Source organism: Physella acuta, unplaced genomic scaffold (assembly GCF_028476545.2).
Source record: "Physella acuta isolate Inbredline_101_S28 unplaced genomic scaffold, ASM2847654v3 ptg002389l, whole genome shotgun sequence".
Classification (NCBI taxonomy): Eukaryota; Metazoa; Mollusca; class Gastropoda; family Physidae; genus Physella; species Physella acuta.
In genome coordinates this window covers 98,055-160,000 of record NW_026733878.1, presented here as the reverse complement: position 1 = coordinate 160,000, position 61,946 = coordinate 98,055, and the positions used below count along the sequence as shown (strand labels likewise).

General features: G+C 35.0%; 2 protein-coding genes and 1 long non-coding RNA gene across 6 annotated transcripts in view; 1 reads left to right on the top strand and 2 right to left on the bottom strand.

Moving 5' to 3' along the window:
• Window positions 1–8,409: 8,409 nt before the first annotated feature.
• On the bottom strand, window positions 8,410–12,650 carry LOC131933179 (uncharacterized). Its single transcript, XR_009384876.1, has 3 exons — window positions 12,379–12,650; window positions 9,682–9,743; window positions 8,410–9,242 (listed from the first exon to the last, which is right to left on the bottom strand). It is a non-coding gene; the product is annotated as an uncharacterized LOC131933179 (long non-coding RNA).
• A 14,764-nt stretch (window positions 12,651–27,414) lies between these two features.
• Window positions 27,415–32,043, bottom strand: LOC131933184 (uncharacterized). 3 transcript variants are annotated; one of them, XM_059289976.1, is made up of 6 exons: window positions 31,971–32,043; window positions 30,280–30,366; window positions 29,732–29,979; window positions 28,912–29,152; window positions 28,510–28,578; window positions 27,415–27,628 (listed from the first exon to the last, which is right to left on the bottom strand). In XM_059289976.1, the coding sequence occupies exons 2-6, from the start codon at window positions 30,323–30,325 to the stop codon at window positions 27,573–27,575; spliced, it is 660 nt and encodes a 219-aa protein (XP_059145959.1). In that variant the 5' UTR covers window positions 30,326–30,366; window positions 31,971–32,043; the 3' UTR covers window positions 27,415–27,572. The 3 variants fall into 3 exon arrangements, with proteins under 3 accessions (XP_059145959.1, XP_059145958.1, XP_059145960.1); XM_059289975.1 differs by lacking the exon at window positions 31,971–32,043 and adding an exon at window positions 30,508–30,711; XM_059289977.1 differs by lacking the exon at window positions 31,971–32,043 and adding an exon at window positions 30,508–30,711 and having other exon boundaries at window positions 30,280–30,362.
• A 6,408-nt stretch (window positions 32,044–38,451) lies between these two features.
• Window positions 38,452–61,946, top strand: part of LOC131933182 (uncharacterized) — a 26,399-nt gene continuing 2,904 nt past the window's right edge. The window contains exons 1-31 of one of the 2 annotated variants that reach the window (XM_059289972.1): window positions 38,452–38,646; window positions 43,431–43,483; window positions 46,218–46,384; window positions 46,825–46,985; window positions 47,527–47,683; window positions 48,429–48,621; window positions 49,256–49,329; window positions 49,788–49,937; window positions 50,182–50,287; window positions 50,472–50,620; window positions 51,051–51,152; window positions 51,828–51,891; window positions 52,162–52,265; window positions 55,714–55,869; window positions 55,969–56,091; window positions 56,317–56,421; window positions 56,565–56,622; window positions 56,800–56,949; window positions 57,099–57,178; window positions 57,428–57,537; window positions 57,768–57,872; window positions 58,380–58,458; window positions 58,616–58,727; window positions 58,928–59,008; window positions 59,143–59,252; window positions 59,452–59,565; window positions 59,870–60,031; window positions 60,521–60,649; window positions 60,831–60,961; window positions 61,432–61,560; window positions 61,775–61,898. In XM_059289972.1, coding sequence (XP_059145955.1) covers window positions 38,624–38,646; window positions 43,431–43,483; window positions 46,218–46,384; window positions 46,825–46,985; window positions 47,527–47,683; window positions 48,429–48,621; window positions 49,256–49,329; window positions 49,788–49,937; window positions 50,182–50,287; window positions 50,472–50,620; window positions 51,051–51,152; window positions 51,828–51,891; window positions 52,162–52,265; window positions 55,714–55,869; window positions 55,969–56,091; window positions 56,317–56,421; window positions 56,565–56,622; window positions 56,800–56,949; window positions 57,099–57,178; window positions 57,428–57,537; window positions 57,768–57,872; window positions 58,380–58,458; window positions 58,616–58,727; window positions 58,928–59,008; window positions 59,143–59,252; window positions 59,452–59,565; window positions 59,870–60,031; window positions 60,521–60,649; window positions 60,831–60,961; window positions 61,432–61,560; window positions 61,775–61,898 — 3,561 coding nt within the window. In that variant the 5' untranslated portion in view covers window positions 38,452–38,623. Of the gene's footprint in view, window positions 38,647–41,460; window positions 42,017–43,430; window positions 43,484–46,217; window positions 46,385–46,824; window positions 46,986–47,526; window positions 47,684–48,428; window positions 48,622–49,255; window positions 49,330–49,787; window positions 49,938–50,181; window positions 50,288–50,471; window positions 50,621–51,050; window positions 51,153–51,827; window positions 51,892–52,161; window positions 52,266–55,713; window positions 55,870–55,968; window positions 56,092–56,316; window positions 56,422–56,564; window positions 56,623–56,799; window positions 56,950–57,098; window positions 57,179–57,427; window positions 57,538–57,767; window positions 57,873–58,379; window positions 58,459–58,615; window positions 58,728–58,927; window positions 59,009–59,142; window positions 59,253–59,451; window positions 59,566–59,869; window positions 60,032–60,520; window positions 60,650–60,830; window positions 60,962–61,431; window positions 61,561–61,774; window positions 61,899–61,946 lie in introns of those variants that run through there. The other variant, XM_059289971.1, reaches the window with a different exon arrangement.

The window sequence follows — 61,946 nt, the reverse complement described above, 5'->3', positions numbered from 1 at the left end:
ATATTTCGCAACGGTGACGCAGAACACCCCTCGTCGACCAACCATGTATTAGGGGCGTCATTTTGAGTCAGTGGTTATATTACTTAGGGGCGCCGGGTGTAACACCTACATTAATTTAGTTATTGATTGTAGTAGCCCACTGCATCCTATGTGTTGGTTGCTGTAGGCGTCAATGGATGGATGGATGGATGGATGGATGGATGGATGGATGGATGGATGGATGGATGGATGGATGGATGGATGGATGGATGGATGGATGGATGGATGGATGGATGGATGGATGGATGGATGGATGGATGGATGGATGGATGGATGGATGGATGGATGGATGGATGGATGGATGGATGGATGGATGGATGGATGGATGGATGGATGGATGGATGGATGGATGGATGGATGGATGGATGGATGGATGGATGGATGGATGGATGGATGGATGGATGGATGGATGGATGGATGGATGGATGGATGGATGGATGGATGGATGGATGGATGGATGGATGGATGGATGGATGGATGGATGGATGGATGGATGGATGGATGGATGGATGGATGGATGGATGGATGGATGGATGGATGGATGGATGGATGGATGGATGGATGGATGGATGGATGGATGGATGGATGGATGGATGGATGGATGGATGGATGGATGGATGGATGGATGGATGGATGGATGGATGGATGGATGGATGGATGGATGGATGGATGGATGGATGGATGGATGGATGGATGGATGGATGGATGGATGGATGGATGAATGGATGGATGGATGGAGGGAGGGATGGAGGGATGGACGGAGGGATGGACGGAGGGATGGACGGATGGACGGACGGACGGATGGACGGATGGACGGATGGACGGATGGACGGACGGACGAACGGATAGACGGATGGACGGATGGATGGATATAGGCTAGTAAAATTAAATTGTATTAAATAGTTACAAAACTGCTATACCTTTCAAATTCGTAACTTTTTTTTGCATTTTTATTGTTTTAGATTTTGAAGAGGTTTTCATACATGATAAAGGACAGTTTCAATAAGTCATCGTTTGTTGGTGTATACAACGGGTACGTTACAACCTCAAACATAATTATCTAGGGATGAGATTTTATTTAGTGATTTATTATATGATGATATATTTTTCGTCACTTTGTGACAATAATATTTTCATACACGTATTTTGCGTTTAGATATTTTGCTTAAGATATTTTTTTGTATTGATGTGATTTGTTTTAATATATCTTTTGTCTGGATATGTTTTACTTTAAGATAATTGATGATGTAATATTTTGACAATTGATAATTTGAACGATAATTTTTAGCCAAGTGAAATTTGTATATCTCCTTTGCTGTCATGAAATTATTTGTACTGAGATATTTTGTCATGTAACCGACAGTTCTTTAGCAATCACTCTTAATTTCTTGAACGATTTTCATTTTTAGATTATATCGAGTTTCCGTGTACATTATTCATGAAATGTTAGTAAAATGAATATATATATATATATATATATATATATATATATATATATATATATATATATATATATATATATATATATATATACTAGATTTTATATCTGATTTTGATATATTATAATTATTTCACGGGAATTTCAAAAGTATTTTTTTTAATGTTTAGTTCTTTTCTCTTCTATTTGCAAAATATACATCGCAGAAGCAGAATTTCATACATGGTGAAGGGCAGATATAAAGCTCGTATAATTTAAGCCGCTAGGTTTTCTGTCATTCCGTCCTACTTCGGTATAACAACTTATCTTTGGAATAATGTGGTCTTTTTCTCATGGAATTCTCATAATTCGTTGTTTTTCATCATTCATCTCCTATCGCTAAAGTATGATTTAATAATACTATACTGAGTAGACAGCGCGTTACATGTACATATGACTAAATCTCAAAAAGTTGGTGTATCTATTTATTTTTTGGTCTGTTTTAATTATTTGTCTTTCCGCTTGATCAGAGCATCTGTAATATGTAAAGAACTGTATTTAAGTAGAGAACGATGTTCTTCATTCCCAAAATTATTCACAAATGTAGGCCTATTTAAAGACGTTAATTAATTTATTGATATATTCATTAATAGAGACAGCTTTAATTATTAAAGTTCAGAACCAATACTTTATTTACTATTTTCACAACAAATATGGTTTCTATGGAAAATTAGAACATACTGCCCACAGTTTAATGCATTATAAAGCTAATATTTTAATCTAGATGTACCGATAAACTTTACTAGATTTAGGGCAAGCCGCAAGAATAGTAGACCAAAAAAAAAAACATTATTTAGTTAAAAATTAAAACAAGTATGAAAACACAATACATAATTAAGGTTCTTTACTAAACTATTTTAGGCCTTAATGCCGCCTTAAATATTTAATCTAAATCTTTGGGTTTTTTAGCGGAATTTTCTTACAGGAATTGCGATTAGTAACTCGTCATTTCTGTATGGATGGATGGATGGATGTGCGCAGCTTTAAGTCGTATCTCCCCCTCAACGAAGCAATATCGAGGACTAGTTCCAAAAGCAAATATGTTAAGCAAGTTTTTAGGATGATTGTGGGCCAAAAAATTTTAGGAATTCCTTCCTGGATTTCCCGGAAAAGCCAAAAAACCTTTTAAAAAATGCAGTTTTTGGCCCATATCTCGGCAACCAGACTACTTAGCGACTTGAAACATTTACCAATCGATTGCTGCCATAATTTAGAACAATATTGCCGAAGAAAGTTTTCAAAAATATCCTTTCGTTCGGTCACAAAAAATTAATTAAGAACAAATAAGTTTATATTTATAGGATGATATTTACTACTTTTTAAAAACTGAGCTTCGTGTAGGCCTAGGATGATATTTACTACTTTTTTAAACTGAGTATCGTGTAGGCCTACTCGTTAAAATAAAACTATTTCAGTTGATATAGGTTAATATAGTTGTCTTTTTTTAGCGCAAAAAAATATCCTTTTGTTCGGTCACAAAAACTTAAAAATTGTTATGGATAACATAAGGAAATTGCGCTTAAATTTTGTCACTAGACTTTTTATTAACTTGTTTAGCAATAAAATTGGTACACAGTGGAAAATAAAATAATGCGTTTTATAGAAATAACAATAAATAACCGGATTTTTAACGGAATTATCTAAGGCAATAAATCTGTTCACGGGCGAAAAGTTAAGCCCCGCCACTCGTGACCTATTCCTAATGTCTAGACATTTGAATATTTAAACGAATGCCATAAAACAACTTCCTAACCGCCTCTAGGGTTGGGGTTTAGGCTAGGGTTGGGGTTGAGGTTTAGGTGGATGTTAGGATTAGGGTTAGGGTTAGGGCTAAGGTTAGGGTCAGGGTCGGGATTGGGGTTAGGGTAAGAGTAAGCTTTGGGATTTGGGCTAGGATTTGTGATAGGGTTAAATGTACCATAATACAGACCTTTTCAAGCAATCTATTAATAAAATGTTCCAAGTACATGTTTCATATTCTCTTCTTTAATATTTTTTTATGTAACTGGGCTTAACTTTTTGTTTGGCGTGGCTTATCTGAACATGATCCTCAAAGAAATAAGGTTTATATATATATATATATATATATATATATATATATATATATATATATATATATATATATATATATATATATATATATATATATATATATATATATATATATATATATATAAAGCAATGTATGTCTGTGTGTCTGTGTGTTTGTGTGTGTGTTTGTCCTTTATGCATTACTACACCTCTCATCACATCGCCGTCGAACTTTGGGAAGTTGTTGTGAATATTCCTGGGGAGGTTTCTGCGTAAAAAGAAATTTCAAATTCGCAGGGGTGGCGCCCCGGCAGGGCGCGATTTGTTTTTTCTCTATATACGGTATATAAAAATACAAGTCGATTTTGGTTTGACAGCGCTCACCCTATAGCCACGAGACTTTAGGGAGTTGATTAGAACACTCTAGCAAAGTATTCTGCAAAAATATCATTTTTAATTTCGCAAGGGCGGCGCCACGGGAGGGTGCGATTTTCCTCTATATACGATATATAAAAATAATAAAAGTGAATTGCAGTGACACCGTTCATCCGATCGCCATCAAACTTTAGTGAGTTCATTAGAACACTCTCTGAAAGGGTTCTGTAAAACAATCATTTTTTAATTTCACAAGGGCGGCGCCACGGGAGGGTACGGTTTATAAAAATAAAAGTCGATTTTGGTTTGACATCGTTCATCCGATAGTCATGAGACTTTGGGGAGTTCATTATACCACTCTAGGGAAGGGTTCTGTAAAAAAAATATTTTTTTAATTTCGCAAGGGCGGCGCGACGGGAGACTGCGATTTTCCTCTATATACGATATATAAAAATAATAAAAGTGAATTGCAGTGACACCGTTCACGCGATCGCAATAAAACTTTGGGAAGATGTTGAGAATATTCCTGGGGAGGTTTCTGCGCAAAAATCCTTTTTAATTTCGCAAGGGCGGCGCCACAGGGTGTGCGATTTTTTTCTACATATACGGTAAATAAAAATAAACGTCGATTGCGGTTTCATAGCGTTCATCCCATCGCCATCAGACTTTGAGGAGTTGATTAGAACACTCCAGGGAAGTGTTCTGCAAAAATTCTTTTTTAATTTCGCAAGGGCGGCGCCTCGGGAGAGTGCGATTTTTCTCTACATGTGGTATATAAAAATAATAAAAGTGAATTGCAGTGACACTGTTCACACGATCGCCATGAAACTTTATGAAGTTTGTATGAATATTCCTGGGGAGGTTTCTGCGAAAAAAAAATCAAATTCGCAAGGGTGGCGCTTCGGCAGGGCGTGATTTGTTTTTTCTCGATAAACGGTATATAAAAATAAAAGTCGATTTCGGTTTGACACCATTCATCCGAGCGCCATCAAATTTTGGTGAGTTTATTAGAACACTCTGGGGAAGGGTTCTGTAAAATATAATTTTTTAGTTCGCAAGGGCGGCGCCACGGGAGGGTGCGATTTTTCTCTGTATACGGTATATAAAAATAAACGTCGATTACGGTTTCACGGCGTTCATCCTATTGCCATCAAACTTTGGGGAGTTGATTAGAACACTCTGGGGAAGGGTTCTGTAAAAATCATACATAATTTCGCAAGGGCGGCGCAACGAGAGGGTGCGATTTTTCTCTATGTACAGTATATAAAAATAACATTTCATCCGATAGCCATGAGACTTTGGGGAGTTGATTAGAGCACTACCTGGTAGGGTTCTGCAAATACTTTTTTACGTGCTAAAGAAAATAATCCTGTTCATTTGTGTCACTTTTGCGAATGACGAATTCTGCATCATTGTTAACAGGATGCTATTTGGCACGATGGCGCCTGTTAGTTTTAAGAAGCCAGGGGCCGTACGTGGCGCCTATGCGGTAGTGTAATCGAGGGGGGGGTGTGCTCCTAAGAGCGCCCCTCTACGTCCCTGACACATGGGTGGTCACCGAAGTGTGTTCTACCTGATTGTTTCGGTGAGTGATTAATGTACACATAACGATTTAACGCGGTCGTGTAGGTAAACCCATGTCCCAGTATTTATGATCCAAGCGCAGGCATTGTTTACATTTAAATAACTCACGCGTCTAAGAATATAGGATTTGTAACGTATGGAAGAAACCCTTCTTCTGTCCCCGCGGCAACGCGCGGTGACGGGTACGCTAGTATTATGTAAAATAAAGGGTAATCTTCAAAGGCGTAGCAATCTATTTCGGTGCCCAGGACGAACTATTAATTTTGCGCCCCCTTTTCAAATTAGGCCTATATTTAGTTATTTGAGTTGGTGAAAATGCCCCCCACCTCCCTCATTAGGAAAGGTCCGGGCGCTTTTTACCATTAATTTGCCTTTTTCTTTTTGGTGTTACACAGTTGATGTAGAAAACAATTAAATTAGTCCGTAATGCCAAGTAGCAGTCTATATTCTTTATTTCGACTGTATAGGCACATGATTCAGTAATTATCTATTTATATAATTATTTACCACGTTTGGCGCCCCCCTTTTTGTCGGTGCCTGTGGCGGCCGCCCTCCCCTAGCCACGCCTCTGTTAATATAATGAGATAATTATTGTAATTACTCTAAATCTTTTAATGATTATCAAATTTAATGTTGATTTAGTGATAATAGCGCTTGTAAGTCTCGTTTTCTCTCACTTTGAAATTTCGGCGGTCTGGTAACTGGGTAGCCCCCCCCCCCCCCCCTTGGAAATGTTGGTGACGTTATTTACCAGTCACTATCTATCCCGTAAAGGTTTTTATTTTCTTGCCACCCAAGTGATGTAGTTAAATTAGTGTGTTAAGCCATCAAGCCATTTACTTTGACGGTATAACTCAATACCCCAGCCTAAAATTCTCTTTCTCTCTCTCTCCCTCACTCCCTCCCCCTCTCTCTCTGTTCGTCATATATTTTCCAAGGCTATATGATTAGCATCTTTAGCACTATATTGAGAACTTAAAGACACGGTCTTTGGTTGAAAATAATATGTTGGGAATACTAAATATATAAACTAAATTTTATTTAAAGACAGAAAATAAAAACAAAGGCATATTCAAATGTAGTAACACATTTTTAAATTATGCAACGGGAGAAGTGTTTGTAATTGTGAATAATAACCAAAAACAGCAAGGATAGATTTAACAGATATAAATAAACAAACGTTATCATACTAAAAACAAGTTAATTAAAAAGTCTAGTGACAATTTAAGCGCAATTTCCTTATTTTTGTACCCTATTAATTTATTTATAATTTATATGAGAGTGATAGGCAGTTACAATTACAAGGTTTGTTTCGCTAGGCCTAATCATTTTTTCACATTTTTTAAAAACAATAGAGTTATATGACTAAAAACCATTGCGCGCCTACTGAACGTGATGGCGCAGCCATTGAACGTGATGGCGCAGCTATTGAACGTGATGACGCGTGTGGTGTGGTTGGATAAACATGCCTACTAATTCGGTCCAAATTGCTATATTGGTCTTGTAAGTTGTTAAAGTAGCTTACCAAGTTCTCGCTCCGGTAGTTGCCAGCTGGCGTTTTTTTGTTTTTTCAAACCAAATGTGAATATTTTTTATTTATTTTTTTTAAGTTATGAAATCTACTTTCGTTTTTGGAATAAAAAAAACTCCGACAATAAGTTGTTTTTAGTAAATTAAGTTCAAAATAACACACACACACAAATATACTATATTTTATATAGATCTAGATAGATCTAGAATACAACCTGTATAATAATAATACATCTATAATCTATATAAAATACGATATTTATAGGCCTAAAAGATTTCAATCGTAAAACTGAAATCAAGCCTAATTTAATTAATAAATATATATAGCCTAGATCTAGAGTCTAGATCTAGAATTCTATATCTAGATCTATGACTTAAAAAAAACCATCTTGAAAATTCCGACTTAGACAGTAACATACGACATACAGGATTTATTTTTAATTTATAGACTCAAGAGAAGTCTAGAGATCTAGATTCTAGATCTAGTTTCTTTTATTTTACAGTGTAGTTGAGTGGAATAAATTACTAAATTACTAAATAGGCTATTTACTTTAAGACAGGTAGACTAGAATATGTTCAATATTAATTTATATATAGAATCTAGATTATTCTAGATCTAGCGAAGTTTAGTGTAGTCTTGTTGTAGAACTTAAGAACTAAATCTAGAGTGTAGGCAACTGTAGTAATTTAGATCTAGAATCTAGTACTGTGTGACGTCATTTTAGGGGGTGGGGGTCTGGCTTTTTGTGACGATGTGTAGGGGGAGGGGGGGAGATAAAAATCGTCAAAAAAATGCGTGACGTCATTTATAGATGACCCCCATGGAGAAGATCCACACAGAAACAGTTGAAGGAAAGGGGCCTAACATTCAAACAGGTAGAGGTACCAACATGATTTTAGAGATTATGTAGATATACATATATATATATATATATATATATATAGGGGGAGGGGTAGAGAGAGAGAGGGTTCATCTGTAAATTGCATCACACATTTTATGATGATTTTTACCTCCCCCTCATAAAGGAGGGCAGTAAAAAGAAGAATGTATGATAGCTGGGTAATCCTAATTTATATAATCAGATTATTGTGGTAAATAAAAGTCAACATATCTAGCCTAACAAAATGCCATGAATTTAAAATATATATTATGTCTTAGAGAAAGTTTGGTGAAATGGAAATATCTGCAAATTTGATTTATTGATCATGTGTAACTTGTTTATATTATTCCTTTGGAGCTGATATTAATAAAAAGTTAATGAAATTATAGAGTTTTATCCAATTGATGTTTCTAAAGCCTTGCATGAACTTAATTTAAATATATTTAACTGCCCAGGCAAAGTACCCAATGAATTTTCCAGAATTGGCTTGTCGTTTGACCGATGGTAACAAAGAGAATCACCCAGGATCTTCGCTGATAAGAAAATCTGAAGACATACCTTATTCTTCTATATCTAAATGTGATTTGTCTAATGAAAATATTTATTCAGTGACAATTGCTAAAGATATTTTACCATTATTTCAAACATCATCTTCTGAAATGTTGTTTTCTATCTCTAAACCTTCCACAATTTCTTCAAGTTTCAAGAGATATTTTAACATCATTGCCTACTTCCCACAGTTCTTATGTATAAAATTTGCAATTTTCTGAGAAACAAAGTAATAATAAATTTGTACCCAGTGTTTTAGTTTCAGCTCCATTAAAATTTAATAAACCAATCAATTTCAAAATTAAATGTTTCTTATCCCATATGAAAGTAGTCTGTTTTATTTAAGAAAAATCACCTTTAAAAAAATTTAATGTTTGAATGTCAATAAATTGTTGACATGGACTGGTTTGCGGGTAAGCTTTTATACTTAGTGTACAATAAAGATTCAGTTTTGATGTCAATATAGTTGCTTCTGAAAGAATTAAACTATAAACAATAGCATTTATATTAATATCTCAATGGCAGTTCAGTATACTTTCATCATTGTTTTCAAATAACAAAACAGAACTACAGTTTTAAAATTGAAAAAAAAAATGAAAAGAATTTCATAAATGGATGGTTTTTTAATTACTTAAAACAGAAGATGCATCAATACAGCATTACAATGTATATGATTAATATTTCTTTTCATGGACAATCATCATTTAAATTCTTCATTAAAAGTTAAATTCAGCTTCCTTGTGTCTAAAAATCCACATCCATGCTGTTCCATTTACCTAGAAATTAAATAAATAATATTTTTAACAACTTTCTGTAATATGAAACAATTAATCATTGATTAAAACAGACAGCCAATATAGCAGTTGAATTAAAATACACCTGTTTCTGTGACATTTGCATGTAAAATTAGAGTGTTCAGAGGTATATACCCAGCCACCTTTAATTTCCCTATCTTGAGCCAGGTACTCATGAGAGCTGGTACTCATGAGACTTAGGACATCATACCAGGACTAAAACCAGGGATCTGAACTCTTATCTTTTAGGATAGAAATGTGAAAGCTACTGTCTGACAGTCCCACTATCAAGCCATACATATTAATACTTACAGTATATAATCTTAGTAGCAACATATTCTTTAAGAATTAGAACACTGAATCGATTTCAAACTTGGGCTTAAGCTGAAAAATGGCTTATTATTAAAAAAATTCAGCTCACCTTTAGTTCAAGATCAGCACCAATAGCCACAGTAAAGTGTGAGAAAATTGCTTGCCAAGTACCTAGGGAATTTAAATATAATAAATTATTAAGTTTATCCATATATTATATTAAAATAATTATTTAACTAATATGAAATATTTATATATATATATATATATATATATATATATATATATATATATATATATATATATATATATATATATATATATATATATATATATATATATATATATATATATATATATATATATATATATATATATATATATATATATATATATATATATATATATATATATATTTATATTTATAAAAGGTTTAATTTATTGTAAAGGTTCAGTTTTCTATCTACTTAGCTTGTCTTAAAAACTAAAATATCTGGTTTACAGTTAACCATATCTTAACTATTACAAAACTATTAGTTTCATTTTCATTACTTGTAACTAAAAATTGTAGTCAATAGATCTAAAACTTAATTCTATTAACAGCTAACTGTAACCATAGTGACTCTGACCAATTTATTAATTTTTGTACCCTGTAATTCATTAATAATTAGGCTTATACTAAAAGGCTGAAAGTTATCAATTGTAGATTTTATAGTCCCTGGTCTAGACTAACAAGCCTAGCCTACAAGTCTAATAGTACTAATACACATGATCTAGTTTATAAGTTTACTACTAGGCAACTTGCTAGAAGACTAGTACTTAACCAAACTTTAACTTGCTAAAAATAAAAGGGCCTAATACAATAGTAGATGGCCTAGTAATACTTTTTTTTTACTGTGCTACTTACACTGCTTTTGGTACTATTACTATGACTAACTAACTACTAACTAAACTCTATTGTAGCTTGATGGAGATCTATCATCTTGCTCTTCTAGTAGTTACACTACTTACTACTTAGAAAAGTAGTAGCACTACTGTAACAATTTCAAACTAAATTTAATCTATATATTACTAGATCTACTCATTGCAACACTGTAGTCTGATAAGTCTGTAAGCCCTAAATGTATCTAGACCTAGATTCTAGTTGTAATAGATTGAGATAATTGTGAGGTCAAGGGAACTCACTCTTCTGTATTAGTATTATATTTATATTGTTATCTTGAGTGATGTCCCTTACATGTTATGTATATAAGTCTCTCGTCACTTCCGTCTCTCTCTCTCTCTCCTCATGGTGTGAATAAACTACTGTTAACAACCAATGTGGCTTCTCGTCAGTGATTCTAATCTATCACACTAGTCTAATTTAGTTTCAGTCTAGTTATTAGTACCTACACTCTACAATAGTCTACAGTACTCTACACTACACTCTACTACTACTCTAATCACTCTACTGGCTACTGATCTAGATCTAGTAAATAATAGCTAGAGTAGATCTAGTCTAGATTCTAGACTAGATATAAAAAAATTGATTTAAAATTAAAAACAGGTTAGCCTTACTAAACTTAACTAGGGTAGGTTTTACCTAAAGTAGATCTAATCTAGATCTAGATTCTATCTAGATCTACTAGATTCTCTAGATCTAGATTTTAGATCTAGGGCCTACCATACTACCATCTGCAACTAGAATCTAGATCTAGATCTATTCTACTATCTCTCTCTAGATCTAGTAATACTATCTATCTAGCCATCTATCTACAAGCTACTTCTAATAACTAATAGGCCTACTTCTGGTAATCTATCGTTTTAGGTACGTAAAATCGCCCGCGACTAGTAATGTGAAAATCAGGTGACTCCTTACATTTTAATAATTATTTCACATTTTGAGGAGGATTTATGTTTTGAAAAATACAAAAATGTTTCCTTGTTTCATTTATGTACCTGTTTTTAAACAATTGAATTAAAACTTTTCACTAATAAATGAACACCAGCGATTTTTCCAACAGATGCAACCATGCTCATTTACTATAACAGCCATCTTGTTAAAGGCGGAAGTCACTCTATTTTACAAATGGCTGCTGTTTATATAGCAAATCTTGCTTGCAGACACTGCTGTTTAAAGTTAATTTCTGGCCTATATTGATATATTTAGCCATTGATTTAGGTTTATTATTCATTTATCTATAATATTTGACACAAACATATCACAATATACTTCTATAACAGCCTTGATAATGAGGTAACGTTTTCGTACATTAATAGCCGCGGGCGATTTTACGTACCCAAAACGATAGATTACCCTACTTCTAAAATATTAAACAGTAATCACTGAGTAATCAGTACTAGAGTCTAGTTCAGTAATCTAGCTAGATCTAGGTCTATTAACATTAACATTGTTGTCTAAGTTCTAGATATCTAGATCTAATATCTAGATCCTAGATTCGATTAATAATATTTAATAAGTATATTAAGTAAGTCGTAGGCTGAGTGAGACTGGAAGTCATCCTCATTTTCCTGTTTTTACCGTCATCCTTTTCTTAATATTTTTAATATTTTATCTAGATCACTAAAATACTAGATCTAGAATCTAGATCTAATATATTCTAATTCATGAACTTATACTCTTAGAACTAGATTAAAGCAATGTAGATCTTAGTTGGTAGATTCTAGAATCTAGATCTAGATCTAGATCTAGGTCTAGCTAGGTCTGGGAATCTTAAGTCTCGTAGCAAAGACTGAGTAGAGTCAGAGTAATGTCCCCTAGCCTTGGACAAACTATCAACAAAAGAAATAAAATCAATATACTTACCGCCACAAAACTTTTATATTAAAAAATGCATACACATGTGTTTGTTCCCATCCATATGAACAAAACAGCGTTGAAAGTTTTTACAGTTGTTGCATTTCTGGAACGTTTGATGATTTTGAAATCTTGAAGCGGGACCTACTAACAAATAGCCGCCATGTTTTTTGTTATCAATGGGAAACCCCGTTCACAACAATTGATTTAGTTCGAAAACTTTTATCTCTCCCTGGCTAACCAGACACGAATTAACGCGAGAAAGAACGATAAACTTACAAGTTCTATAGTACTGTAGTGTATTATGTATAATGTAAGTTTAAAAAAATTTTTGTGACCGAACGAAAGAATATTTTTGAAAACTTTCTTCGGCAATATTGTTCTAAATTATGGCTGGAATCGATTGGTAAATGTTTCAAGTCGCTAAGTGGTCTGGTTACTGAGATATGGGCCAAAAACTGCATTTTTTGGAGGTTTTTTGGCTTTTCCGTGAAATCCAGGAAGGAATTCCGGAATTTTTTTGACCCACTATCATCCTCGTAACTTGCTTAACAAATTTGCTTTGGAACTAGTCCTCGATATTGCTTCGTTGAGGAGGAGATACGACTTAAAGCTGCGAACACACATCCATACATTCATACATCCAGAAATGACGGGTTAATAAACGCAATTCTCCAGAATGGAAATTGCGCTAAAAAAATCATACTATCGCGCATTTGTATTGTTCACTTATCTGTATTTTCGAATTCGTCAGTATAGTAGAATAATTTGTATTGAAAATAGAACTTGCCTCGGACACGAATCCACATTAATCAATTTATGCATTTGAGCTGTGTCATCGATGTGGAATACTTGTATGAGGGAGGACGACGAGCTCTCTCTTGGGCGAAAACATATCGTTCGCCGGTTGACGGTACTCAGTTGCCAAATCGCACCCTACGGCCGGGTGGTGCACATTTGATTTTAAAAAAAACTAAACTGTCTAGGAATGCTTTCAGTAGCGGGTTTATGGAAAACCTAAATCAAGGATGTGACCTGACCATGAATAATAAATACATAAAAACGTTTATAATAACAAGCTTTTATAAATGCACTAAAAAGAAGAAAATAATAAAAAAAATTATTAAATATAAAATAATTTTTAAAAATAAAATAAATCTGCGGTTACTTTAAATATACAAAAAAATTACTTTCTTTAAATGCACTACTATTTATATCACTATAAATAAAATCGTGGGCCGCTTGTTTAAATGCTTATTATTATAACGGCCTACGCTTTTATTTATAGTTATATAAATAGTAGTGCATTAATTTATTTAAAGAAAGTATTTTTTTATATTTAAAGTAACCGCAGATTTATTATATTTTTAAAAATTATTTTATATTTTCTTCTTTTTAGTGCATTTATAAAAGCTTGTAATTATAAACGTTTTTATGTATTTATTATTTATATACTTTTTAGTATTAACGAGTTATACTCATGTTAAGATAATATAGTGTAGCAACAAATATTATGATACACAATTTGAAATGTGTAACTGGTTGAACGACGGGCTCAAATTCCCGTGAGGCGGGTGTAGGCGTGACTTTCGTTGGTCAATGTGATGACGCAACAATCTCATCTCAACGCTGGTTGAGACGTCTATGTCCTTAGAGTGGTTATACAATGTAACGAAACTGGGCTGATGCGATGGCGAACAATGGCGTAACATTCCGTCGCTGGGAACTTCTTGCGGTTAATTATTTAAATAGTAGATCATTGTTGTATATTTACAGTATTTTTTTTTTGCTTTTTATTACATAAAGTATTATGGGATGGCGTAGTCTAGCTGTTAATTATTTAATTATTTAAATAGTTGATCATTATTATATATTTACAGCATTTTTACAAGCTTTTTATTACATAAAGTATTATGGGATGGCGTAGTCTAGTGGTAAAGAACTAGACTGCTGACCCGACAATAGAGTTACATGACTCAAAACCATTGCGCGCCTATTGAACGTGATGACGCGCTTTTGCCGTGATGACAATTGTGGATAGAACTGCCTACTAATTTTGTCAAAATTTTAATTAATTCATAAAAAATTAATTTGGCATCCAATTAAGTCAAATTGAATGTCACGATGCATTGTCTTCGTGTCTTGACACACGTACCAATTACGAACCGTATCTGTCAGTTATAAGTGCCTGGAATTTCGCTCGAGCGTTTCGATCTAGACAGACAGACTGACGACCGACTGACGACTGACGACAGAGGAAGCGAGTTAAATAAAAGCTTGTAAAAAAAAAGGGAAATATGTTCAGACAAGAACTCAATATGTTCCAGAAATGTTTTATCACAGTTAAAGCAGTCTCACACCTTTACTGTACTAATTAATAGTTTAATATAGCTAAAATGTTAAATAAAAGAAGTTTATGTAACTCTAAAATAACACGAAGTCTTGTCGAATTGCAATTTAATATTTATCTTATAGAAACTTTTATTATTATTATTTATTACAATATAACAAATGAGGCTAATTTAAACTGTTATGATCTAGTTGTACTATTTTTTTTTTAAATTTTGAATTATGCATTGTAATATAAGGTATATTCTTTTAAAGATGGGCCTAGATTTAGATTAATTGTAATTTTAAAGTGTTTTAAAAAGTTTAAAAATTGAAGAAAAAAAAACATTTCGACAATACATAGCCTACAAGTTACACAGCATTCAAAAATGTGAAATGTGTTCTAGAAAATAGTATTCAATTTTAGATTTACTATATGCATATCTATTTATAACAACGTCATGTGCGAAAAAACAAATAACTGACCCAAGTTGTTATAAGAATTATGCTAACGCGCATAGTTTTTTTTATTTATGGCATTATTTACTAAAACAAACAAAAATATTATTGATAGCAGCGTCATAAGTTTGAGTAATATATGAAGTTTTAAAGGGCGCTAAATTTTGGAGCATTCTTCCAGGGGATAAACGTTAGTGTCTTTTTTTTTTGTAAGTTAAGGTTTTTTTGTGTTCGGAAACCATGTCCAAATTTATGTATTGTTTGTTTTAACAAAACTAATGTATGTTTTATTGTGTAATTTGATGAACCTTAATTGTTCATTTTATTTTTTTATAGGGCAGAGCTAGAGTCATTATCATTTGTTTTGAAGCCAAAAAACCAGATTGATAAAAATTTCGTCGAGAGAAACCTTAAAAGAATTCATGAACAATTTAAGTTTTGCAGAACGTTAAAACGTAAGTTTCATATTTCGTTTTGTACATAAAAGCCTATTTGTACTACTAAGCGGGCTAGTTGGATTTTGGATGAAGATTTTGGAATGCCATTAGTGTCGAACTGCATGCCATACAACAGATGTCAAGAAATCAAAAGAAACCTACATTTTGTTGACAATGCTCAAGGTACAAGTTCGAATATTATAAAATGTTGAAAGTCAGACTGTTGTGTAATCTTCTTCAGAGAAACTCGTGTCAGTGGAAGGTTTTCCCATGAACGCTGGTCTGTGGATGAGTCCACGATAAAATACTTTGGCCATCATCCAGCCAAACAATTTATTATAGGAAAATCCATACGATTTGGTTATCGCAATAGGGCTGTTACAAGTTAAGATGGCTGCTGACACGCGTTTGATTTTTATTGCGGTTAGTCCAAAGAGGTCTCTGTTGATCCTCTTGGTGCTTGAGCAGTCAAATCTCTTCTGGAAAAGTTTCCAATTGTCCTAAAAAGAACATACCGTATACTTTGATAACTTTTTTTTACAAACCTTAAGTTTTATGTGAATTGCGTTATTCGGGCTACAGAGCAACTGGAACAAAACGAGATAATAGAACAAAGCAATGTCCACTCACAGATTGCCGATTTGACACAAAAAATGAAATTATAATTGTACGTTGGAAGGATAACAATGTTGTTACTATTGGATCCAACTTTGATCATGTAGAGCATGTGGGAAAAGTAAAAAAGTGGTGTTACTCAGAAGCAAAACGTTGATTTCAACACCCCGAGACTTATAATAAATTTTAACAAAGGAATTTCTCTGTATTTTTTTTTAATAAATGTTCTAATTTACCCAATATGTCATAATAAATAACAATTAAAAGTAATTTTTACATGTAGTTTTCTTTTGGGCGTTAATGGGTTAAGTTAGGTGGACGAAATGTCAAATATAAGTAGTAAAGGTGAGAGTTGTGAAAAGGAGCACAAGTGAAAAGTGGGATAACGCACAATTTTTTGTAATTTTGAACCATAATGTCAATGTATTAACATAAAACGTGATAATATAGGCGAAACTTTATTACTAACTTCTTTCCCGCGCCAACTATTTGTTTGCTTGAACTGTACAGAGAGGTGCCTTCAAAATCACTATTTCATATCTCCTAAATCCGTTGGACAGGGTCAACATTTCTTTTATCCTTACTATCATATTGTGTTGCCTAGCGGTAGAGAGCTAGACTGCTAATCTGAAAGTCTCGAGTTCGAATCCGGGTTCAAATCAGTAGAACGTCCCTGAGTCGTCGTCCCCCCCCCCCCCCCCCCAAGTTCTGATGAGTACCTAACTTACCTTAGGGAAACAAAGGCGGCCGGTTGTAGTGCTGAACACACATTCCCTTCATATGCCGAGGTCTGTGAAGTAGATGAACTCTACTTCTTCTGCCTCATTTGTCTTGGGCGCGAACGGCCTAAAAGCTAAAGCTTGCTATTTAAACGTTTTTTATGCATTTTTTTCTACTGGATTTTATTCTATTTTATAGGTGCATAAAAGAAAGGAAATTTAATGCTTTAAGAAGGGATAATTCGTTCTTTTTCGGTTTCTCCAAATACTTCAAAATTAGCATAATTGTATGTCTTATTTAACTTGCTTCCACTTCATGAATAGTAACGGACAAGCGAAATTTCAACCACTTCTAACTTACGATTTTTTTGCAAATTTGGCTAGTGGTTAAGATCCGCTGACGATGCAACGTGACATAACGTTTATTTTTTAAAGAATTAATTAATGTTTATTATATAAAGTACTATTTTACTCTTTACTATAAATATGCACAATGTTTCTATTATTTGGTGCGCAATTATTTTTGGTCATGCAAATCTATCGTATTAATTAAGCATTTTAAAATATTTTTATTTAAAATATTAAAATTGTTTTCATAACAGCTTATATGTTATAACGCACTAAAAAGTAGAAAATAAATAATTGTCTTTAAATGTGTAATGATAAACCTCTTTTTACATAACTAAAAAGAAAAGCGTGGGTCGCTATATAATGTACTAGAAGTTCCGGCCAGGCACTGCACTGGCCTCTGTAAAAAACGTATTAGTAAACGACCTTGACTTGTATTTATTATGCAGCATATACCCTGCTTTGCCCGGGTTTAGGAAATATATTACGTTTCTAATTAACCACAACCAACCAAAAACAAGACATAACCACAAAAACAAACGCAAACATAACATGATCGCAAACCCAAGCACAGTCGAAAAAAAAAACGGAAATACAAACACAAACGTAACGCAAACACAAAAGCAAACGCAAACATAAACGCAACGCAACAATAAACATTAACATAAACACAAATGCCAGCACAAGCACAAACATAAACACAAACACAAACGTCAACACAAACGCCAAAACAAACGCAAACACAAAGATAAAACAAACCTAAAACGCAAACAATAGCGCTCACGGGAATGCCCGGGGCGCCAAAAAGCACTCTATTGGGGCGCCAGATGATGCCCGTTTTGATTTATAGTAACCCTCTTTATCCATAGTCTATCGCACTGTTTAAAACGAACTAAGCGCCTTATCGCTCATAGGAAGGCCCGGGGCGCCAAATCGCACCCTATCGAGGCGCCAGAGGACGCCCTAGATTCGATTTAGTGTACGACCATAGTAACACTTTTTATTCACAGCCTATCGCATTTGTTAAAACAAACGTTTGCACCATAGCGCTCACAGGATAGCACAGGCACCAAATCGAACGTTGCCTGGGCGCCGGCGGACACGCATGATTCAATTTAGTGAACGACTATAATACCCCAAGCTTGTCCGCAAACGGAAATATTGAAATAAACATAGAGGACATTTAGGAGCGACTTCTAAACTGTTATTGATTAAAAATAATAATTAGTAAAGACGACGTTCGGTGTATAAAATAAATAAAAGGCAGTATTTTAAAATATCCGTGTTTTACTTACCCAATTGCATTTTATCAATCGACGCAAATTATAGAACTATTTTCTTTCCAACACTAAAACAAACTAATAAAAAGTATTTCCCCCCGATGTAATGTTTTTTTTCTTAAAGGTATGTATAAAAACAAAACTTTGTGATCAATCAAAGGAAGTAATTGAAAATAAAGAACAAAGTGAAGTAAATTGTACACTTATTAAATTTGAGTGAAATATGATACATATTCTTTGACTTTGCTTTTCCACATAACTTTAAAGTTATACGTTTTGGAAATGAAACTTGTTTTACATAACCTCAAATAATTTTTTAAATCGTTAATTTAGATAATAAACACTTTAGTCGAGTTTTTCTCTATTCCTCCATTGTCAAGGGTCCGTCCTTGCTTTGTCCGGTTCACGCCACATACAGTATCACAGAGTCTGTTTCAACTTTATATAAATTAGATTGAACGTTTTTACTAAAATTTAAGTAGCGACCCACACTTTTATCACAAACTTCTATATATTTCTGTAGCCGATCGTACTGGATGTGGCATCACACTCTTATTGGGTTGCTATATAAAAATATACGAAAACAAATCTACATCTTAATGACATCCTTGATGAATCTAGAGTTTGAACAACAGCTTTTTATTTAGTAAAGCAATGCAAAAACCTTTAGGTCCAAAAGTGTCCAGGAGTTTTTAATCATTTAGCGAGGCAACAACGTTCTTTGAGAAAATGTTAGAAAAAGACTATTTATAAAATTTAAGTTGAAGCGACTTTCTAAGAAATGTATAAATGAATATATTTGCAGCAACATCTACAAGTAGGCCTAGTGCAGTAATTGTAACAACTGCTGAATCAACACATTCAGGTAATCTTTAATCTAAATTTTATAATATGTTTTATCAATGTGATTCACTTTTTAAAAATTAACTTTTTGTACATGTTAGACAAGGGGATCTAGTGAGGGGGGTGCAGGGGGAACATGTGTCTCGGGCGCCGACCCTAGGGTCACCAAAAGGGAAAGAAGAAAAATTGAAAGCTCATTTTAGCTGCAGTTTTGAATTATAAACAAAGTTAAGAAATGTAACGGCCTTTATATACTGATTTAACTGTTTTCTATCTTGATTGTGTAACTGTAAAACAAATACCCTTAAGAAAGAGTGACCGGCGAAAACTGCTTTCCAGATGGGGTGGGGATTAACACGGAAAGGTGAATAGACAAATTGCTTAGCACTTAAAATAGAAACCAATTGTATTAACAGGTAAGGTGCCATTTTAAAAGCTAATTTTAAAATAAAAGGACTCGACTAGTTCTTTGTAGTTAAGTTACATTCTCTCAACTTCAACGTGAGAGATCAGATACATTTACCTGATTGCATTACACCTTGCCTGGAACCACTGTTTTCAAGAGAAAGAAATAAATATCACAGCATTTTCAATCGCTATCTGATCAGTAAAATACCAAGCTGTCAGAGCGGCTGGGTTGAAGGCGGTACTCTTTTGCTGAATTTTTAACCCTTAAAGCGCTCAGCTGGTATTCAGGAAGTGCATTAAAATATGGGATCAAAATGGCAATGTTTACAAATTTTGATACCCCCGTGTAATATTACCATTTTAAAGTGTGATCTATACATTATAGACCTATGAACCCATACATTAATGGAAAGCTTAAATAATAAAGAATATGAAAACACATTAACTATTAACATAAAAACACAATAGTAAAAATTTAAGAAAAATGAAATACAAACCATTTTTTTTACCTTCGCAAATAATTTTAATTCCTTGAATAAAGTACACATAAATTCTCAAAAACAAACACCACAATCTAAAAAACAAAGTACCAAAACCAGCACATTTATATCCTTGATAAGAAATCACACACTAGTAGTAACTATAGATAGGGTCCTATGGTATTTGGCAAAGCATTCTGGACACAGTCCAACATTGCAACCAGAACACTCCCACCCACTTCTGACTCTTGCAGAATGACCTGCAACACACTGTCTTTTTTTGCACACTGGCAGTTTCACTAAGTCATGGCCATCTAGTGGATGACTGGAAGCAGAAGGCACTGGGGACTCAACACCATTTCTGGTAGTTGATATTTCCTCCCTTGTCCGTTTGCGACGAACAATTTTTTCTGGTGTGAATTTAGAGGACAGGCTCTCCAAAACAGAAATGATAAAATTGCACCTAAAAAGCACAGGCCTGTCTGAAGTGTTCAGCTTGTACAAGATATAGCTGTTTAGCACAGCTCTACCTAACAAAGAGAAGAATACTTTATTTGTCCATTTGAGGGTTTGACGTTAAGCTAGGTACATACAGTTTTTTTTAAATGTGCAGGGAACCATGGTGTTTCTTCGCTATGGTGGCAGGAGTCCCAATAAGCATTGTAATTGGGCTTTTGGTTTAAGCCCATGTTCAGGACCACAGCAAGAAAGGCCCTAAATTCAGCTAGGGTGAGTGGAGTCAATTTGTGGACTCTTGATCGGGGAAGGATGTCATAACTTCTCTTTGTTGCTCTCGATGAACTCGCTAGCGTAGCAGTTGGTCTCAGCTATGATAACATTGGTAAGCTCTGCTGTTAAAAACAGATCCAAGTATTCAACAGGCTTAGCATTAGCAGCTGGTTTATGCTTGGGTCCTGGATTGGCTGTAAACAGGATAGGTCTAGGGCCACAATCCTCTCCAACAATAGGCTGCCAATGTCCATCAGCTGTAAGAGATTCCCTGTCCTCTGAATCTGAAAAATAGATTAAATTTATAATTAGAGCCTATTAATTTATTTTTTAATAATTATATTGACTTCATTTACATTTGTTTACCTAAATAGTTGATATATTTAATATAGAGATCTAGATATTCATTCTAAATTTTGAAACAGTATCTGCCTAAAGCACCCACACCCTTACAGTAAAAATAAAATAATGTAATAATTTTCCCGACACTAGATCTACTTTCACTTTATTTTTAAAATTCATCACCAAGCTGAAGAGAAAGTATTTGTATTTATTAAATTCGAACACTTACCATACAAATCATCTAAAACGCTGCTATCAAAGTCATCATCAGTCTCAATTATGTTCTTGAGTCACCTTCACTGTCTCTTGAGTCGCTGTCCATTATTACAGAGTTTCTTCCAGGCATCTCTTCGGGGGGGGCGAAGCCCCCCCGAAAATTTTTTACCGCCCCCCCCCGAACGAAATGAAATTTATATAATTTATATAGAAAATATATACTTTTAACAGTGTCCGCCCCCCCGAAGATTTCAAGTGCCCCCCCGGAGAAAAAAGTCTGGAAGAAACACTGCATTATTATTTGTAAAAAATTTAGCTTTCACAGTACAAACACTACACCACGATGTTTGAAATCGGAAATGGCGGAAGTAGTCGTGTATTAACGGTTACTGGTCTAATTGCTGGGTTGAAGGCGGTACTCTTTTGCTGAATTTTTAACACGGTTTTCTATATTTAAAATCATTCACCGCAATTATTAAGTCTTTTTCTGCCTGTTACGCGCGCGCACACACACACAGAGACATATATACTATATATATATATATATATATATATATATATATATATATATATATATATATATATATATTATATATATAATACCCGTCATTCGTCATCCTTTGGATAATTGTGGGTTTCGCGGGTCAACCATAAATGACATCACGTGTGTCACTTATCGTCACAAAAATAACAGATCCCACATTTAAAAAGACGTCACACCTCAGACGTTTTTGTCTTTTAAAATCACGTATTTCGGCTGAGGTCACAAAAACAGGTCAACTTTAGTTCACCTGCCCAGTGTCCCCCAAACTCAGACATGTTTTTGTCTTTTAAAAGACCGATCATAGTTTCTTCCAGTCATCTCTGCCAACCCCCACGAAGAAAGTCAACTGCCCCCTGAACGAATTTGTATTTATATAGAAAATATAAACATTTAACAATGTAGTATTATCCCAAGTAAAGCAATCCAAAAACCTTTAGGTGCAAAAGTGTCCAGGAGTTTTTAATCATTTAGCGAGGCAACAACGTTCTTTGAGAAAATGTTAGAAAAAGACTATTTATAAAATTTATGTTGAAGCTACTTTCTAAGAAATGTATAAATGAATATATTTGCAGCAATATCTACAAGTAGGCCTAGTGCAGTAATTATAACAGTTATCTTCCGATATTAGAATTCGAAGAAATGAACAATTTCATTCAATTTTGATTTAGATGTATAGATCTACCAATCAAGACGTAAGCTATGAAATGTATACAGTTTTTTCGTCAAAAATAATAAAAATAAATAAGTTTAAAAAACAATAAAATGGCAATGAAACGCCGGGTTTCTAACGTAATTATTTACGTCACTTAAACAGTTTGGGCATTCAATATCATGTTGTGTTTTCATTTTTCTAATAGGTACTGATAGCCAATGTTATATTACATGTGTCATGTTTAGCTTTTTAGTTATTTCTTTGCTTTGTCATTAATATCGTTTAATGTGTAGTAAAGGACATTGCGTTTTAAACAATACCTATTTTATAAAATATATTTCTCAAACAAGTATAACATTTAAAAAAAATATAGACCTATAATTCAAATGTATCGGGTACCGATGGCTAAGGCTAGTAGCTTATATAAGGTGCTGGTCAGTCGCGGTCAGTTTTCACCCACATGTGTTGTACGGTGTGGCCGGTCAGCACTTGGTCCCCGTGTTCAGCTCACCTGACGCAATAGCCTTCCAAATTTGATTGATATACATACAAGAAAGTTTAGGGGAGATCACTCCCGTTTTATTTTTTTAAATAAAGATTTTTTTTTAACAGCAGCTATAAGTTTTTAAACAATTTTGTTTGATTAGTACTATTAAAAAGCGCCACTATACTGAAAATGGTCCTAGGGAGAGAACCCTACTGCCGACACCTCTGATTAACTTTGTTAAAAAACGACATTTTATACAGAACTCGCAATAATATTTATACAAAGTGATTATATAGGTTTTAATGAAATTTTACAGCTCAGAAATATTTGATAGACAGTGAATATCATTCAAACATAACAGGTTATTTAAATGCATTGCACTTGTTCCGTAATGTTGTTTCTTACGATGTATGTTTAGAAGCCTACTGATGTTTACTCTCTTTTCAAAAGATACCAAACATGATTGGGAGAGTACAGTTGGAGCCGTTTGTGGAATTTGTGTAATATTGATAGTAATAGGGGCAATATTGTGGAAGAAAAGAGGTAAATTATAATTTTAAAAATGATGTATACTACAAGATTATTTTTTTACAAATGATAAAATGTGTAATCTAATAATTTGTTTACTGGATTTTGATGTTCGTGTTATTATGTTTCATTGAGCATGTTTAAGAGAATGTTTTTTTTTTAATTTTAAAAAATCCAATTGAGACTGTCGACAGACAGAATAAACAAGTTAAATAAAAGCTTGTAAAAATGTTTTGATTAAAAGCTTTTATGTTGTAATGCACTAAAAAGTAGAAAATAAACGAAACATTACTTTTGTAAATAGCTATTTCGATTGTATGTCTGTGTGTGTATGGGTGTATTTGTGTAGTTAATGTTAATGTATAAGGTACTAGTAATATTCCGCATTATTATATGCAAATAGTTTGGCGTTAACATGGTGCGCAATTCTTTTTCCTACGAGATTCTATTTTTAAAAGTTTAATTTAAAAAATAGATTAAAAATCAAGGCTATATCATGAGTTGCCATCCCCCGTAGTGTTGTATAAGAATATTCGAGAAAATTTAGGTGAGATCACTCCCGGTTTATTTTTCAGTAGGCCTACTTAATTTTTGTTTATTTACAATAGAGTTGCATGACTAAAAACTATTGCATTCCAAATAAACGTTTTAACGCGTGTATAATAGTGCGGAATAGTTGGATAAGACTGCCTACTAATTTGGACGCAATTTTAATTAATTCATAAAAGAATAATTAGGCATCCAATTAAGTCAAATTTAATGTCAGATAACATTGTCTTTATGTCTTGACCCCACGTGCCAACTTCGAACCGAATCTGTTGGTTAAAAGTGCCCGAAATTTCGCTCGGCAGTTTCGATCTAGACAGACAGACAGACTGCCGACAGACTGCCGACAGACTGTCGACAGACAGAGGAAGCAAGATAAATAAAAGCTTGAAAAATGAAAAATAAATGAAAATGAACAAACTAAACTAAATAAAGATTTAAGCCATTTCAAACACTAATTAATTATTTTTATTAAATCAATTCAGGTAATTTTGAACGCACTGTAGGCACGAATCTAATTACAAACTACTACAGTAGACAAATGGCAACAGACACAGCCGTTTGCATTTTAAGCATTGAAAACAAACGTGTAGTAGAACATCAAGCACATGTGGTCCACGAAGAAATTTTTGCTGAGGAAAGCCTAACTGAAATTCCTGAAACAGAGAATGCGATAGCAGCCCTAAGAACACAACCATTCTGTTTGTTGTCCAGACACAAGAGCGAAGTAAAAGAACATTCAACTGCTGTGGCTGAGATTCATGACAGCAGCATACGGCCAAGTGAAATGAGCGTCCCGTCAGTAAAGACTGAGAACACGAGTCACGACGTTGAAGGTTCACCCACGCATCGGGTAATTTTGGTGACACCATGCACATCTTCTTACAGTGGCTAGTGACACCTCAGCTCTCACTACATCGGCTTGATCGCATCACAGCATCACCCATCTATGTAGTGCGAGAAACTGATTGATCAAAGCAGAAAACAAACAGAAGAAATGTACTAGAATGAAGAAAACTCTGATAACTTTTGACACCCTGGGTTTCTATTGTGATGTCGGGATTACATTGCGATAGCACAGAGCCACTCAGTGTGTGGCACAGAAGGCAAGCATGTTGGATCTTCTGGAATCTAGAAAATTCATTTATTAATGCGCATATATGTTTTCGTTTACAGCAACAGGAAGAGGATAAGCAGTTATATGTAACATTTTTTCAATATTATAAGTAAAAATGATATTTATAATTGTTTGGTTTGATTAAAAAAGAATTTGGTAATTTTGATTTATTTATTTTTTAAAAAATGCTGATTAATTTTTTTAGCATTATAGAATGTCAGCTACTTACGTTAGTTATAAATCTAAATAGAAAAATTTCAAGGTGTGTAATTTGACAGATTTATATGATCGTCATCGAGGTGGTTGAACTATTTATGAGTTGAGGACAGCAAGTCATATTAACTACGTTTTTTATGCCATTTCACACTAATTTAAAGCTGGTATTTTTAAAAAAAAACACGGTGAAAACCGAAAAGGTCTATTAAATTATATTTAATATGATATGCATAACGAAATTAAAACCAACATACTTCATACTAAATACTTTTACGTGTGTTATAAATGTTACCATACGTTTACAACATACGCACACATACCTTACATGTTAATATTACATTTATTTAATGTTGAGTTGTTTAGCACTTTCTGAATATTTAACACATACAAGTATTAACAAAATCGATGTAAATAAACATTTGTGACTTTTTTCCTGTGACTTATTTTTCTGTGATTTTTTTTTCCCTTTGACCTTTTTTCTGTGTTTTTTTTTCTTCCTGAGATTTTTTTCCCTACAATCCTTAATCTTACATGTACACTAGTTCTTTCCCTGACTCCACCTCATTGCTCGAAACAAATCTGACTAGATGTGGCAAGTGAACTTGTCGGCCTGAATGGCGGAAAAGATAAGGGTTCTAACAAGGTGAAAATTTTAATGGTTAATTATTGAGTACGAGCCGACCTGCGGCCTATTATACGCCGCTATTTAGTTGCTTTATTTTCTACTTTTCAGTAATTCATAATTTGTGAATTCGACAGTGCCATTGCTGCCACTGAAAATATTTGCTTTAAAACACTATCAGTAGCTCGTTAAGGACGATAAACCACCCCCCCCCCCTCCTTTCCCCCAACCTCCCCCCCCCCCCCGAACGTCATGAAAGCAGCCTCCTCTTAGTTAAAATTGTTTCAAACTAAATTATCTGCCCCTAATAGCCGTCACTAAACCCGGCTCTACGATTGTAAACATTTAGCGTGAACCACAGCTCACCAGACTATGTGGGGGTGGTAGGGATATGCCTAGAGAGGAAGATAGGGGTCTGCTAGGCGCGCTTACAGCTTGATGTTTTCTATGGTATCCATGAAGAGAATTATATATATAGATTAGAAAACTATTAATTGTGACAAATGACCCTTTTTAGACATCGTTTTAATTTCAAACGACAGCAGACTGAATAACCCCAATTCAATTTAATACGTACAGAAAATGTTGATTAGATTTAAAGAAAGTTAATTTATTTTCATGAATTATCAGTTTGTGAATTATTAATCCGTGTATTTCTTGAAATCATTTTAACAAAAAAAAAAACAACAGAAATACCACAGATGTTCACTTTTTTTTTAAATTCTCGAGCTAGCCCCCCTCTTTATTTAGTACTCGTGCTATCTATCATGTATAATAATATGAAAATGTTAAACCACATCCCTCCTCGCAATATTTAGGATTTAAATTCGTGCCACGATTGACCAACAACCGATCTCAAACACGAAATGTCATCTGTCTCGAAAGGGGGACAGTGAACAATATAGTTTATCTCCAGTGATCTTTATTAGTATTTGACGATTTCATTTTTGTGCTATTAAATTTTTTTCAAGAAAGGATTTGCATCCGTTTAAAAATAATTTTGCAATAATAATGTTTTAATTTTATACATGATTAGGTTTTAATGTCATGATGGCAATCGTAAAAAAACTTTTAAAATATAAAAAACGTAGATTTTTTCTTAAAATACTTTTAGTGTTTATTTCAGCAAGTATACAAACAATTACTGCGAGAAAACGACTAGCAATAGAAACAAATATTTAGAAGCTTTTCAGTGTTAATATGATAAAATAGCATTGTGCGTATGTTGAAATACGGCATTAAATTTCCTTGATCCCACGTAAACAGACATGGCCTCTTGTTTCTGGTCCTAGGATGCTAACACACCCTTGACTAGTGCCAATAAGATTAACACCAGAACTCGATCTGTCAAAAAATGTATTCTACATAATTTTAACTGAATACATGCGTGTTTACTCTCTACACAATAAAAATGTTAAACTTTGTGTATTATTTTAGGATGCAAGGAAGTACTAGTGGATTCTCGTAAAATATCGCAGCTTATTATTCTTATGGGCAGCATATCTCAAATCAACATCACAGGAGAAAATATTTAGAAAAATATTAGGATCAAATTAAAACTAATGACTTATATAGTTGTCCCACGTAGATTATTCTAAATAATTCTTTATTGCACGAAACATCAAAAACGCTGAAAAAAATATTAGAGGCATAAAGTTGAAACGCACTCTATATAGATGCAATTGTTAGAGTTCATTCAGTTTGGACTGGGAAACTCTACAGGCAGACACGTTGTTTAAGGAGACCTAAATCCAAATAATTCACACACCTTGATAGTAATTTAAATACATAGTAAAAGGTCTCGAGTTCGGATCTAGGTTTAAACTTGTGACTGCACGACGTCTGTAAGCCCACTCAGTTCCGAAAGGTATCCGACTCACTTTAGGAAAAGTAAATAGGGCTGGGCGTAGTGCTGCCACACCAAACCTCAGATGTCAAGAAACATGTAAAATCTACTGTATCTGTTTTGTGTATCGTTAGGCTTGAAAGGGGAACTTTACTTTCACTGCTCTATTCGAAAGTTTAATAAAAACGCAAACATTTGTTATGCTTGATCGCACTGGGAGTGTCATCATTCCCTTTAATCGTATATAAAACTATGAATGAGAAACTTGAGGGGAGATCACTCTAGTTTTATTTCTTCCAGTTCCGCAACTACTATCAATTATATACTAGTAGCTAGGCAAACTTAACGTTTGCTGTCATAGATTTACAAATGTACTCACCGTATGTCAAGTAAGTAGAGCAGTTAGTTGATCCAGAAACTTGGCGTTTGAAAACAACGTGGCCTCTATCTAATATATATATATATATATATATATATATATATATATATATATATATATATATATATATATATATATATATATATATATATATATATGTATATATATATATATATATATATATATATATATATATATATATATATATATATATATATATATATATATATATATATATATAAAAGCACACACATAGGTGTTACATTGACATGTATGCACTTTTTAACAGTTAAAATTATATTTTTATTCATTTAGTCCAAAATATCTTTTATATTATGCAGTGTGTGTTATATTTGTGACAAAAAAAAAACGATGCTTTGTATCTGATTATTAATGACTTACTGATAAGGTCCTGCATAAATAGGGTTGAATTCTCAACGTAGGGGGGTCTGTGCTCAAAAAACCCATTCAGTGCATCGGCCTCAAATAAGAATCTGATGACCATGTCACTTTTCTCAAACATGATTGGGTCTAACCAAGCATACCAGCGCTTTGGTTCAGCATCATCACAGTAGCATTCATGCATCCACTGACGTACTTCAGATGCGCAACCATGGAGAAACACTGTATTAAAAAGGCAGTACTAGAGAGAGAGAGAGAGAGTATAAAAAGGTAAGCACTGTTGATTGTTCCGATATTTTGCATTAAAGCGAGTTTAACATGAAATTATGCATGCCTGTTCTTTTTTTATTTCAATTTTGTTAAAAAAGATTTTTATCTAATACATGGGGAAAAGCTGAAGTTTATTAAAAAAAAATTAATAAAACATGTAGACCTATATCGTTTTTAAACTATAATCAGACACGTTGAGGGCTTTTATCTAATCATTTATTCTGGCGACACTTGATGTGTGACATTTGATTGGCAACACTTGATGTGTGACATTGGATCTGGCAACACTTGACATTTGTAATCTATCAACACTGTACTTCGTACTATTGTTTAATATCCTAAACAATTCTTTTCAGAAAGGCTCACACAAAAAAAAATTAATGTAAAAAACTGTTAAAAAAACTTTTAATTTAAACTATTTCATATCAACATAAATTGTCAAGCTAAATGAGTATCACTTTCCCCACCCCCCCCCCCCCCCCTCCCCCCATTTGCCCAAAGACAAATAGTGGCCGCCAGATTTGAAATAAAAAAGAATCAAAACACTTACAGGCATACTAGCATAGATATGGTCGGAACAATCCATATCGAACGCACAGATGTCCGTAAGGAAGTAGGCGTTCTCCAACAGGTGCAGCTTGTCTTGTGGTAGGTGCATGCTGCCGTACACGATCAGAGGGTCCTGACCAAACACAACACAGCCAGGGCATCGTGGGATGTAGCCGTCTATGGTCGCAACAATACCGTTTTGGTCTTGAAATACCTGCGACATGAGCGATACCACCTCATGGGTACATTCTGAAAAGGTAATATATTTACAAAGTAAATGAACGGTTCATTAATTAATTTATTTTTAACCCTTTTACATACTAGGAGAGGAGAAGTCGTGTTTTTTTTTCTTCATGTTTTACAATCATGCACTGATATCTCTAGACTGTGATGAAGGTGACGTGCGCATTTCATAAATAGTTAGCTTCATTCATTATAACAGTATCCATGTATTTATAGAATGATCTATTATAAAAAAAACTTCATTTATTGTTTGTATATTAATTTCCCCTAACTGCAATTCTTATCAGAAAACGTAACATCACTTACCAGTAAGCAGTAGTAGCAAATTGAGCATCACCGAGCTTAATAGCATCTTAGTGTGGTGCTTGGGTTCTTTAAGAAATTACTATCTATCTGACGATGAAAATTTAAAGTTTCAGTTATTTAAGTCACTTATTTGCAAAGCTTTTTCAAGTGGAGACCCCTTTTTATAACGCCAATAATGTAAAAAAAAATAATTAAATTTTTTAATATTTAAAAAAAAATGTTTTATACCTAGCATCAAAATTTGCGATGAAGGTTTTATTTTAACACCAACCACATGCTATTCTCAACATTGAATCTGTTTTTTTTTAAACGAACAAGTAGTGAAAATCCACAAGCTGTGTAGACACAAACGGAACTAAACCTCGAAAAGCAAGCATCGCCACATTTAAGTATGTAGTACGTAAGACATCAACACTGAGTGAGCAGGTTTTCGTCAACCTGCAGCGAAATCATTTCACAAATTCAAGACTTCACCCTTTATTTATCCTGAATGTGGGTAACATTAATAGGAGCAGAGTGTGGATTACATATGAATGTAGTTTCTACTTCTTTCATCCCTTCAGTAGAGGGAAGTAACGCCCCAGATCGTTTTCAAGAGATTCGAGATGCCCAGAGATCGCTTTTAAATATTTATTTGTCTATTTTATTTAGATTCATCTACCAGCGCAGAGTTTTTTTTAATCTAGTTTTTGACTTAAGTCCATAGGGCAGGTAGAATAGAGAAAATCTGTTGTTTTTTTTTAACACTGCGTATAATGACATAGGGCGGCCAGCAACATGTCCAGCCGCAGTTTCAGTCGGTGGCAGGACGCAATGTTCATTGCAGACTCGCGACCGAGATGCGAACCCACGACTTTCAGGTGGTCTACCGTAAGGCCAAGTCATCCCGTGCCTTTTTATTAGATAGACACACACAAATGTATTTTTATGACTTTCTGTTTCCACTATTAAAAAAATATTTAAACAGTAGCACAATTATTCAACATTTTATTCAGACAATTAAATTATTTTTTTTAAATATCAGAGGCAGCAACTTTGACTATTAAAATTTCACCTGCACGGGTTGATTTTTAACATTGGGAACAAAAAATAAAGCTTTCTTTAGACTCAAGTTGGAGTAAAAAGTCCTGATATATAGGCCTAGAAGGAAAACTTTTAGATCTATATCTTAGGGTGGACGTGGACGGGTCAGTATAGCTCATAGTTGCTAAACCGAAAAGTCTTGAGTTCGAACCCCCCGGGGACAGCATCTAGGAGAGAAAACTCCAAAATAAAAATAAATAAAAATTGCTGCCTTTTAGTTTGTTCTTGGTTGAAGAAAGGGCAAAGGCTATGGAAGTAAATCCTAAAAGAAAGGCTGGCTGAGATTGGAGTCAACGGCCTGTTTGGCACATAACAAGTTAACACTTAATATTTAAAAGTATTGGAGGAAATCCTTTCCAATATTAACTGAAAAAAAAATTTGAAGATGATCTAGATTCCATATCCAGAATTCTAAATGTAGTCTAATTTAACCGGATATGCTTTATAATTAATTGCGCCTGTACGACTCAACGATTCTACACACTAGTATAGATTTGTTGTATGTTAACTATTACTATTTCCTCGCTTTCTAATTAATTCGCGAGTATGAATGTAAACAAGAAATTTTAATATTACATTTAGAATACTCAAGAGAGTGTATGACTTACTTTTATAGATTTTATCATGCTATCAATATTTTATGGCGGAAGTAGAAATACGTGTACAAAAATTTAAATACTTGTACAATGAAAACTAGCTAGGTAAAGCCGTGGAATAAATTGAAAAGTTTTAATTAAGCACACACACACACACACACCAAAGGCGAAACTACCATGCCGCCAGACCCTGCATTGCTGTGGGGGGGGGGGGGGGGGAAGCCTTTTAGGGGCCCACAGCGGACTATAATTTTTTTTTTAATTTTTAATTTAATGATCGTGCATTTCTGCTTTCAAGTTTGGTTTGTAAAAAAAACTTATACTGTAGCTGCGGTACCATTATCTTTATCTAACATTCACTATACCACACTCTTCCGCAAACATTACAATCCACTACACAAACTGTAGTGTAAAATATAGAAAAAAAACTTCAAAATTTTAATGACTTCTGTGACTAGTAGCTCCTATTTGATAGCCAAACAGGGGGCACGTAACACGTTCACACATTAGCATTATAAACGTTAGACAGACCCTGGAAAGTGTTCTGTGGCGAGATGGAGCAGGGGCTGGGGACCAAATATGGGGCTCGAAAATTATCGCCAATATATTTACATATAAAAAAGCTATTTATAATTGTAATTGTTTTAACCATTGTCAAGGCCGAGTTCTATTTACCCTACAATCAATCACACGCTGCCGCCGGCAAAACTCTTTGAAGAAAAACAAGTTTGTCCTTAGGGGTCATCCATAAATGACGTCACACTCGTAGGGGGGAGGGGGGTCCGTAATTTTGTGACGATGTGTGATGAGCTGGAGGGGGGGGGGGGGTTCAGATGTTGCGACATCACACTTTTGCATTATAAAAAAGCAATGTTAAAAAACGAATTTTAGACGTTATTTCGCGTTTTAGATAACTGTTTTAATAAATTGTAATAGTTTAGACAAGATTTTAGAAAAATATCGATGTTTTAAAAAAGTTCAACTGCAATTTTGAGGGGGGTTGTAGGTTGAGGTGTGACGTCATTTTAACGGGGGGGGGGTTGCCTTTTTGTGACGACGTGTGACGGAGGGGAGAGGGGGGAGGTAAAAATCGTCCAAAATAGCGTGACGTCATTTATGGATGACCCCTTAGCTCGATAAGCCTCTAGATATTCTTATGTAGTTGTCTTTCATGATGTACGAAATTGTACGATACTTCCATTGTACATTTTTTATGTATAATATGTGTTTGTGATATTGGTAGAACTTTTATCCTGTACTATCCTGTATGTATCCTACATATCATTAAAAAGAATTAAGTACTAGTAACTTCGGTCTATATGCGTTTACTTGTTTTTGCTTTTACAAGAAATGTGATAGAAAACATGTATACTTTTGATTTTCTCCCTTGAGTAATTTTAATACAAGAATTTTTGGGAAAACCATGCCAAAATTCTGACGATGCTTATGTACATGGACGCTTTCTTGTCGCTTTCAAGTTTCTTTCAGAGCCGACCCCCATCCCAAACCTCTTTCTTAACCTCGCAAGTAGCGAGTAAATAAATGTATCGTTTGTGAACTTTCTAACCGTGCATTCGCCACTTCAGCACAGGTCAGCAGATTTTAATTAACTTGCATAGTATTTGATGAATCTAATTCACAAAACAAGATTTTTTTTATATTATTTAAAAAAGGTTATTCATTACTAAATGAATTTATTGCACATTATTTAAAGTCAATTGCTATTGATAAATGACCCCAGTTAATGGTAAGGGTCTGGCTTTTTGTAAGTCGTTTAAAAAGCATGACTTTATTTCTGAATGGCCCCTAAATCAGAAGGTTATCCGACGTGTGAGCTGGACACATGCAGTTGTACATGTAAAAAACACGTTTTTGTCTTTTATGCATTGCTACATCATTCATCCGATCACCAAGAAAAGCTGGGAAGCTATTGGGAAAAGTTGGGAAGCTTGTTGGAAAAAGCTGGAAAGCTTGTTGGAAAAAGCTGGAAAGCTGTTAGAAAAATCTGGGAAGCTGTTAGAAAAAGCTGGAAAGCTGTTGGAAAAAGCTGGGAAGCTGTTAGAAAAAGCTGGAAAGCTGTTGGAAAAAGCTGGGAAGCTGTTAGAAAAATCTGGGAAGCTGTTAGAAAAAGCTGGAAAGCTGTTGGAAAAAGCTGTGAAGCTGTTGGGAAAAGCTGGGAAGCTGTTAGAAAAAGCTGGAAAGCTGTTGGAAAAAGCTGTGAAGCTGTTGAAAAAAGCTGGAAAACTGTTGAAAAAAGCTGAAAAACTGTTGGAAAAAAGCTGGAAAGCTGTTGGAAAAAGCTGCGAAGTCGTTAGAAAAAACTGTTGGAAAAGGCTGGGAAGCTGTTGGAAAAAGCAGGGAAACTACATTGGCTACATCCGATGACTAAACCTAACCAGGGTTGCACCCGTCACCAGTGGCCCCAAGTGCATTATTATCATCAATACATAGTATTCGTCAGGCAACAAGTCTGTACTCTGGTGGTTCCATACCCTCGGCCGCATGTCCTTTTGCCGAGGAAGTCGCTGCTTGAATGGCATTCTTCATCTCTTGTTCAACACTGTTAACATCTTCGCTAAACTCTGGCATGCTTTCAGCATTCGAAGCTCTTCCAACTCTTTCACATATTAACGAACAAAGAATTAAGAAAGATAGGATTTTTTAAACTTCGTCACATTTAAAATTTTCTTTAATATAAAGGTTTTAAAAAAAAAATTTATCTTCTTTAAGTGATTATAAATCTAAAAAAATTTAAAAAGTAAGTTGATATTTAAATTTAACGGGAAGTAACCAAGCTTAGATGATTTTCCTGAAAATATTAAGAGTACTTTCCCTTCTTGACGTAATTTAACATCGAGCCCAGATCAAAATTAAAAGTATTAATAGATTTCATTCATTAACAGTTTTCATAATAAATAACAAAACTTCTTATTTTTAAAAGTAAGAAATACCTGATTAATTCAATTTTTAAAATATTGTTAGGTTTTTTTTTTATTTGGAGGGGGGGGGGGGGGGTTGAAGGGGTACATGGTTTAAATAAGTGTGGCCCCTACTTCATATATATATATATATATATATATATATATATATATATATATATATATATATATATATATATATATATATATATATATATATATATATATATATATATATATAGTATCGGTCGGACCCTGTACTGACATTAGCGGTAAAAGTTATTTGTAAAGGGCCTGACTTATGTGCTAATTAATCATCATATTATTATGCCTTACGCTGCCCGGTGTCTGGGAATTTTTAAAAATTTCAATGCAATGTCTGTATGGTGTGATTTTGCGCTCTGGGCTATCCCTTGAGCACTATGGCGCCTACGTTAGTTTTAAGGAGTACCTTATAATATTGACATGGTGGCACACGACATTTGTTGATTAAACCGAGCCAAGAATCTTACGCGGCGTCCCTGCAGTAGTGTCGCTGGGGGGGGGGGGGGGCTCCCGAGGGCGCCCTGCTACATCCCTGACACTGGGCGGTTGCCGAAGTGTGTTCTAACTCACTATTACACAGAGTGATTAACGTACACACAAGGCTTGAACACACCACGATATGGGGTGTGATGGGCGGTAGTGTAAGCACACCCCTGCCCCGACAAATATGATCCAATAAATATAGCGCAGGCCTTGTTGACATTTAAATAGCTCACTTTTAGAAAACAAGCTCACGCGTCTGAGAATATAGGATTGGTAACGCATTGATGAAACCGTCTGAGAATATGTATGTACTAAAATCTTAGCTTCATATGCAGATAAATAAAGTCATAATGTAATAGCAATGTAAACAGAAAGTGATATTTCAACGCCAAGGGTAGACAAAGGTACAGAATATAGTCCAAGTAAAGACAGAACAATTTAAACCCAACGGGATTTGAACCCACCAATTCACATCATAACGTAGTACACTATCCATCCCCACCCTTTTCTAATGCACCTTCTCTCCCCGACCCCCTGTTCTATATCCAGACACAAGCACTAGCTGTGACCTAGTTTATGGCAGCAATGACTCGACAGAACCGATAACGTCACGGCAGGTAACGATTTTTTTTTCTTTAACATAAACTCTCACCGATTTGGTTCAGTGAATAACACAGTAAGGCAGTTTGGGTGGGGTCACAGGGGTGGGGGGGGGGGTATTTTATAGGCAGTTTGGGTGAGGTGGGGGTTTATTTTATAGGCAGAAGTTAAAAAAATATATTTTGGACAACTGGTTTTAAATTCTTTCTTTACAGGCGGAATATCGTATTTGTGAATAACTTGTAAAAGGTATAGAATTACCTAACCTAGAGTAGTTTGTTGTTTTAATGGAGGGTGTAGAATTTCAATTAGATAAAACATTAAATGTGCTGTGTCATCGATACACTAACGATAGGCATCAGGCCTGCCTAATGAACTGTTGTTGTTTTTTCTTTCTTTTTAATAGAAAATAAGTTGTTTAACAAAATAACGTTAAATTTTTTTAAGATGTCAGATCATTTCGCTTTTAAAAATCATTGACCTTTCAGGAGTTAATGATCTTTCTACCTTCAAAGATCACACGATGCTATATATGCCTGAATGAAGCAAGCTTAATAAACTGTATGTGACATATAGGCTGCCTCGAGTGGCCAGATAAACACGTCAAGCCACTAAACCAAATCAACAAGTTACCCGATACTCTGGTTCTGAGTGTGTTTAAGTAGGTGACAGTAACATCTGATGTGGAGAGTAATTTTAGATGTGCAAGCAATATAGGCGCCAGCAGGCTTTTTTCTAAGAGGGGAGGGGGGTCATGTTATAATTTAGATATGAAATAAAATTAAAAAAACAGAGGACGTGTTATAATTTTTTTTTAAAAACCAAGTCGATAGCTTCAATAACAATTATTTTAAATCAAGATGCAACTTTTGTTTGTTCCTGTTACAGTTTTTGGAGTGTTGAAATATAAACTTTTACACAATAATCTTGTCTACAATAATATGTTTAATAAAACAACTCTTAAATCATAAGCAAATTAGGAATTAATTTGCTTTTATTACCTTCTCTCTGATAAATTAAGATATACAAGGCCTACACATTTTATTCAGTTTTTTTTTTAATGTGTTCATTCACATCACGAAAACTGACTTTAGCAAATGTGCAATTATCGAGACGACGAGTCATCAAGATTCATCATAATACACAACACCAATCACAACATATGAAATCCATTGTTCACAATCACGATGCTTGGCCATACTCATACCACACCACCACTCACAACATACATAAAATACATCCTTCATCATCAAGATTCATAACTATATGTATACCACACCACTCCACAAAACATATAAAATTCACTAATTAACGTATACAATACTACTCTTCACAACACTCAAGCACTCCTATCATAAAAACAAACCCAACTACCCACCACAATATGCACCAACAACCCCACTACAATATGCACCAACTACCCCACCACAATATGCACCAACTACCCCACCACATTATGCACCAACTACCCCACCACAATATGCACCAACTACCCCACCACAATATGCACCAACTACCCCACCACAATATGCACCAACTACCCCACCACAATATGCACCGCCAAATGCTTTTTGCTTGGTCATGGCAGCGTACTATAGTCCACATCTTCCACTAGTAAGTCATCGGCTGCCAGCCAGCGTAAACAGCATTCATACCCACATGGGGCTGTGTGCAGGGCTGTTCAAATACAGCTCGGCTTGTTGAAATTTTGGGTTGAATTATAAAATGGTTAGTGGTCAAAATAGGACCAGAGTTTTCTTAGATGAGAGACGGAATTTGTCTTGATGCAGAGTTGCAGGGGATGTAATTGTAAACATAGAAGTAGCTGAACGTCTATATAAGGGTGGGGGTGGGGGTCAGTCCATTATATCGTCCCTATCGAAGACAATGAGTTAACCAGACGATAAAACACAAGCTGCAAATCATTGAAGGGGGAACTAATAATATTGTCTCCCCTTTTTCAACCCAGACAGTTACTCAATTATTTACTCCCCCTCTCCAAACACCACATATGCTTAAACTCAATCAAATCTCAGACCACCACCACCCCCCCCCCCCCCTCCTATTTTTCAATTTTCTAAGTTAACAAAAAGTCAATATATAAACAAAATAAATTAAAAGCCAGTAAAAGGCCTACATGTCAAATAGGGTTTTACAAATCCTAATTAAAACGTCACCCAAATTGTAAACAAATTAGTTGGCCACAGTCTTTTTTATGATCACCATAATTCAAGTTTTAATAGATCGTTCAAACCTCCAGCTTTCTATAGCAAGTTGAAAGGAGGAAGTGTGTAGTAATGTTGTAAACATATAAAGTTGGAGAAAGTTTATTCAATAGTATACTATTGTGAAGAGATAGCGTAGATGCAACTATAACTTAATCTCTATGCATGCATACGTTATAGTTGCATCTACTTTATCTCTTCACAATATTATACTATTGAATAAACTTTCCCCAACTTTGTCAGAAGAAGTTGTAAAATTTCGCGTCTAGTCTAGCGAGTCGGGTGTTGAATCAACCAGTCGTCACGCCATCGAACTGCGTGGCTCGCGGCACATGACACTACTTCGGTGTGCACCAGTTCACAAATTGTAACAAGCCAGCACACGAGTTCTACGATGGCCGCTACTATGTTTGCCAGGTAAGTTTTTTTTTCTCTTTTATATTGCGGTAGTGATTTCTAGTTTTGTATGCGTTTAGAAATATTTTTAATCGATTTAACACAAACACTTGTTCGCAGAGTTAGAATCGTCGATTTTTTTTAAAAACCCTTTTGTTAGCTATTATAAAGCTAGGTTAATGTGGACTGTCAAAACAACGATTATATAAATAGGTCTAGGTTTGAGATATTTTGAGTACGGATAATCAATAAACATGCATATCGTTTGTGCATGTCATGGTGCTACTCTGGGACTACAAGACACATGCTACCGTAGTGCTGCCCTCAGTACCATGGGACTAGACAAGTGCTACCATAGTGCTACTCTGGGATTAGACAAGCGCTACCATAGTGCTACTCTGGGACCACTATAGAAATGCTACCAAAGTGCTACTATGGGACTAGACAAATGCTACCAAAGTGCTACTATGGGACTAGACAAGTGCTACCATAGTGCTACCCTGGGACTACTAGACACATACTACCATAGTGCTACTCTGGGATCACTATAGAACTGCTACCAACATTGAAAACAACACTATTTAGAATATGAGCTACTATCTACAAGTGATGTTTAAGAGAAATGTTAGCTTCTGTGTCATATGCGTTGTGTTAAGCGTGGTCTGGTGATAGTCGACTAGGCTAAACTATCACACATATATACTACAGGAAATCACTGAAGCGGAGCTAACGTTTACATTAGTAGCGGACATTGTTGCTCCACCGTTCAGGTCTCACTGGGTCCACCCAGCATTAGCTGAAACGTGACCTTTGAACTTGTTCACTAACCTTGTAGGGGACATGTATGAACCGAATATAAAGCCGTGTGCGGTATGACTTAAGGACAGTGCTTGTGACACCTTAAGTGTTATGTCTCGTTTTAAGTTTTTAACAACAGCAACATAATATACTGCGAGATAAATAATAGTTGCATAAGAATTGAACTAATAAACCGGGAGTGATCTCCCCTAAACTTTCTTGAATATTCTTATATAAAACAACAGGGGATGGGAACTCGGGTTGTAGACATGATTTTTAATCCATTTTAAATACTTTAACTTTTTAAATTAGAATAAAATCTCGTAGAAAAAAAAGATCTGCACCCCAAGTGAACGCCAAATAAAATGTGCATAATAGTGCGGAAAATTATTAGTACTTTATAAATTCACATGCGTTTTTGAGAAATCGGAAATAGCGAAAATTACTACTTCCGGTCAACAGAAATTACTCAAAATTTGAAAGAAGGCAGAGAATTAGATCTTTTACTTACAAGTGAAATTTCATTTATCTATCTGAAATAGTACTCAATTTATAGGCTTTTGAAAAATTCAAAATAGAAAAAGTTCTCTCGGTTATCGGAAATCACTCAAAAATTGATACAAAACTACGATTTTGATATAATACTTATATATGAAATTTCACCAACCTAGCTGTAACAGTAATCAAGTTATCGTGTTTACACACTCACACAGACACACACACATACATACGGACAAGATTGCAAAACTATGTTTTTCCGACTCTGGGAGGTGTAAAACGTAAAACGTCGAGATTTGCAAAAATCTCGATTTTTTTTTGCACGATTACAAGACTTTCTCTATACTTCGTATATACGAGAAAGTAAAAAATGTACACATCGTAACAAGACTGCCAAAAGCAGATGAAGCAAAGCTGAGCTGTTACTGTAGCAAGAAGAGAATTTGATCAAGGTGCCTTGGCCTCCATTTCCAGTACAGTTTAGAGATGGAGGAGCACAGATTCGAACCGAACACCAAATTATATGTAGTGATAAAGAGTAACTTTTGTATAACTTTATCATAGCTATAGCATCTATAAACCGAGTTAAAGCTTCATTTAAAGCCCACAATCCAATCCAGTAGCCGAAGACATCGCCCCTTCATGACCCTAGGCTCTAGACCTTTGGGGGAGGGGCGGTAATGCCAGTGACTGAAGTGTTAAGTCATGACAGCATTAGATGTAAAACTACATATTGACCTCATTGCCGAGCAATACGTTTACGATGACCTACTCTGCCTTACAGTTTGTGCTATTTATATACAGTTCAACAGCTTATGTAATCTCCATATCCCCCCATCCCCCCAACCCCCCTAAACAACAACACCATCAAAGAATTCCGAGCTCATCTGGGAGAGAGTTGAACTAGATTCTTGTCACCCTCGCTTACCCAGCGTGTGGGATTTGTTTGTCTAACTGGACTGTAATTATCATGTCAGCGCCGAGTCTAATGATTTAATCTAATGATGATAGCTAGAGGCTAATGATTCTCATAGCTTAATGTAACAGTTTGGCATTGTTCAAATTTTACCGCGCCCAGGTTCAACGGCTCCAGCCCGTAATGTTGTCAGACGCGGCAGATTTCTGTTCAGTGGCGTAGCCAGGAATTTGTCATGGGAGGGATTCAAAATTTTCTTCACATTTATATTATATATATATATATATATATATATATATATATATATATATATATATATATATATATATATATATATATAGGCTATATATATAGTAAATATAGGCTATAATTATAGGAGTGGGGGGTCCAAGGGAGGGGTTAAAGCCCCCCTAACCTCCCCCCCCCCCCCTTGCCTACGCCATTGTCTCTATTAGTGCGTACCTGGTCTAAACTCTAAACTGATTGATTTTTTTAGCGAGTTCGAAGCGTTTGTATTGGTGGGGTAGGAATTTCAATATCACTATCAGTTTTAGGTAAACAAAGAGGTCACGTGACGGTGGAGACCGAGTAAACACTTGCAGCTAGTCCTTTTTTTATGTCACTGCACGAGAGAGTGTTGTTTAATGCTAGCGTGTTTTTAGCTGGTACTTGGTAGTCAGCTGTATAAAACCGTTTTAGCTAGTAGGTAGCAGTATCAAACATTTATAGCTTGGATGTAGCAATTTCAAACAGTTTTTAGCCTGGGAGGTACTTGTATTAAATAGTTGTTTTTATAATGGAGGTAGCAGTATAAAAACAGTTTTTCTGACTTGGGGTATCAGTATACAAACAGTTTTTCTGACTTGGGGTATCAGTATACAAACAGTTTTTCTGACTTGGGGTATCAGTATAAAAACAGTTTTTTCGGACTTGGAGCTTGCAGCATTAAACAGTTTTTAGGTTGGACGTAGCAGTATAAAAAGTGTGTTTCTGTCTTGGAGTATAACAACAGCGTTTATAGCTTGGAAGTAGCAGTACAGAACAAACATAATTTGGAGCTAGCAGTATAAAACTAAGGTGTTTCTAGCTAGAATAGAGTCCCACAGGATTTAACATGTATAGCGAGTGGAGAAAGCAGGGCTGGCCTCACTCGGGCCCACGGGCTAAACTAGCACCACAGTAGGTTTCTTATTTGTTTTTGTTTGTTTTTTTGTGTTTACTCTTCGTTTCATCTATAGTTAATTTAGTAAACCGGATTCAAAGTATGGTGGAAACTAGAACCAGACTGTTTTAATACAACTTTTCAAAAACTTTCAGAAGGCTTGAAAGTTTTGTTTGGATTTGTCCATTATACATTACTACACCTTTCATCCGATCGCCATGAAAACTTTTGGGAGTTGATGCGAATACTCCTGGGAGAGTTTCTGCCAAAAAAAATTCAATTTCGGCCCCCAAGGGCTTACAGGGGCCCTCAAAGTCCCCAGAATAAAAATAAGAATTATTATTGAATTTATTCAGAGGAATTAACCAGGCATATTTTGTAAAAAAAAAATATTAACTTGGTTGCACCCTTTGTCCATAAAAAAATTACAACAACTTGCAGGCCTGTATGTCTGTGAGTTTGTCTTTTATGTATTACTCAGACTTTGAGAAGTTGTTAAGAACACCCCTTGGGAGGTTTCTGTGGGGGAAAAAATTTTTCGAAGGGGCGGCACCCCAGCATGGTGTAATTTTGCGCCCGGGATCCCCCGCGAGCACTATGCGCCTACATGTATTTTAAAGAGCACAACGCGATAGGAACACGGTGGCACAAGCCATTCAATTATTGAGGCCGAATTAGGGACCGTACGCGGCGACTTTGCGGGAGTGTGGCCGGTGGCTCCCTGGAGCGCACCATGATGCCCCTGACACATCGGTTATCATCGAATGGTGTGTGTGTATGCCTACTCACTAATTGCGGCAGGTGACTCAAGACTTATACAGCACGCAATAGTGCTTTTGGGCGGTAGCTTGGACAAATCAGATCCAAGAAATATAGCGCCTGATTTCTTTACATTTAAATAACTTAATTTTAGAAAATAAGGTCACGCATTTAAAAATACACAATTGGTAACGCATTGTTGGACTTTTTGTCTAAATCCTCCACCATATTCTCAATTAAGAACGAAGAAAAAGAAGGTAACGCATTGATTACATTTTCTTAAAGTATTGCATCAGTCCGCAGCAACGCGCGGACGGAATCGCTAGTAGTGCATAAAAGAAGTACAAGCGGTAGCTTGGACAAATCAGTTCCAAGAAATATAGCGCCTGATTTCTTTACATTTAAATAACTTAATTTTAGAAAATAAGGTCACGCATTTAAAAGTCCACAATTGGTAACGCATTGATGAAATCTTCTTAAAGTATTGCATCAGCCCGCAGCAACGCGCGGACGAAATCGCTAGTAGTGCATAAAAGAAGTACAGTTTCAATAAATTTACAAATTTCTTAGTAGTCTCATTATTGCTACTTTTACATTTAAAATCTGCTCCTCCTGTATGTTACAGGTAAATACTTATCAACATCATACATTTTTTACTAACTTTATCTACAGACCGGGTGATGCCTACAACATACAGTTTACAATTAACGGCGAGAAGCATGTTGGTAAGTATTGGAAGGGTGACGTGGATCACGTGGTTTATGTGAAGCAGAGAATGTCAGGTTGCTGGTGATTGATCTAGCTACAGTGGTAGTTGGTGCTGGCTGTGGTTGGTGTGTACATGGTTGTTTGAGTGTGTACGTAATGTTCTTGGTGTGTACGTGATTGTTTTGCATTGTTTTATTCAGTGCCGGCGCCAGGTTATTTAGCGCCCTAGGTAAAACATATTAAAATGCCGCCCCCCCCCCCCCGCAATTTTTTTCGTGCTCCCGTATTATCAGAGGCGTAGCGACCCTTCACGGCGCCCGGGGACAAGCTTTCGATTTGCACCCCCTCAAACTTTCAATTTGTTTTTCCAACCCATTTTGCCACTCTACGGCAGCGCCCTAGGCTACCGCCTGGTTCGCCTTATAGGTAGAGCCAGCCCTGGTTTTATTGTGTACATGATTGTGCTGGTTTCAACAACGACAGCTTACCGAGTAATGAGATGTTGATCTGGATTTTGTGAGTCGAATTGGATAACCTTTTAAGAAGGTTGTATTAAATAATTATCGAATACAGTGGCGTCACTAGGTAGGGCTATACCCAGCTCGTGGCAACCCTGGGTAACCTTTATACATACGTATTCTTATTAAATGATTTGTATTCCAGCAGGCCGCTGAAAAGAGCGTCCTTAGCAACCAGTTTCTTTCAGAGAACTTTCTTTCTCCCCAGAGGGGGAAAATAATTTTTAACTACTTCCAGCGGTGGGGCTAGGGCTATGTGAAAGGTCTCGTCCGGTGGAGGGGTTGATGGTGGACGTACTCCCCACCCCCCTTATTCCCCCCCCCCCCAAACAGGATCCACCCCACTAGTTGCCTGAATCTCAACAAGCCACTTTATTAATACTAATAGTTTCGCTGTCTGTGTATCTATCTGTGTATCTATCTATCTATCTGTCTGACAAGAACGCTCTAGAGAAAACACAAGCAAATTAAAAACCTGCTTAGTAATTCGAAAAACGAAGTATGACGTCGACACATTTAGCATAGAGTTGAAAATAATCTCAAGGCGGAAAGTGCACACAGTAATATAATGACGTCATTGATTCTCGCGTAAACATTGAGTAAAAAGGAAATGTTGTCTAATCTAAATGGTTTGCGTGAAGAGTTTCTTGCATACAATTCTTCGGGTAGGGGCGAAGCCCCACCACACGCGTAAGAACGTCTGAGCCCCCCCCCCCTCCCCAACTCAAAAGAAATTTCTTCATCGATACTCTATAATAAAATTACCGCCTAATTAATGTGTCTAATCTAAAAAGTGGTTTTCTTGCAATTTCTTTAATGCAATTCTTCGGGTAGTGGCTAAGCGCGACACCAGTGTTTCTTTCAGACTTTTTCCTCCCCGGAGAGGGGTGGGGGTAATTGAAATTTTCGGGGGCGGGGGTAGAATTTTCGGGAAGGGGGGCGGACACTGGAAAAAGTATATAATTATATTTCGTTGAATGGGACGGTAGACATGATTTTTTTGGGAGTGGGGGGTGGGGGGTGGGGGTGTGTGGGTGGGGGGGGGGTGGGGTGGGGTGGTTTCCTCATCGATACTCTATAATAAAATTACCGCCTAATTAATGTGTCTAATCTAAAAAGTGGTTTTCTCGCAATTTCTTTAATGCAATTCTTCGCGTAGTGGCTAAGCGCGACACCAGTGTTTCTTTCAGACTTTTTCCTCCCCGGAGAGGGGTGGGGGTACTTGAAATTTTCGGGGGCGGGGGTAGAATTTTCGGGGAGGGGGCGGACACTGGAAAAAGTATATAATTATATTTCGTTGAATGGGACGGTAGACATGTTTTTTGGGGGGGTGGGGGTGGGGGTGGGTGGGTGGGGGTGGGGTGGGGTGAGGTGGGGGTGGGTGGGGGTGGTGTGTGGAGTGGGTGGGGGTGGGGGGGGGTAGGGGTGGGGGTGGTGTGTGTGGGGGGTGGGTTGGTTTTAGTTTAGAGAAAAGAGACAGCACTATCAACCTAGCGCCCGGTGTATCCTTCCTCAACGGGCCATTTTTCTCGTTCTAAAATAGTTTCACTAGTTCTCTAGATCCCCCCCCCCCCCCCCCCACACCAGTGGCGATGCCCACGATTCTTGCGTCACCTTCCATGTCAAACCCAGGTCTCTTTTTTTTCCTCTGAATATCTAGATGTGCAAGTCATTCCCGAATGGCCTTTTTCATTTAATCAATCTTTTGGTGTTTCCCCACCATACCCTTGAATTGAGCATGAGTCAGCAATAAACTCTACACTGGTGGAAGAAGAATAAGCCGAAAAGTTACATTTAATTAAGTTAAGTTAATTAATTGTTAAGTATCCCCCACCACACCAATAAGTTATTTATTTCAGTGTATGATACATATCCACCCAAAACATCACTAAATGATATTTTTCAGTGTATGATAAGTATCCACCCTACACATCACTAAATGATATCTTTCAGTGTATGATAAGTATCCCCCACCACTTTACTAAATGATATGTTTCAGTGTATGATAAGTATCCACCCTACACATCACTAAATGATATCTTTCAGTGTATGATAAGTATCCACCCACCACATCACTAAATGATATGTTTCAGTGTATGATAAGTATCCACCCACCACATCACTAAATGATATCTTTCAGTGTATGATAAGTATCCTCCCACTACACCACTAAATGATATCTTTCAGTGTATGATTAGTATCCCCCACCTCTTTACTAAATGATATCTTTCAGTGTATGATAAGTATCCACCTACCACATCCCTGAACGATTACATCAGAGATGTTGCTGGACTTAAGGGGACGAAAATCATGTGCAAGGAGGCCGGATGTGGATGTTGTGCAGTGGCCGTGACCTACGCCCCAGGGGGAGATAAGGCAGAGACCATGAGCATTAACTCGGTGAGTGACCCAAGCAAGACAAGGTTTGTTTGATTGCTTCTGGTTTATCTTTAAAATGTGGATACATTTTGTTTGTAGCAACACGCATGCACACCCCCCCCCCCCCCCCCGATTTAGTTTCCATTTTTTTCTATTATCTTTAAATTAATATTTCTTTAATTGGGTAATTGATCGGAACACTTTAAATTATATTTTTCGAATTATTTACCTATTATGTTCCAATAATTTTATTTAAAACATTCTATCACACAGTATTTTATCTCTAACTGTCATTAGCTACATCCCTGCTAGTTGCTTTAAATTTTACTAAAATGAATTGTCTCTGCCTTAGTTATCAAATGTTATTTAATTAGTTACCTCCCTGTCAGTGTCTTTTTTTTTAAATGAGTTACCACCCTGTCAGTATATGGTTTTATTTATTAAGTTACTTCCCCTTCCAGTGTCTCTGCCCCCTGTACAGTGTAGACGGCTGGCAGATCACCACTGTTGAAGGTATAGGCAGTCAAAAAGATGGATTCCACCCAATCCAGGAGAGGATTGCCCAGCATAACGGTACTCAGTGTGGCTACTGTACTCCTGGTTTTGTCATGTCCATGTATGGGTAAGTCGAAAATCAGTTCTTTTAAGCGTAAACAGTGATATAAAAAATTAAACTGGAATAAAACCAATGAAAACTATTTTCTAACCAGACTACTCAATGATATAAAATTTAAACTGAAATAAAACCAATGAAACTATTTTCTAACCAGACTACTCATTGATATAAAAAAACATAAACTACAACAAAAATAAAACCAATGAAACTATTTTCTAACCAAACTACTCATTAATATAAAAAACATAAACTAAAATAAAAATAAAACCAATGAAAAATTATTTTCTAACCAGACTACTCATTAATATAAAATGTAAACTGAAATAAAAGCAATGAAATTATTTTCTAACCAGACTACTCATAGATATAAAAATTTAAACTACAATAAAAATAAAACCAATGAAACTATTTTCTAACCAGACTACTCATTAATATAAAATGTAAACTGAAATAAAAGCAATGAAATTATTTTCTAACCAGACTACTCATAGATATAAAAATTTAAACTACAATAAAAATAAAACCAATAAAACTATTTTCTAACCAGACTACTCCACCAGAAGCCCCAGCTGAGCCAGCAGGAGATAGAAGACTCATTTGATGGTCACGTGTGCAGGTGTACAGGCTACAGGTCAATCCTGGACGCCATGAAGTCTTTTGCTACAGACTCAACTATTCCAGGAGCCAAGTGTGTCGACATTGAGGTCAGTGAATTCCATTGTTTTTTTTTTCTTCTGCAAAACTTGTGGAAACTTAATCCTTTGTTAAAAGGAATATTTCTTTATTTACTTATACTCAGATTTTAAGACTGAAAAAGGCAACACAAACATATTTACAAAATCCAAATTAGGTACTTTAATGGCATTGTCTGGTGATGAATACCAAATTAGCCAAAATGCTTATTTCTAAACCTCATAGCTAGCATATAGTTATAACTCAAAGAGTGAAGTCTAAAACTAAAAAAAACGCCAAAAATTTCCTGCCGTTGCCATGGTGATGGCAGCCATCTTGTATTTTATTTACCTTTTTAAAATCGAAATAACTAAAAAAACCAAACAATTTTTCATAAAGTTATTGGTATATTTTTATACAGAATAAGTTGAGTATTTTGTATCAATTTTAATTATAATCAAGAAGTTATTTCAATCTTAAAACGGAAAAATAATTCCAGGAAGAAATCATCTCCATGGCAATGGCAGGAAATTTTCAGCCATTTTAAAATTTTAGACTTTATTCTATGAGTTATAACGATATTCTAAATATCATAGCATTTGGTTTGGAAATAAGCATTTTGGCTAATTTGATATCCATCATCTGATCATGCCTTTAATTCAGTAGATTAGTACTTTTTAGTACCTTATATTTTGATATATTGATTTACAGTCATATTTAGTACTTGAATAAACTCCTATTTAATAAACTTTCATATAATTTTTTCCTGTCTTGCAGGATCTTAATAAACATCTGTGCCCCAAAACTGGAGAGGTTTGCAAAGGGAAGCAAGAAGGATGTTCTCATGGCTTATCCCTTGACTTGCGTGAAAGCAAATGGTACAGACCAAACAACCTGCAAGAGCTTGGGAAACTTCTCACAGAAAATAGCACCAGGAGCACAAAACTTTTGTTTGGAAACACATCTGCAGGTAATTTGTTCTGGCAACTTTGTTAAACACAACATGAGTGAATGTTTATTATCAAGGAATGCTAAACTAAAAACAGAATATATAATCAAGTCACCCCACCCCCTTAATTAAAGTTATTCGCATTGGCCAAAAATGCACCACCGTTCAGATTAGGAAAAGTCAAGGGCACTTTTTACCAGTCACTCTCTTTTAACAGTTTTTATGTTGGTGTCACAGAATTGATTTCAATTATAGTTAAATAAGCACTTAAAGTCAAGTAACATTCTTTTTTTTATGATTTAGTAATGCAGCTAAAAAGGAGCTTTGTTTAATTTTATTTCTACCCCATTCCATGTCCTCCTATGGTTGACACCCACTGCCACCATACCCACCCTACCCCAGCTACGCCACTGAATCAAGGAATAAACAATTTAGTGGCCTGTGTTATTTTAGCTTATTTTCCTGTTTAAAATTAAATTAACGTCAGGATAGGTGAAGAAAGAAAAAAGGTTTAGGACTGTAATTTGCAACATTTTGTTTTGATTATGTAAGCTCTATAATAAATGGTAGTAAAAATATTATAGAAGTAAGTTACAAGACATAAAATCTGTTTGCATATTTGTTCACATTGCATGAACTTGTCTACTGTCTCCAGGAATATTTAAGAATGAAGGACCCTATCAGGTTTATATTGATCTTCATGGTGTGAAGGAGCTCTACCAATTTAAGGTAAATTTGTTTCCTTTACACACTCTTTATTTTTAATTTTTCTCATTTCATTCAAATGTTTAATAAGGTGTTAAATATTTCTTAACTGAATTAATGTAAAATTGTGATAGAAGTATTAAGTAAGATGAGCAGAGTAATAATAATTTTTAAAAATACAACTATATGCAACATTATTTTAAATTTCCGTTGAGAAATTTGAACTTTAGTACAAAATAAAGTGTTATTTGTGTTTGAGTGCATCTCTGCCACAGCCTAGCAAAACTAATGATGTGATAGGTTTATTTTTAAAGGGTTTAATAGACATAATTTTCAGTTTTAATAATTTAAAATCATGCAAACTGGTTTTTATTGGAGATTACTTTTTATATGAATTACATTAAGGTCTGAACAGTTTATGTGCTCACATTATTTTCTATCAATCCACCTGTTGATGTCATTAAAATGTTTGATCCCCACAGGAAAACACAGACAGTGTTGTGTTTGGTGGCAACACCACACTCTCTAAGCTGAAGGACCATCTGAAGGAGCTGCAACACAAGGCTGGCTTCTCCTACTTCACTGCAGTCATTCGTCATCTCAAAGTCATTGCCAGTGTGCTGGTTAGAAATGTAAGGCAGATTCTGATTGGTTTAAATTATTACTTCTAGCTTATATTTAAAACCTGTTACTCCCTTATTGTTGATTATAAACCAATAGAATATTTATTTTAGTTTGTGAACCGATGTGTAAAGAAGCCACAAAAATCCGAGATTTTTTTTACTTTTAAATATTATTTACCTGATTTAAAGATTTTCTAGTTTGAATTCCTAAAGACAAAACAAAAAATAAATTTACTTGTCTTTGATGTTTTAGGCTGGTTGCATTGCAGGAAATTTAATGATAAAGAAAAACTATCATGAATTTCCATCAGATCTTTTCACTTTGACAGAAGCCATTGGAGCCAGTGTTGGTATCTTTGGTAAGATTTTTTTTCGTGACACATTTGAATGAAATTAATTTTTGTTAATTATATCATCATCTCACAGTCAACCTTAAAAATTGTTAGTGTTATAAAAAAATAATACCTTGATTATAACTGTATTAGAAACTTTTTTAAGAGTGCTGATTTTAAAAATTTAGCTTCCGTGATTTAATGTATTCAGATGCTAAAGATGGCAGCACAAAGAAATACAGCCTGTTGGAATTCCTACAAAAAGTGGACATGAAGCAAAAAGTCATAGCTTTTCTTCAACTTCCAAGTTTCAAACAGTCTGAAATCTTCCGATCTTTTAAAATTACTCCAAGATGGCAGGTACTCTAGTGATAACATTTTTTATTCTGTTGATGTCCAAAAGTTTGAAAATCTTGTTTTAAAGCAGCCTATTAAAAAATGTTATGTCAACTATAGGTAAAGTGAAGCAAAACCTACACTATTAATTATTTAGTGAATAGTGCTCTTAGGGCTTCAATTCCTTAACACTGGAGTATTTGAGAGATTATATAGAGCCCATTACAGGATCAATATCAAGTCTATAAGAGCTTATGACTTTATGTTTATGCTTTATAGAGTGCCGTGTAGTTTGCTAGATGATGTCAGTTTTTTTTGGAAAAATAAAAATAAAACTTCTACAAAAATAATGGATTTATCAGAATAAATTATGAAATTCCACTAGCTTGAAAATTTTCTATGTATTTGAAATGGATGAATGTGACTGGTATTGAAATTAATTTATTTTCAACAGAATGCTCATGCATATGTAAATGCTGCATTCAAGTTTGAAGTTGTGGGTAAAAAAGTTACAGGAACTCCATCTTTTGTGTATGGAGGTATCAGCAACAATTTGGTAAGCTTTGTTTTATCACATCACTTGCACAGCTAGGAGAATATATTGTTCAAACTTGCAAACCTGTGTGTAAATATCTGAAGTACTTGACACTAGAAATATTTAACAACTATAATATCTAATTCTAAGAATGTTTACAAATTATTTTGTTCATTGCTAGGGTTCAAATAAATGAGCTGAAAAACAGAATTGTTCTGAAAAACTAATCTTTGCAGTATTGAGTATATTTTGTCGGACATTATTGGTTTCAGTCTAGCCTATAGCTGCATTTGTTGCAAAGACAAACGCATTTAGTTATTTAGTATGCTTTCATTAGCTTTAATTTGAAAAATGTTGGAATCAGTTAGGGATGTACCATGTGATACTATTTGTGTGTGGGTGATACACAAAAGCAGAGGTTGCTAAATTAACTGAGGAAAAATTACTTTACCATTTAAAGTAACAACTAATTACAGTAAAATACATCTTAAGAATAGACGGTCGTTGTCCTAAAATCTAAAACTGTTACATTCACCCCTCCCAAGTATGGCATTAGACCATATTCCAGAGAGGTTAGAACTGAGACCAGCATTACTGCATAAAGCTAACACCTGGCGACACCTGACCTAACTACACTTGTCAAAATAAAATATATAGGTTTATTAAGCCATAGTTTAAAAATAATTTTTATTTTAGATTCATGCTTCTAAAGCTGAAGCATTCATTAAAGGGAAGCAACTTGATGACAAAATTATTTCAGGTAAAGATATTTTCATTCACCTTGAACTTAATTTACATTTCTAAATTAAAATCAAGGCATCATGTTGAAATGTAATAAGTGAAAACTTTCTGCTACCTTAATTCAAAGATTTAATTCATTTCTCTAATAATTTGTGTGCTAAGTTTCTGTTTATTAAACAATGATAATGTTAAAAAAATTAACCTTGAAGCAAATTGTTTATTTCTATGACATATGTGAGTGAAAATGATTGTTGAAACTACAAAATGTTTTATTAAAATATTTTTTTAGAAACATTGAAGGTTTTATCTGCTGAGCTGATTCCAGCAGAAGATGACCCACTTGCTGCTTCTGCTAAATACAGACATGACCTGGCTGTCAATCTCCTGTACAAGGTATTGTACTTTCAACAATGAAGATTTTTTTTTTGTGTCGCTGTAATTTTCCACCTTAAAAATTTTTATTGTTAAAAATTGTTTAGAAAATTTGACTGGACAAAATAAAATCTTCTAGATAATTTTTATCTATTTTTAAATATAGTTTAATTCTACATGAACATATGAAGATTAAAATGCGTGCGGCGTCAATTCGGCCAATGACGAAACGGCCCCGTCAAATCGGCCCCGTCAAAAGGGCCAGCGACATATGGACCCCGTCATATAGGCTCCCGACAAATAAGCTCCCGTCATTTAGGCTACCGACAAATAGGCTCCCGTTATATATGCTCCCGACAAAAGGGCTCCAGTCAATAAGGCTCCTGGCAAATAGGCTCCCGTCATTTTGGCTCCCGACATATAGTCTCCCGTCATTTAGTTTTTTCCACAAAACGGCCCCCGTCATTTCGACTCCCGACAAATAGGCTCCCGCCATTTAGTTTCTCCACAAAACGGCCCCCGTCATTTCGACTCCCGACAAATAGGCTCCCGCCATTTAGTTTCTCCACAAAACGGCCCCCGTCATTACGACTCCCGACAAATAGGCTAGCGTCATTTTGGCTCCCGACAAAAAGGCTCCTGTCAATTTGGCTCCAGACAAAAGGACCACTGACACAGTGGCGTAGCTACCGTAAAGCTAGCGTAAGCAAGGCATGGGGGCCCAAGGCACATAGGGGCCCTTTTCCCTCATAAAAAATTAAAACTTTTACAATGGAATTTTAATATTTGTTACATATAAATAATTTTAAAAAAGAAAAAGGTTAAAAGTTCCAAAAAGCCCCCCCCCCCCCCCCCCCCCCCCCACCGTTTCGGCAGTGGGATTCAGTGTTTGTGGGTCAAACAGAGCCCAATCGTTATAATAACACTACAGGCTATATCACTTTGTCGTGCAAGACATTGAGAGAATCAGCCTATAAATAAACTTTTTAGCAGTAGTAGGCAAGCATAATAATACAGTATAAATACAAAATCAGGACATATAAAATACAAAATGTTGCCTTCAGAATATTTATAGATTAAAAAATATCCATCGTAAGTAGAAGTTGATCTCTTCGTTTAACTCCTCTGTAGCCTAACGCAGAGGCGTAGCGAAGGCGAGGCGGGGGGTGCGGACCGCAACGGGTGACACCACTTAGGGGGGGGGGGGTGACACCAAAGGCAAAAAATTGTAAAATTTATAGAATGAAATGCCATTTTCCAGATCCATTAGTTAAAGTTAAATAGTCTTCTAAGTACAAATCGAAAATTATATCAAGAGTGGGGGGGGGGGGGGGGTGACACCACGACGTAAACGTAAACTATAAAGAAAACAGTGCTACATCTAACTGTATTATAAACAGACTGTAGATAAACATCGTTACTATTAAGTCAGCAGTGATTAAAGCTTAAACACGTACGTGTACCAGTATGTGGCATTTATATAAATTTTAGGCCTATGTAGGCCGACACACACACACACATATATATATATATATATATATATATATATATATATATATATATATATATATATATATATATATATATATATATATATATATATATATATATATATATATATATATATATATATATATACATTATATATATATATATATACATTATATATATATATATATATATATATATATATATATATATATATATATATATATATATATATATATATATACTTTGTTTCCTGGGAGGGGGTGACAATACGAAGTGCCGCACCGGGTGAGACCCGACCTAGCGACGCCACTGGCCTAACGGCTGACGAAGGGGCCCACTGATAATTTTTGCATAGGGGCCCAAAAATCCTAGCTACGCCACTGCACTGACAATACCGTTTCTGTAGAGACTAAGTCTCCCGGCCAGAGTTTCTTCCAGGCATCTCTTCGGGGGGGGGGGGCAAGCCCCCCCGTAAAATTTTTACCGCCCCCCCCCCCCCCCCGAACGAAAAGAAATTTATATAATTTATATAGAAAATATATACGTTTAACAGTGTCCGCCCCCCCCCCCCGAAGAAAGTCTACCGCCCCCCCCCCCCCGAAAATTTCAAGTGCCCCCCCCCCCCCCCGGAGAAAAAAGTCTGGAAGAAACACTGCTCCCGGCAAAGCGGTCTCATTGAATCTGACATCTGCCAGTGGGACCCCTTCATCAATATTCTTTAGAGTTAGCTTATCCAACACTCTTATGTAATACAACGTATGCATCTCTTGTTCGGCAGGCCTTATTTTTATATCAGTTTATCTATTATAAAATATAGTATGTTTTAATTTAAGGGTCATCTATCTATGACATCCATAATTGAGTCGGTTATAGGCTGTTCCAACTCATTGTGTGGGGAGAAGGGTCCACGCTGTACCTTCCTAACTGCAATATGCTTGTACAGGGGCGTAGCGAGGGGGGGGGGGGGGGGCGGGGGTGCGGACCGCACCGGGTGACACCATTTAGGGGGGTGACACCAAGGCAAAAAATAGCAAAATATATAGAGAAAAAGTTGAGGGGGTGGGGGTGCAAATCGAAAGTTTGGGGGGGGGGGGGGTGCAAATCGAAAACTTGAAAGTTTGTCCCCGGGGGTGACACCCGACCTCGCTACGCCACTGTGCTTGTAGGTTATCAAAACAAAATGCTGTTATCATGTTAACATCATGTATATCATACATTTACACTTCTGTGCTCGCTTTTAAGCAACAGATCTTTTCTGTTGTAAATTAAACATTATCAAAACTTTAGAATTGGTGGAATTTAGCTGTTAAGGGCTCGATTTGTTTGTGAATTAATGTTGGTTCATGAAAAAATAATTTCATTCGGGCATTAAAAAGAGGTTATGGTGGTATTGGAGGTAGGACACAATGGTTACTTTTATGCCAATAGTGGTCATATCATTCATTTTTCTGGAGCCAATATGTCGGGAGTCATTTTGTCAAAAGCCAATATGTCGGGAGCCCAATTGCCGGGAGCCAATATGTCGGGAGCCCATTTGTCGGTAGCCAAAATGTCGTGAGCCCATTTGCCGGGAGCCCATTTGTCATGAGCCCTTATGTCGGGAGCCAATATGTCGGGAGCCGCTTTGTCGGGAGCCAATATGTCCTGAGCCTATTTGTCAGGGGTTAATATGTCGGGAGTCCATTTGTCGGGAGCCTAAATATCGGGAGCCCATTTGTCGGGAGCCTATATGTCGCAAGTCAATATGACGGGAGCCCATTTGACGGGAGCCAATAAGTCGGGGCCCTTTTGACGGGGCTATTTTGACGGGGTCGGTTTGTCGGGAGTCGATTTGACGGGGTCGTATTAACGGGGCCGTTTTGACGGGGCCGATTTGTCCCGGGCCGTTTTGACAGGGCACCATTAAAATGTATCTATTTAAATGACATGGTAATGTGTTAAATAGCATTAAAAAACTGAACTATAACACACCTGACAGACACTTTTAGAGGTCTACAAACCATCAGATCTGAGAGTTCAAAGTGGAGCTGACAGTATGGACAGGACTTTGTCCTTTGGGCTACAAACTTTCCAAGAGAAAGCAGAAGAGTTCCCTCTCAAGCAAGCTCTATCTAAATTGGAAGCACCTTTGCAGGTAAGGAGCAATCTGTTTTATTGGTACTAAACTAGTAATTTTTATTTGATAAGTAATTATAAATCTGTGTAATTTTTTTTCTATTAACTATCCCACTAGGCATCTGGTGAAACTGTTTACACCAATGATATTCCAAGTTTCCGCAGAGAACTTTGTGCAGCTTTTGTCATTTCTACAGTAGGGTCAGCCACACTTGAACATGTAGACCCTTCTGAAGCTTTGGTAAGTGGACTCAAGATTTTTCTAGGACAAAATATACTAAATTGTGTTTGGTCAAATAATATGATAATAATTGTTACTGTATTCAAAATAATCTGTAGTTCCCATTATTAATTCTCTTTGTCCAAGCTTAAAACTAAAGCTAATATGACTAACAAACTAAACATAACTGAAACCCACTCATAAACATCTTTTGACTAGAGCTAATTATAGTTTTAAAATCTGCAGGCAATCCCTGGCGTTGTGAGCTACATCAGTGCTGCTGATATTCCAGAGGGAGGCAAGAATGATTTCATGGACTGTTTGATGTTTCCTGGAGTTTCCCCGGAAGAAGTAAGGGCTAAACTAATTAAAAAAAGGCTACAAAATATTCTGTTTGTAAAAAGATGTTTCATAATATCTAACTGTATTTTGTTTACATATTTTACTCTTTGATATGAGATAAGAAAGATTTGTCATATTAAATACTATTTTAGGTTTTTATTACAAAAGAAGTTTCCTATGCTGGCCAAGCCATTGGACTTATTCTGGCAGGTAAAATATTATCACTGATAAATCATAAGCAGACTGGATCTTTACAAACTAAAATATCTTTTCAAAAGTTGAATAATATTCTTTACCTTCACTATTAATTTTTTTTCCTTTTTTTCATTATTTTTATTCATATAATGTGATAGAATGTAAAATTAATGAGGATTTGTGAATAAACAGAGAGACAGAGCATTGCTGATGAGGCAGCTAAGAAGGTGAAGGTCACTTATACAAATGTTCAGGAACCAGTGACAGAACTAGAAGAAGCCATTGCGAAACAAATGTTCCATGAGGGAAAAAGAGAGGAAAAAGTTATTGGCAACCCAGATGGTAGGATTTTTTTTGCTTAAAATTTTCTCTTTTAAACTAACTAATAAAATAAATTAAAAATATATTCATTCAGTTATGTTATCTTATAAATTCTTTCACAGAATTTTTTTTTTTAATGATACAAAATTATTTTGTTGTTTTATTTTCAGATGCCTTCAAAGACTCAGAGATTGTTGTGTCAGGTGAAATCAAAGAAGGCTCACAATATTACTTCTACATAGAAAATCAGGTACATTAGTACTTATGGTGAAAAGAATATTATTAGTAGGCCTTCATTATTTTAGAGTAAATTTTATTTGAAAGGAGGTAAACATGGATAGGTGGTTTACGGAGGATTATTTTAAACAAAAGATTTAACTTTTATTTCTAAACCAAAAACTGCACTTATAAAACTGTAGATTATTTTATTTTAAAAATGAAAAAAAAATTAATTAGAAAAACGTTATTAACTATTTTTCATTATCAAAATGTACATCAGGTGTCTGTAGCAGTTCCATCTGAAGATGGTATTGACCTTTATGCTGCTACACAATGGGCAGCCCATAATCATAGAGCTGCATCTAATATCTTAGGCAAGCCATTGAATTTGTAAGTTTTGTCACCTCATACCTGCTAATATCTTTACTGAGCCATTAAATGTGTAGCTCTAATTTATAGGGATGAATTCAATATGTTTCTTTCATTAGCAAATATTGTTTTATGTAATGTATTAAAACTGACTCTTCTCAGATAATAAACTTATGATTTCTCAAAATACATGTTTTGACAATTTGAATTTATATATATTTAATCTGTTAAGAGAGACTCTTTTATTCCAGCATCAACGTGATCGCAAGTAGAATTGGAGGTGGATTTGGAGGCAAATTGTTCTACTCCTGCAACATATCTGCTGCTGCAACTTTAGCATGCTACATCACCAAAAGGTAAACGGATGAGAAACAAAATGCACAAATTTGAAGATTAGGCATAGTATTATTGATAGGGGAATAATTTATAAATTATGTGTTTTATGGATATTGCAGAATTTTTCTAGGGAAAGATTAAGATATTACATTGATAATCTTGTGTTAATAGAGAAAAGCGTTTGTTTTAATTTTAATATCAAAGCGTAAGTTTTTTAAAAAAAAACATTTTTATGCTTCATTGTAATTTCCATCAAATGGGTAGTATTTTCAAGTTAGTTTGGAGTTTTATTGATGTTTGTATAATTTGTTGTCTATGAAAGAGGTTTATGTCAAGCAAACTAATCAAAAATGAGTCAGCAAATTTAACTGCAGGCTTACTATTTTATAAACTGCTTAAAATTATTGTTAATACAATAAATTGTATTGAAAATAAATTTTAAGTAGTCTTTAGATTGTTAATGAAAACTAATGAAATTCAAAACTTTATAAAATTATCTGCTGCAAGCATATTTTTTTCTCCCACAGGCCTGTTCGCCTCTGTGTAGATTTGGCAACAAACATGAAATTATCAGGGAGGAGATTTCCAATTTTGGCCAAGTATAAGGTAACAATTGAAAATAACAATTTAAAATTAAGTGTATAAATGTGTATGCTTTAAATTTTGTTTGCTGTGCTTGAATTTTTAGCCCGAAAGATTTTTTTTTTAAAGGTGTGAATTAATGGCCCATGATTTGATTTAATTTAACTTCATTTCACTATAGGCTGGTTTAAACAAAGAAGGAAAAATGAATGTACTTGATCTTGATATATACACAGACAGTGGTTTCAAGCCCTCATTTCTAGCTGGAGAGTTCCCTCACTCACTTGACCAAGGTTAAACTAAGTTTAAAATTTCATTTATATTTTTAAATATACTTTATGGAACCAAAAAAAAATTACAAACCATTATTCTGTCATATATTTTGAATACCAAAAATAAAAAGTGAACAATTCAATTTTAAGAAAAACATATTTATCTTTAAAATAATTGCTGCATAAAAAAAATTAAACATTTTAAACTGCTGCATTGACAGGTTACCACATCCCCAACTGGCGTGTTGTTACCACACTTGTCCGCACCAACAAAGCCACAGCACAAGCTTGTCGAGCTCCTGGTATTTTATTGAACTTTCTTGTCTTTAAAGTTTAGAAAGTGAATTTTAAAAGTACCCAGTAACAAGCTTTGCCATAAAATGAAACCTTGTGTTTGTAAACATTTAAATATTCTTTTTTTTCTTACATAATTTAGGTACTGTGCCAGCTTCCCTTGTCATAGAAAGTATCCTTGAACATGCCGCAAAAGAAGTCAGAATGCACCCAATTCTTTTTAAAGAGATTAATTTGTACGACAAGGGCCAGGTAACTCTAACTGCTAACTCAAGTTTAACCTCAACATAAATTGAAAAGAAAAAGCTTGTTTTCACATTAATAATTTATAGGGACAATAGACTGAGCTAAGGTATATTTTTGAGCATATTTTATCTTAACATAATTTTTAATAAATTTAGATTTTGTTTTAATTAATTTTTCTCCTTATTTACCAAACTCTCTTCTTTAGACTGACATACAGGGTGTTCCCCTAACCCACTGCACCATCAGAGATTTGTGGCAGAGGCTTAAACAAATTGCTGAAGTCACTGAGAGGATAAAACAAACAGATCAATTCAATCAGGTAAGTCACGCTAAATCCAGGTTTGAAACAACAAAAAATAAATAACCGTAAGCCTAACTGTTATTTGGTACACTATGTAAAAATCCAGTTTCTATACAAAAATATTTAAATTATCAATCATCATTGAACTTATATAATTGTCTGTTTATTACATCTTTAGATTATCATTTAGCCTCAATGTTTTAAATTCTACCATTTTTAGGACTCATTAAAGGTATTAATAAATCAAGTTTAATATTAGATGTGTGTAAATATTACTTTAGTAGACAAAAATCTAATAATTTTTTTAAATGGCCTCTTTCAGAACAACAAGTGGCGTAAGCGAGGTATCACCATGTGTGCTGTTAAATACAACATCCTCCACTTTCCTCCTGGTCAAGTGGTCAATGTTTCTGTGTTTGCTGATGATGGGACAGTCACTGTGATGACTTCAGGAACAGAAATGGGGCAAGGACTTTATACAAAGGTATTTAGGAGTCTTTAGCACATAGGTCATGGGAAGTGATTATATACAAAAATAGAATTCATTGCAGGAATTGTGCACAAATTTAGAACTGAGTGTAAAGACTTTATACAAAAGCCAATCTATAGCCATTTGTGACTAAATCTAGAAAAATACTTCAACAGTTTTGTTTTGTACTTCAGAAGTGATATTGTGCTGCAAAAAGGACTAAAATTAATTATTGTGGATAAATTGACATACCCATTTTGTTTTTCTTTTTAATTAATAGTTCATTTTTTTAAATTTTACTCTTACAATTTTTTTAACTGTCAGAACAAAGATATTGACGGAATGTTTTTAACAGTCAGAACAAAGATATTAACAGAATATTTTTTTAACTGTCAGAAAAAAGATATTGGCAGAATGTTTTTTTAACTGTCAGAACAAAGATATTAACACCATTTTTTTAACTGTCAGAACAAAGATATTGACAGAATGTTTTTTATCTGGCAGGTCTCCCAGGCTGTTGCCAGGACATTGAAAGTCCCACTGAATTACATCAAAGTTAGACCTCAACAAAACAACACCATACCTAACCCGAGCTTCACTGGGGGAAGTTCTGGTAGTGAAATGTGTGTCTCTGTAAGTCTTACCAAGCTCTTTAAATTTGTGTGTCTTACCCCTCAATATGTCTATAGGTGTCTCACTCCTCTTTAAAATGTCTGTCTCTCTGTGTAGGACCTCTTTAAACTATTATTTATAGCTCCAAAAAAAAAAAAGACAGGAGCATAAATTTAATTGTAACTTTTTAAATTCTGTTTAGGCAGCCATCAATGCTTGCAGAGAACTGAATGAGAGACTTGAGCCATTAAGGGCTAAGATGCCAGATGCTGATTGGCCAACTTTACTCAAAATGTGTCATTTTAGTAATATTGATCTGGCAACTAGAGCTAAGTAAGATATAGATATTTATTTTTTTGGTGTTCTGAGATGTCCTTTTTGAATTACTGGGATCATTAAGTTTATTGTTTTTAACAGTATAATAATTTTTAAAATCTACAATATATTTGGTAATCTTTGACATTGTTTAATTACTTTTTTCTGGCAACCATGACATACATACATATTATTACTGTAAAAAAAATACATTATTATGACTAAATACTTGTTAAATTAGTGTCACTTATATTTTGCTAAGCTGTTTTAAAAATTCAGAATCTATTAGAAGAGTAATCTACTTAATTTATGAGGATAAATGTGTATATAAATATTATAGATACTTAAGAACTCTTAACTTTGTAACAAATTTTACATTGTGTAGGTATAAAACAAAAGATAAAATTAGAATCTAACAAATTGTGTGGTATTGTGTAGGTATAAAACAAAAGATAAAATTAGAATCTAACAAATTACTCTGTACCTAGATCTGACAAGGGAGATAAGATGTTGCAGTACCACACCTACTGTGCTGGTGTTGTTGAGACTGAGGTTGATGTCCTAACAGGGGAATACCAGGTCAAGAGAGTTGACATAATGGCGGATTTTGGGGAGAGGTAACTCTAAATACATTGTTTTAAAAAAAGTTGTCTGCCACTCTTTTAAAAAGATGATGAAAGTGTACTTTACTTTATAATCTCATGGAAGTAGTTTAAGTAGTTTTTTTTTAAATAAATTCTTTTATTTAAAAATCTAAAAATTTAGTTTTACAGTATCAGACTTGAATAATTTGATTTTGAAGGAAAGCAAAGCTAAAATTATGTTTTACAGTATCAACCCAACTGTTGACATTGGTCAAGTAGAGGGAGCTTTTGTCATGGGCCTTGGTGCATATTTGTCAGAGGACCTTCATTTTGACAAGAAAACTGGCCAGGTCTTGAATGATGGCACATGGGTATGTAGTTTATTTTATATAGGTAGTGAATGTTGGGTGTTTAAGTCA

Coding starts and splice junctions, on each gene's coding strand:
- LOC131933184 (XM_059289976.1), bottom strand. CDS start 30,325: ATGCTATTAAGCTCGGTGATGCTCAATTTGCTACTACTGCTTACTG. Junction 29,153..29,731: donor ATATCTATGCTAGTATGCCT/GTAAGTGTTTTG, acceptor CTCTCTCTCTAG/TACTGCCTTTTTAATACAGT. Junction 27,629..28,509: donor CTCTACTTACTTGACATACG/GTGAGTACATTT, acceptor ATTTTTTGACAG/ATCGAGTTCTGGTGTTAATC.